This window comes from Juglans microcarpa x Juglans regia, chromosome 3D (assembly GCF_004785595.1).
Source record: "Juglans microcarpa x Juglans regia isolate MS1-56 chromosome 3D, Jm3101_v1.0, whole genome shotgun sequence".
Taxonomy (NCBI): domain Eukaryota; kingdom Viridiplantae; phylum Streptophyta; class Magnoliopsida; order Fagales; family Juglandaceae; genus Juglans; species Juglans microcarpa x Juglans regia.
The window spans coordinates 32,642,494-32,714,582 of NC_054598.1; the positions used below are offsets into that span (position 1 = coordinate 32,642,494).

The 72,089-nt window shown below is 35.9% G+C and overlaps 6 protein-coding genes and 1 long non-coding RNA gene across 7 annotated transcripts in view; 3 read left to right on the plus strand and 4 right to left on the minus strand.

Annotated features, from left to right (window-relative positions):
- Positions 1-19: 19 nt before the first annotated feature.
- LOC121255230 (uncharacterized mitochondrial protein AtMg00820-like) lies at positions 20-715 on the plus strand. Its single transcript, XM_041155506.1, has 2 exons — positions 20-214; positions 353-715. The coding sequence occupies exons 1-2, from the start codon at positions 20-22 to the stop codon at positions 713-715; spliced, it is 558 nt and encodes a 185-aa protein (XP_041011440.1).
- A 5,531-nt stretch (positions 716-6,246) lies between these two features.
- On the plus strand, positions 6,247-9,077 carry LOC121255901 (G-type lectin S-receptor-like serine/threonine-protein kinase LECRK4). Its single transcript, XM_041156453.1, is given in 2 exon segments — positions 6,247-6,763; positions 6,766-9,077. Coding segments are annotated over 2 exon segments (2,475 nt in total). The 5' UTR covers positions 6,247-6,351; the 3' UTR covers positions 8,829-9,077.
- Positions 9,078-13,835: 4,758 nt separating this feature from the next.
- LOC121255902 (transcription factor MYB53) lies at positions 13,836-15,670 on the minus strand. The gene is made up of 4 exons (XM_041156454.1): positions 15,623-15,670; positions 15,226-15,484; positions 14,305-15,087; positions 13,836-14,132 (listed from the first exon to the last, which is right to left on the minus strand). The coding sequence occupies exons 2-4, from the start codon at positions 15,477-15,479 to the stop codon at positions 14,099-14,101; spliced, it is 1,071 nt and encodes a 356-aa protein (XP_041012388.1). The 5' UTR covers positions 15,480-15,484; positions 15,623-15,670; the 3' UTR covers positions 13,836-14,098.
- Positions 15,671-31,356: 15,686 nt separating this feature from the next.
- Positions 31,357-32,765, minus strand: LOC121254111. The gene is made up of 2 exons (XR_005938576.1): positions 32,364-32,765; positions 31,357-31,598 (listed from the first exon to the last, which is right to left on the minus strand). It is a non-coding gene; the product is annotated as an uncharacterized LOC121254111 (long non-coding RNA).
- Positions 32,766-47,077: 14,312 nt separating this feature from the next.
- On the plus strand, positions 47,078-48,207 carry LOC121256198 (norbelladine synthase-like). The gene is made up of 2 exons (XM_041156870.1): positions 47,078-47,355; positions 47,712-48,207. The coding sequence occupies exons 1-2, from the start codon at positions 47,175-47,177 to the stop codon at positions 48,005-48,007; spliced, it is 477 nt and encodes a 158-aa protein (XP_041012804.1). The 5' UTR covers positions 47,078-47,174; the 3' UTR covers positions 48,008-48,207.
- Positions 48,208-60,543: 12,336 nt separating this feature from the next.
- On the minus strand, positions 60,544-70,829 carry LOC121254885 (histone acetyltransferase MCC1). The gene is made up of 6 exons (XM_041155080.1): positions 70,612-70,829; positions 63,267-63,488; positions 63,036-63,180; positions 62,506-62,605; positions 62,202-62,430; positions 60,544-60,849 (listed from the first exon to the last, which is right to left on the minus strand). The coding sequence occupies exons 2-6, from the start codon at positions 63,371-63,373 to the stop codon at positions 60,663-60,665; spliced, it is 768 nt and encodes a 255-aa protein (XP_041011014.1). The 5' UTR covers positions 63,374-63,488; positions 70,612-70,829; the 3' UTR covers positions 60,544-60,662.
- Positions 70,830-71,585: 756 nt separating this feature from the next.
- The window catches only part of LOC121254884, a 9,757-nt gene continuing 9,253 nt past the window's right edge, over positions 71,586-72,089 (minus strand). The window contains exon 12 of the mRNA XM_041155079.1: positions 71,586-72,034. Within this exon, the coding sequence (XP_041011013.1) occupies positions 71,951-72,034 (84 nt within the window). The 3' untranslated portion in view covers positions 71,586-71,950. The remainder of the gene's footprint in view (positions 72,035-72,089) is intronic.

The following is a 72,089-nucleotide window of genomic DNA, read 5'->3' on the forward strand; positions in this document are numbered from 1 at the left end:
TTCTACATGCCCTATGACTATGCCTCCCATCAAAGATGCCTTCAATCTTGTACCTGATTTTCCTTTTATTCTTGCTAATGTTTCTTCTGCTCAGGTTGCATCCCTAGAAGCTCAAGCTCCATCTGCCCCGTCAATTGAACTTCCCATTGCATCATCTCTGTCCCCATCATCTCCTCTTTTTACTTCTCTCACAGATAATTCTTCACACACTGTGGTATCACCCATAGCTCCACATCTCTCCATTGTCCTGGACTCCTCACCATCTCACTGAATGCTCACACATCTTCAAACAGGTATTTGAAAACCCAATCCTAAGTAAGTCAACTTACACACTACTTTGTCCTTGCCACAGGTTCCTAAAAACATCCGTGCTACCTTAAATCATGAAGGATGGCATCGTGCCATGCATGAGGAGCTCGCTGCCTTGAAGAAAAATAATACCTGGACGTTGGTTCCTCGCACCCCTGACATGCCCATTATCAACAATAAATGGGTTTTTAAATCTAAGCTTAATGCTCATGATGAACTTGATCGCCTTAAGGCTCGCTTGGTCGCCATTGGCTACCATCAAATAGATGGTGTTGATTTTCTTGAAACATTTTCTCCCGTTATTAAATTTGGTACTATTAGAACAATTTTATCCATTGCTCTTGTGCGCAAGTGGGAAATTCGACAGTTAAATGTCAAAAATGCTTTTCTCCATGGCTACCTTTAGGAATTTGTTTTCATGGAGCAACCATTAGGGTTTCTTGACCCCTCCTACCCCAATCATGCTTGCAAATCAAACCGTGCCTTATATGGTTTAAAACAAGCCCCAAGGGCTTGGTTTGATCATTTTAGTTCCTTTTTACTTGAGTTTGGTTTTTCTTGTTGTATATCTGACCCTTCTCTATTTTCTTTATGCACCCCTAATGCAACTATGTTCCTCTTTTTATATGTGGATGACATTCTTCTTACCTGTTCCGATTCCGATACTTCAGTACTAAATCACTTTGTTCACGCTCTTCATAGTGAATTTGATATGAAAGATTTAGGACCCTTGCATTACTTTCTCGATATACAGGTTACTCATAATTCTAATGGTCTCTTTCTATCACAGACTCAATACACCTTGGAAATATTACGTTGGGCTTAGATGACAGATTGTAAAACTGCTGTCACTCTAATGACATCCAAATCTAGGGAGCTGGGCACTTCTCCTGCTTTCTTAGATCCTAAGCTCTATCGCAGTCTAGTTGGGGCCCTCCAATACCTCACTCTCACGCGTCCAGACTTGGCTTTCAGTGTCAATCTTGTTGCTCAATACATGCACAATCTATCCGAGGCTCATTTTCAAATGGTCAAGCGGATTCTCCGATAAGTTCATGGTACTTCCAATCTTGACTTTTAATTCCTCGCCAACTCGAACTTGATCTTTATCCTTTTGCCGATGCTGATTGGGCTGGCTGTCGAGAAACACGCAGCTCCACCACAAGATTTGACACTTTTCTCGGTAAAAATTGTATTTCCTGGAGTGCAAAAAAGTCTTGCTCATACTACTGCCGAGATGACTTGGTTAGTTGCTCTACTTCGTGATCTAGGCTTCCCTTTAGACAAGACTCCCTTGCTCCTCTGTGATAACCTTAGCGCCCTCCATCTCACCTATAATCCTCTTCATCATTCTCAAAGCAAACATATTGATATCGATTACCATTTTGTGTGAGAACATGTTACCTTGGGTCTCATTCAGACACGCCATGTTCCTACATCTCTTCAGTTAGCCGATATGTTCACCAAGCCCTTATCTCACGCTCACCTAATCGACATTGCAACCAAACTGAACCTCCTCCAATAGCGACTTAGTTTGCGGCGCGGGCGCCGGAGGGGGGGGGGGGTGATAACAGACAACTCACATCTGAGATCATGCATGGGACAAAGCTTGAGATCCCGCATGGGACAATGTCTAACAAAGGCAACCAGGATTCTATCCTAAGAAAAACTCAATCAGCTCAGCCATTAAGAAGAAAATCCTCTCTATAAGGAAGTCGATCGTTGGCTAAATAATCCTTACAGCTTGTATAATTTATACTTTCCTTCTCTAAGCTTTGTACGCACACTTTGGGTACATATAAACCCCTATTGTACACATCCCCATCATAAAGGAAAATATTCATTTTATTTGATCTATTCTTTGCCTTCTTTAGGAACAATTGCTAATCTATAGCAAAACTCTTAATGATAATATCCTTGATTACAAGGGTTATTTGTCATTTGGATAGAGTTATTCATTTTGGATAGTTATGATAACTTGCCTTCTAGTATTAGGTTATCTATTTTGAGCATCGTTGCATTGTTGACTGCCATGTGTGCGACTTTGTTTCATACTAGTCATCATGCTCGTCATTTCCATTAATTGTGATATCAGCAAATAGAAGAAAATCATTAGCTTCATTATATTCAATTAGTTTTTAACTGCGTAAAATTTTTATTCAATATTTTCTCTCTCATTTTCTATGCAAAATCCAATAAAACATTTTAACTCAGACTATTTTATTACTATTTACAAATCATTCACAAGTCTAAGTTGAGTCAAGCCTACTATATAAATTTGACTCGTTTAATATTTGAACTAATATTAATAATTACGAACAACCAATTTATTAAATGATTAGCCAAATATATATTATATATATGGCTTTCTTGGATGAAAGTGTATAAAGTTTGTCGATTTTCCAAGAAAAAATCCACATTGATGACCGTAAACAATACGAGTGGATTTATACGTCATTTTTAAGCAGCTCTATATATGTTGACTCAAACCACACACACACTGAAATGTACCACTATTGTAATGGGTTAAAGGCAAAACTGTCTTCAAAATACAATGAAACATAGAAAATTTCTGTTGTTTCACAATCTAATGACCACTAACTCAGAACAAATGGAAGAGACCAAATCTAAATTTCCCTTCCCAAATCCATGAATTCAAACATACCACTATTGTAATTATTCACGTTTGTTTTAATCAAAGTAAATGGCAAGCAACAAACAACAAGTCCAAGCAAATGTTCATAAACTTTTTTCCACTTTATTGAAAGAGTACAAGATTGGAGCCTGAACACATTTCTCGAGCTAAGATATGAGTTCAAATAAGCATCCAAAACTTAAGGTGCCAGAGGCAAAATAGGAGCTCTCGGAAGCAAAGACTCAACCAAGTGCCCTCAAAAGCTCCTTGCTTCCATCTAAACAACAATGTATCAAGAAGAGTCACGGACTCACTATTCATCTGGCCATAGGTAGGGATTTTATGGCCACGTGGACGACATACACTCATGGCAGACTGGAAGACTAACCCTATTTGAGGAGCCTATTTCTTCTTAGCCAAGCTTCTAGAACGTAGCAAAGAAGAAACCTTGTTATTATCTACATGTTGGTCACACGTGTCTTATCATGTACATGTTAAAAAGAGACCTGATTATGTAGATTTCCTCATGCCACTACCCTAATTTGTACGCTATCGTGCTCATACAATGCTCATGCAAAGGTTGTTCAAAATGTTTTCATAACCTACCCTACTTATGTTTTTGGAATAGCTTTCACATACATTTTATTTGGATTCCACAAAACCTTATGATATTATATCTCGTTTAAAAGAGTGATGTTGATCGTTTTAACAAAAAGGCAGGTGGGTGTGTGTCTCACAACCCTAAGCCAAGAAGTGGCATTATCTCGGTAGACCTGTTATGGTCACTTAATAGTATATAATAACAGAGTGTCATCCTCTGGGTTGATGTTGGGCAATCAATGTGTTCGGCCGAGACGGTAATACTCTTGGATCATAAGTCAGCATCTCTTTGCTAGCCGATGCTAGAGGACGTTGTAGTGAAGGATGGATATGCGAATCCAAGTGTCACTTATTATAAAGTCTCATGCACGGTCATTACTTGCAATGTGGCGAATGGAGCCAGGGTGTGCACACGATCATTATAGGGAAAGTTGTGGCGCATTCGTAACAACGAAAAACGGTTTGAGATATTTGACTTGGTTAAATAGAGTGTTTGGGGTTCTCAAGATCACGAGTTTTGTGTTTTGTGTTAAGTATTGGATATGAAAAATGTTTATGGTGTTGGAAATTATAATGATTATATTCGCTTAATATTTTGAGATTATAGTTAATATGTGCTTGGTTTCTTCATTGATTTTGAATTTAAAAGCATGCACATAAGGATTTGTTCCTATTGATTAGGGGTGCTGCATACGCTAAAGTGAATATTGGTTGCTCAATTCCTTTCATCGGCAAGTTGGCATCATTGCCTAGATTTTCAAATTTCTATTTTCCTACATATTTCTTGTCATCATATGTGTTGTATGCCTTATCATAGCTCTTAACATATTGGGGTTTCTTGAAATCTCACCATGATAGTTTCACTATAATTTCGCTCATCCGAACAGTAGACTTTGATGTAGATCTAGAACGTGAGGGTGGTTATGTGTCACAACCCGCACCCAGAAGGTTATGGAGTGAGGTCTTGCCATTAAAAGTCAAATTTCCAATAATCCAAGTATAGACTCCAAACAATAAAACACAAAAATTTTCAATTTCAAAACACAAAAAATAATTCAAGTTTTTCAAATCCCAAAATAAAATTTATATTAAAGATTATATTTTAACCATTTTTTAACTTTATAATTTTATTTATTCAACTTCTTCTCTCTCATTTCTTAAAATTCTATAAAACATCTTAGCTCAAACTATTTCACTACTATTTATAAATTATCTTACTGTTATTCACAAATTTCTTTTCTCATCTCATCTTATGTGTAACCAAAGTCGGTCTAAAAGTTTTGGTCAAACAATTGCCTAAATACCTTGTTATTTAAATTTAGAATGTTATATGTTTCTTCTTCTTCTTCTTCTTCTTCTTCTTCTTCTTCTCCTCCTTTTTTTTATTTTTTTATTTTTTTTTATTTTTGAGAAATAACTTGAGGATGGATTAATTGGAAGGATCATCTGTTAGTTTTTTATTGTTAAAAATATGTAGAAAAATCATAGATTACCATGTGTTAACCTTGAAATTTCTTAAAAAACTAAATTACTTTTTTTAAAATTAAATATTTATAATAAAGAAATATATTTTATATTTAAAATAAAAATATAACAAGAAAGAAAACCTTAAGAACCACCCCATAGTTGCTCAAGTATTCAAGTTATACCAGTCTCTAAAGTTTCATATTTTCTAAAGGAAAAATTAATATACATGAAATAATTTTAAATAAGAGATATATATTTTTTAAAATAATTTATAAGAACATTTTGCCAAAATATATTTATTATAAAAAATAACTATAGAAATAATTATAAAATAATTATAGCTATTTCATTATTTTTTCTAAAACGGTTCTACAGTTTTAGGTTGTGTTTGGTTGCAAGACTCAGATGAACTCAATCTAATTTTAAGATAAGTCTAACATCTAAAAACTCAACTCTCAAATAAACTCATTTCAACTCAAAAACTTCTTACACGTGAGACTCACAATCTTTTTCAACTTAACACATCTTTATACGTGAGATACATAATTTTTTTCAACTTCTCATAAAAAATATTAAATTCATCTTAATATTTAAACATATTTTAAACTTAATTTAGATGAATCTTATATAACTTCATCTACTACTTTAACTCATTATTATATATAAAGAATCAAACTCAACTGCTCAATATTCAAACTCAGCCTTACAATGAAAGCTTCACAAAACAATCACTTGTTTTATCTTCTATTGCCTCGTACACAGCAGTACTGATGCCTTTCAGTCAAAAGCACGTTGGCTTATCTGGTCCTAAGATTAAAATATAGTCAACAGGCCACGTTATTTAAAAATATTAAATATTTATGGAATGATAATGTTAGAGCCACCGCCGTTCCTGCTAGTCTCTAGTATCTGTTTTTTCATGTATTATTTTTGAAGTTATTTTTTACATAAATTTTTTTATTATTTTTAAATATTTTTAAACAATAAAATAAATTTAAAATATTATTAAAAAATATTTTCTTAATCATTTAAAAAAAAAAAAAACTAGTGTTGCTGTTAGGTGCTCCCTCTCGGGACACCGGTGGGATTTTTTTATTTTTTATTCGTCAAAAGGACACCAATTACGTGTATTCCCAGGTCGTACACTCCCAATTTCCAAAGATGACTTGCACGGATTATTATATCCAAAACAGTCAAAGTCTGAGAGCACAAGTTTGATCTAACGACCCAAAAGCATTTTTATTTTTTACTATAAATTATGAATCTTTGGCCTACCTTCCTACAAGGAATCAAACCTCGACCACCACCTGAGACTCAGATTGGTTTTCTTTCTTTTCCCAATGGCTCCAACACTTGCTCATATTCATCGTCCTTTGCTTCTTCTTCTTCTTCTTCTTCTCGTCCTTGTTATGGTCTCCCATATTCCTTCTGCAAATTCTCAAGCTTTTCACAACGTAACTGTGGGTTTTTATCTCGTTGCCACTAATGACAGCTTCCCTTGGCCCACTTCACCATCTGGAGATTTTGCATTCGGATTCCGCAGCCTTCCAGGTCAAGAAGACCAGTTCCTTCTCGCAATCTGGTTCGCTAAGATACCAGACAAAACCATAGTTTGGTCTGCAAACAGAGATCACCCAGCAGACCAAGATTCAATCGTGAAGCTAACCACCACCGGACAGCTTGTGCTCACAAAATCAGATGGGTTGTACTTGTGGGGTTCCGACAACAGAGGAAATGCGCCGGTATCGCACGGGCCATGCTCGACACTGGAAACTTGGTGATAATGAGCACAAACTCAAGCATCATATGGGAGAGCTTCAAGAATCCGACCAACACCATTTTACCGGCCCAAGTATTCGGTGTTGGGAACAGCCTTTTGTCTAGTCGATCCGAAAGCAATTACCAGCAGGGTAAATTTCAGCTCCGTTTAACTGATAATTATGATCTGATGCTTAATCAAATCGATGTATATACCAAAAACCCTTACGGCGCTTACTATAGAGATCAGAACGTTTTAGAGCTGATATTGGACAAGTCAGGCTATTTACAAATCAGGAGCTCGCCGAGTGGAAATATATCAAACCTTACATCAGAGAGCGTGGTGAATGGGGAAGATTCATACTACAGGGTAACACTCGATTTTGATGGCGTTTTAAGACTCTATGCTCACCCAAAGAAATTCAATAATAGCAACCCAAGCTGGTCCACCGTCAGGTTTGTTCCTGAAAACATCTGCCTCGGCATTTTTGACATTTTAGGGAGTGGCCCTTGTGGGTATAACAGTATCTGCGCATTGGCTTCATATAGTAAGATAAATTGCCAATGTGCCCCTGGGTTTTCTCTCAAGGATGTAAACGACAAGTATGGTGGCTGCAAACCAGACAATATAAGCTATATGCAGGAGTGTGACCAGAAGGGATCTGTGAGTGCAGAGGAATACTATGAATTATTGGAGATGGATTTCGTGGATTGGCCTTTAGCTGACTACGACCTGCTGCAACCTACAACAGAATATGAATGCAGGACATCTTGCCTGCGTGATTGTTTTTGTGTAGTCGCCATTTTCCAGGACCCAAAGTATAATGATGGTATAGGAAGATGTTGGAAGAAGAAATTACCGCTTTCTAACGGCAGATTGAACAGAAGTACCATCGATAGAAAAGCTCTGTTCAAGACATTGAAATCAGAATATAATAGCTTCTCCCAGAATCCGAATCGGCCGAATCCCGGCGGAGGAAAGCAGAATAAAGAAATATTGACCCTCACTGTACTCCTAGGCGCATCTGTATTTTTTAACTTCTTTTCTTTAGCTTCAATTTTTCTAGTTGTCTGTTGCTTGTGGCAACGAAAACTACCAAACTTCTACAGTGTCTTAAACACAAAAGACCCAGAGATGAATTTACGTTCTTTTACATACAAAGATCTTGAAGAAGCCACTGATGGGTTCAAAGAAGAATTGGGTAGGGGTTCTTTTGGCAATGTTTACAAAGGGGTATTTGTATCGAGTTACAGCAAAAAAGTTGCAGTCAAGAAATTAGACAAAGTTTTGAAGGATGGAGAGAAGGAGTTCAAAACTGAGGTGACTGTGATCGGCCAAACTCACCATAAGAATCTGGTCCGGTTGCTTGGCTACTGTGACGAAGGTGAACACCGACTTTTGGTGTACGAGCTTATGTACAATGGCTCGTTGTCGAGTTTTCTCTTTGGGGTGTTAAGACCAAGTTGGCAACGAAGAATGCAGATTGCCTCAGGAATTGCTAGAGGTCTTGTGTACTTGCATGAAGAATGCAGTACTCAAATCATTCACTGCGACATAAAGCCTCAAAACATACTCTTGGACGATTCTTTTACGCCCAAAATTTCAGACTTCGGATTGGCAAAGCTATTGATGAACCACCAGACTCGCACTGTCACCGGAATCAGGGGGACTAAAGGGTATGTTGCACCAGAGTGGTTCAGGAACACACCGGTCACTGTAAAGGTGGATGTCTATAGTTTTGGAGTCATGCTGTTGGAGATCATTTCCTGCAGAAGATGTGTGGAAATTGAGATGGAGAAGGCAGCAATACTAATCGAATGGGCTTACGAATGCTATAACAAAGGGAAGTTGGAGAAATTGGTGGAAAATGATGAAGAGGCTTTGAGTGATCTGAAGCAGGTCCAGAAGTTGGTGAAAGTGGCAATTTGGTGTGTTCAGGATCTGCCATCATTGAGGCCATCCATGAGAGAAGTCACTCATATGCTAGAAGGCATTCTTGAGGTTTCTGCACCTCCATGTCCTTTCCTCTACAGCTCAATGTCCGGATCCGATCGTTAGTCATCCTAGGCAGGCAGGATTTTCAACTAATACAGATATAATATCTATCAAGTATTATTTTCTGTAATCCTTGAATTATTTCGCTTCTACTTCTCAGATTCCATAACTGTTCTGTCAAATAATCGGCAGTAAGAGTTGAATCACTTATAGAGTTGTGGTTATTTCATGTAGATTAAAAAGACTATGTTTTAGGTAGGAATTTGATAATTGTGTTCTGATATAGATTTGAATTTACGATTGCTGTATCGACATTTCTTAGTTGGTTATGCTGATCTTCTTTATTATCTGTCCAAAATCGTTTATTGTTTCCAAAGGAATCCGATCGCATTGTAGTTTCTGTTTGAAGGCTTGGGAAGAAACTGTCCAGTGAAAAAGTGGTCTTGGATTTGGCAGCCCAACTCAATGCGGACACTTCAGAGGCTACAGTGACCTTTTCACTCTTCTTGTTCTTTGAATCCATGTTTACAATATGAGGAATCTTCAAACGATGCAAGTGGGCCTTTGGCTCAATATCTGTGGCTTTGAATTTGATGCAATCATATTTTATAATGATGGTATTTTAGTAACATATATGCAAAGAGCCAATTATCTGTTTCCTAAAAAATAATAATTATGTATCTCGATTGCTTATGCACTATTAATAATAATTATATATGTAAATAATATTGTTAATTATTAGAATTATTAATGGTGATGATCAAGCTAATTCTAAAGGAAATACTTCTGTCCCTGCTGGGTGTGGTGGAATATTAATATGTGATTCTAAATTAAGGAAGTTTTCTAGCTTTATGGCTTTTCAGTTAGCTTGGGTATGTATGGTACTAATTATAGTACTTCTGCTGAATTTGTTGCTTTAAAATCTAGTGTTCTTAATTAATTTATGCTATCAATTGAGCATATATATTATATATAGTTGATTTGGTGATTGAATCGAATGACTATTAATTTGTTAGTGTAATAAAAGGGGCACCCATTCTCCTTCTCTCAGGGGTTATGAGTCTTGATGGCTGATACTTAATAGCCAACCAACGGTTACACTTAGAGAGACTATTATATAGCCCCTCCCCCTGGTGGATTAGACACTTGCATCACAAACAAGTTATCTCTCTCAAATAGTTCTTTCTAGTCCAGACATCTAGATTGTGGAATTTGTAAGTGTTGCTCTGGTCTTACCACATAGCACACTCCACCATCGATACGGGAGATTACGGATGAACAACAATAATGATAGGGAATCTGTGAAACAACTACACTAGATCCAAGATATTTCCAATGAGGTAATATCGTTTCTGCTGTGTACTTTGATATAGTATTTCTAATATTGGTATCCGAGCTTATTCTTAGTATGTTTTCTGATTTTATTTATTAATTCAGCATGTAGATAGAATATTTATTTTTTTGAAATAAATTTTTGCATGTGCTTATTGAATGCATACATGCCATGATATTATGAGATAATTTTTTGTCACATTTATTAGGCATTTTATTTTATGTTATAAATTGCCTAGATTTTATTTATTAATTCAGCATGTAGCCTACGGTTTAGCTAGATGCGAGATCCTCTTCGATACTTTAGATAACGAGCAAATGGAGTGACTCGGGTTAGGTGTTGAGATAGCAACTAGACTAAGATCTGTAAGTTGAATTGAGATTAGATATACGCTCTTTCTTTGGAAAGAGAACTCCACCGTAGCATGTATTTTATACTACATGTACTTTTGCGACAAACAGTAGAGGTGAGTGAATGGATCACTGCTTTTTGACCATGTGAATCCTGTAGGTTATAATTGATGATCTTAATTTATTTATGCCCTTAGGAGACTTTTGACTATGTCACGAGATTGATATTTTAGTGTTTGCCACTTTGGTATGTTATCTATGACCATGAATGATACGGTCTAAAGAAATATTGTTGAAAAAACGATTGAACTAAAACTAAATGATATGAGAGCGAATGGAAAACTATTTGGTAACACATCGATAATGGTGTGTACTCACTGCCGTCAAGTTATGTTGCTTCTTGGGAGTTGCAATATAGCTGTGAGTACATCATGTTTTATGGAAATTGAGCATTATTCTGAGTCATTCAGAGTCGAAAGGGATTAGGGATACTTATTGTGATGTGACCAAATGAGTCGGGGCATAATGAGACATTTTTTAGGGATGTGGCTATGATGGTCTTCTCTTAGAGAGATTTGGTATAATGCTCCCATTTTTCTTTTACAGCTGTGCTTGATGGTCGTACAATCTATTTGCCAGTATAAACAAGATTGATAATATATTGAGAGATATAGACCTAGGGTCTTGTATGTGCAAGTGAGAGATGTAATAAAAGGGGCACCCATAGTAGAGACCCCTTCCCCGTTACACTTAGAAAGGCTATTATATAGCCCCTACCCCCTTGTGGATTAGACACTTGCATCACAAACAAGTTCTCTCTAGTCCCGAAATTTAAGTTGTGAAATTTGTGAGTGTTGTTCTGGTCTTACCACGTAGCATACTCCATTATCGATACGAGAGATTATGGATGAACAACAACGATGACAGAGAATCCGTGGAACAACTACTAGATCCAAGATATTTCCGACTAGGTAATATCTCTTATGCTGTGTACTTTGATCTAGTATTTCTAACAGTTAGTTTTCAATTGTTTTAACAATCAAAAGCATTTTACCATGCATTCAACTAGCATACATATAATATACATGAGATCAGAATGAAACTTTCTTGCAGATCATGGCCTAAATCCCAATATTGGAGCAACTAGAATATAATTACTAATAATATGGATGCATGCATGATCAGGTGTCTTCTCGATCCTCTGTTGCTATGCTTCCAAAACAACTGATCATATAAGATCGATGTTTATGTTCTTGATAAATTAAGGTTTGCACGTACGTAGTCTTCCGTCTTTTAATTAGATCATGTAGATAGTTTTTATATGCATACTGTAATAGATGACTATCTATATGTATTGTTAGTGAACTTCTTGGACCGTATTGTAATAGTTTTTAGATCGTATACTGTAATAGTTTTAGATCGTATTGTTAGCTGGGAAATGATACTATACCCCATGATTTTGCCCCTCTCATTTTGACTGTTTATATATTTATTTTAATTCTTTTTTTGTTCATTGTTAAGGAAGTGACTATTAGTGTATTGGTATATTTTTTTATTTTTAAAAAATATTTAAAAAATAATAAATAAATAAATAAAAGTGGCATTTGGCCTAGGGGCACGTCCAACGATAACCTGCTGGGCAGCATAGTAGCAGTCCCCTTGTTAGCCAGGCATGCATGTTATATAGAACTATCATGAATGCTTTACCTAATTGTATATTTAGACGTAGATTATTTAAATATTTTGGATTTAGGACTTTCAAAGCTTGATTTTGGGAATTTTATAATTTGTAACCCCCAAACTTTGTTTAATTATATATATATATATATATTATATGGTATTCATCTGCCATAAATAATGAGAGCAATTAATAAAATTAGGGATACTGTCATTCTTCCTAAAAAAACAAAAGCACAATCAAAGTCATGATATATATGTATATATAGTAAATTATTTAAATATTATTATATTCCTTGACATAATGTAATCTTTGGTTGGGATCAAATTAAAGGAATTTGGCAGGGTAGGTGCTTAGTTGTTATTTAAAGGTCAATAAGGGTACCTACTAATACAATGAAGTCCCTTCTTGGACAAGGTTGGCTAGCTTGCAACTTTGGCATTTCTCATAAGCTTTTACAATTCCTATCAATTTTTTTCTTCAGAAGCGAACTTCTATCTCAAGACGCCATATACTTATACTTTCCTTTCCGAAAGAAAAAGAACAAAAAATAAAAAAAACGCTGCATTTTTCAAAAATAGGAAGCCGACAAAAGGAAAATAGTACTACATTTATCAGCTAGCTAGCTAGGTCAATCAACGCAGAATAAGTAAGAGTTTCATTTGAACAATATATAGCTAAAATTGCTATTTTTTGGTCAAAAAAATACTAAGTTTACGTACGTACATACCGCTGCTAACTGCCTTTATCATGTGTGTATACCCTCCATGGGTTGTCTTTGTTGGGTTTGTGATCACTATAAGAAAACTTTTATTTATAGTCAGTTATTTCTTGTAAAAATAATTATTTTCTTTTAAAATGATTCTGTTTTCGTCATAAATAATCATTCTCGTCGCAAATAATCATCACAAATGCTCATATTTCTTATAGTGATAATGAGTTGCTTAATTGCTTGTGTTTTGCATCAATGGCTTAAATCAAAGGGAAATATTCCCACCTAATGGTGACAACAGTCTTGACTTTTTTTTCATCAAAAGACAAATATACTTATCGATTAGTTAAAGCATAATCATTATTTTAATCTGATCTGATATTTCTAATATATTTTATTGTGGATATATAGAGCTTGCTAGCTACTATCTTCGATCCTCATTAGGGAGGGACAAAGGAAAGGCAATTTGTACAAGAAAATTGAGCTGAGTGTCACTGTCGTAATTAGGGTTTGTAACTGCCTACAGTACTATAAATTTTGACATATATCATGGGTTAAAGCTTTGTCCCTTACAAAATGTCAAACCCCTTCTTCTAATTCAAGAAGAGTAGTCTTTTTCACACACCTATTTCGGGTCCCAAACTCTCTTCAACTAACTTGTTTTAAATTCAGCCCTTCTCATCCTCTCTCTCTCTCTCTCTCTCTCTCTCTCTCTCTCTCTCTGAAAATGAGAATGATCTCCAAGTTGTTTACGTAAAGTTGCCGCATAGTTCATAAGGCTCGATCGGATATTTTTTTCTAAAAGATTTCATTAATTAAGCATTCAAGGGGTCCCATGGAAGAAGCTTATAACAAACAGATGCAAACGTGATCCATTCATCATGACTTTGTTAAACCATTTGTGATCATCATTTTAGATCTTTAATATTGTATAGATTTATCGTGAGTTGATCTGTATAAATTAAGCTTGAGCTCAAAAAGGAAAGGAGAAAAGCAATATATATAAAGATCACACGATCAACGGCTCCCTGATATATAACACTAATAAATACACTGTAAGAAAAAGGCTTACATGAAATGATCGATTTATAGATCGGTACTCTTAATTCATACAAGGCTAGAGTATATTATATATGTACACAAAACAACTAAAATTTTCTTGAATCCAGATCAATGTACATATATATATTATACATGTATCTGGTTTACAAATGAATCTTAACTCCAGTAATATATATATATATAAGGAAGCGCGTTGCTCTATGACATTGGCCATGACTGCGAAGAAGCTTGTCTGCAGTGAAAATGATGTTCATAAACAAGAAAAAAAAGGTTAAGCCAGAAGAAATAAAAAGGCAAGATAAATTAGAAGGGAGAGAAGGAAAACAACCAAGTTGAAGGAGTACCATGCTGCAGCCAGCTACATGGAAAGTTCAGCATTTAAAAAATCAAAGAGAAACACTTACTCGATAAAATCTTTCCAGTAAGAGTCGCTTGCTTCATTCTCCAAGATATCTCCCAAAGGTTCAAAGGTGGTTGAAATGGATGAAGGGTCGTTGGATATAATATCGTTTGAGTTAATCTGGTTTTCGATTTGGCTGACAATTGAGCTACACTGATCAGGCGAGGCTGAAACCAAGTTAGGAAGCACATTTGAAGGTGGGATAGAATATGATGAATTAGCAACTTGGTCAACACAATCACTGTTACTGCTGGTATAATTTTTCAAGCCATTTATAATATTCTGAGCATGCTGATGATCACCAGATAATTGTGGTAGCTGAAAATTAGCTTCATAGTTTGTAAGCTTGGACTGCATTTGATCATGAGTACTAGGAAAACCAATTGAGCCATTAACGAGTAGTCCTTCAAGTTTGGAATTCATTTGCAAGTACTCATAAAGCTGCTGTTGGTCCGGTAATATTGACGAGGACCGAAAATGATTAATTGCTTCCATAGTTGGAGCAGGAGCCGAGCTTAGGACTCGGATTATATTGTTCAGAACTTGGATCTTTGCAAGTTGTGTGGCATCTGATTGTAGCCTGAGAACATTGTCGACCCAAGGATTTGCCAAATTGGCAGCAGCAAGCAATTGTGGCAGATTGGAAAGAAGATCGAGGTCAGTTCTTGGCCTGTGGGTGACTGGATCTATACCCATCTGGAGAAGCTTTTTCTTTAAATGGGTGTTCCAAAAGTTCTTGATTTCGTTATCCGTCCTCCCTGGAAGATGGCTGGCTATGGCCGACCACCTACAATGAACATTAATAAATTAAGCATATACGTACTATTCTTGGAAAACTGTTTGCAAATTTTATACCATGCATGCATGCCTATGTTAAGGAAATTTTCTTGCATAGAAATTCAATGAGTTTTAGATCAAAGATTACTTGTTTCCAAGAACTGAATGTAGATTGATGATGATATGTTCCTCTTCCTCAGAAAACTTCCCCCTCTTGATATCAGGCCTCAGATAATTGGTCCACCTAAGCCTGCAACTCTTTCCACACCTGTTCAGTCCTGCAAGCTTTGGAAGTGCTCTCCAACTCCCATGGCCATGTTTCTGGATGTAATCGATCAGCTTTTGATCCTCCTCTGGTGTCCATGGCCCCTTCTTCAAATCATTTTCATCGATCTCCATCATTATTTCTGCAGGAAAAAAAAAAAAAACATATTTTAGCTAGGGATGATGGATTAAATTTCCATTATTTTTTTTGGTTTTGGTATTTCCCTAGCTAGGTACTCAAGATCATAACAAACAAATTAAAGAGAAAAAGATACTCAAACCTTAGATTTTTCTGAGCTGGAGGATGAAGAAATAGGCCGATCAGCGTTGGAAATATAACAGAGAAGTGTTGGTTATATAGGTAGCTAGCTAGCAGCTTGGAGTAAACAAGGATGATGGGTGATATCAGAGTGTACGTATTCTAGAAGATTTTTCTCCATAATGAGATGACATTTTGGCCTGTAATTTATAACGTAGTAGGAGTAAGTTACGACTTTGTCCTTTCATGAGTACCGACATTACCCGAAAACAAACTTATATAAGAGCAGGTTTTCATTTAATTATAGTTAGAAGCTTGCATTTTACCCGCCCATATTCACCATTAATTTAATTATGTCGACCCTTAATTTATGATACAGGCCAGGCAATGCATTTTATAATGTACAAATTACTAGTACCATTTAATTAGAAGGGCTAGCTTATATATATACATGCATATATATAATGCTTTCATGTCCAAATGGATTACTTATGCTATCTTGGGTTTAAAATTAATTAAGAGGCCAGTTCCAACATGATCATGAGCATCTATATATATATATATATATATATATATATATATATATGTATATATATATATATATATATATATATATGTATATATATATATATGTATATATATATATATGTATTAATCAAGCCTAGCTAGATGTTCCCATTTTTGTAGCGGATTTAATTAATATATGTTACTAATTAACTATATATATATATATGAATATCCTCGATCGATGCTCGCTAGCTCGATCGATGGCTACATATATATAATATACTTGGAGAAGTTAATCAAAGTTATGTGTACTTATTCCAGTTCTGATCACCATGATAAACACACTACTAGAAAAATGGATATTTGTGGTTATTTTTTTGCGACGAAAAGATTATTTGTGACCAAAACAGTCTTATTTTAGCTGTAAATAGTCATTTCGCTAGAATTAACTGGTTGCAAATAAACAGTTTTCTTGTAGTGACAATCTAGATCTCTAATAGTAACATGATTCCATGCAGTACATGATCATGATCTCCCTGATAAAAAAATGAATTAAAAGGACTAAAAGAAGAAGCAGCATCAAATTGTCTAAGCTGTCTAAATTCTAATACATATAAGTCGTTAATTAATAATATTTCAGCCAACTATATATACGACCTGTCTGATCATATATTAATTGTATGCAGTATTTGGTAGACATTTTACTTAGATGTTTGGTTCGGAGTATGATTAATTGTCTGATCAATACTATATTTTGGTTATAATAATAATAATAATAATAATAATAATAAATAAGCTGCTTAAGTACTGCTTTGACTATAGATCAGATCAGAAATTTCTTTGTTGATTGTTAATTTTTTCCTTGTGGTAGTTGGCCTCCAGCTATTATTCTCACCATATTATAGCCTTACATATATAATCCAAGGCCGGGTGATTCGGTACTAATGGTACATATATATATATATATATATATATATATATATATATATATGGTACTTACGTAGCCAAATTTCATTCATGTATATAGCATGATTTTAGCTCTCGATATTCGTGCGTAAGAAAAATTTAAAAAATTAAGATTTAAATTCCCTTTAATTTCATTATATTAATTTGACAGCTTGTTACAAACCGATATGTAAAATATATACACCATGCACTTATTATGAAGACATTTTTATAATTATAAGAAAATAAATCAAATTACAGTACTAATTAATTTATAAATACTTTTTATGCTAATTGACTCGATATGTTTTTACGTTAATAGTTTGTTTCATATATCAACAAAGAGTAACACTACACCCACTGAAAATTTGTCCCAAAAGTGTGTCCCAAAAGGTACATTTCATTTTTTTTTTCTTTTCTTTTTTTTCATGTATTTTTTTAATCATCATAAACATTTTTTCAAAAAATAAAAAATTCACTACATCATTAAAAAACACTTCCTTAATCACTAAGTAAAAAAAATAATAATAATTGCTTCAGGACACACTTTCGGGATACCTTTTCGGTGGGTTTAGCATTTCTAATTAATCAACAAATAGATCAGTTATATTTATGTGTGTGTGTGTGTGTCTATATTAAAGAGTCATAATATATATAGATAATTATGAATGTTAGATATAGTCTTAAGGTGGGTAAGTTACATGCACTCATTTATAATAATAAAAAAAAATAACATTTATATTTAAGTGATCAGTTTTTTCATATATAGATCTCAAATTTGCCTTTTTTTTTCAAAGAGAGTGCGATGATCGAGCTTACACATGATACACCCTAGCTAGCTAGAAATCATCACGTATAGATGATTAATTAATTCCCGTATATATATATATATATATATATATATTATAGTACGTGGCACTTGGTGTCTTCTATATATGTATAAGTTCAGTACGCAAAGGCAAGGGGTAGGGAACATGTCAGCAACGAATTTGCACCAATACTGAGGGTAGGTTGTCCATGTGGCTAGCTTTAAGGGGGTTAAATATCTGAATTTCTTTGGAGCACATAGAGAAGAAACCTAACCCTAGCTGTTTAAAGCAATTAAGCTTTGTGTTGAGCATATTAAACACGCAAAACTATTCAGTCTACACACCCTAACACTCTTCTAACGACTGCTTTTCTATGATTTCAATGGGTCATTATCATCTTGGCCGATATATAGATAATAGATGCTTCTATACCTTCGTATTAACGTTAGCTCGCTCGATCGATCGGTGCATTATTCCATAAAGCAAGCGGAAAATAATTTGACAAATACTATAGTTGATAGTGATGTCCTGAAACATCATGCATTGAATATAATTTAATTTAATTTGAGTGAAAGCATGGGTCCAAGAAATAGTTCTTCTTTTGGATTAACATGATTTCTGATCTCATAATATTGGAAGATATTATCGATATCATGGTAACTATGTCGTACATCATTTATTGAATATTGAATATTGAATATTGTCGGTTAAGTTCACACATACGGTAATAAATTAATATTAATGTAGGGCTCAATTCATTTATTTATTACTTGTATACTTGAGACTCTCTAATAGGAATACGGAGTATTTGTAATCATGTTAGACCAAAAACACTTTCAATTCTAACTATTGATAATACGTATCAGCAAGAGATACAACCGGACTTAATCTTAAGATTAGACATAATTCTTGTGGGTGGCTGGTCTCGAATAATTCTATTATAAGGCTTCTACACCACATGTCATCCATAAGATGATATAATTTTATTTAGAAGATAAATTTAAAATTTAAATCTTACAAATCAAATTATGTCATGTGGAAGGTGTGTGGTTTAGAATCATTATAATAGTATTTCTCGACTGGCCTCGGTAGATTAGTCCACGATTGGGTGATCATCACCATCGACCATTCTCATTTGGATTGTCTAGATGGATCATTAATATTCATAGGATCGATGACCCCTTGATTGATTCTTATGTACGTGTGTTTTTTGTAATTATAGTTTCTAAGTTCCTTTTTATGTGTTTTTTTTTTCATAATTTAGATAGATTTTGTTAAATTTTTTAGTTTTTATTCTATTCTATTTTATTTTATAATAAAATCAAGCCCCCATAGACCAATATAATAAACTTCCCCAGAGAGAGAGAGCTAGAGAGAGAGAGAGAGAGAGACTCCACTAATACTTGAGAAGACACCTCTAGCTGATCATCATGTACTATTTCTCTAAAACCACATAAAAAGACCATCAAGTCACTTCACAAATTTGATGACTAATTTGAAACATTTAATTAATTTGGTTTACCAAATAGGAAATAGATGCACCTGATCGACTTGTGCATAAGGTTGGAGTAATTGTTTATTATTAGTTCTTCTTTTTAATTCAATGTCATTGTGTTCATGTGCTATTGAAGCTGCTTTTGCATATATATATTCTTTAAGTTATGTTACTTATAAATTACAGGCCAGTTTGTAAACACGTACATAACGTACACTTATTGTACACAAGTATTCTTTTTACTAACTAATGCGGCAAGCAGCAGCGAATTCCATATCATGAATGGTACATGTTTATTGTGTACGCTAACAAGATCGAGCACATGTAAATTGATTTTTTTCTAATTCAATGTGATCTCATGCATCATCTTTGCCATCATTGATATATATATATATATATATATATATATATATATATATATATATACATACCAGAAACTTTGGAGCAATTATCGTATTTAGATCGATTTTAAGCTATCTCAACTAATCTTGATTGGCATCATTGCACAGTTCATCTCCCCTCAACAAAGAAATTAAATATCTATTCTTCTTCTTCTTCTCTTTTTTCTAGCTAACAATGATTTACATAGTTAATTAAATCTTAAATGTGCATCAAATTATATATACATATAAATATATAGTAATGCTATTGAGAACAACAAGATGAGAAGCTTAATATTATTATTACTATTATTATTATTATTAACAATGTTTTAATCGCGCAGATCAGAGAAATTAGAGACAGTTGATCTGTTATTTCCTATTTTTATCAATTGTCGTCACTCGAGCTTCATGTGATCATTTGTTGTCCCAATAACATGGACGTTGCTTGCATGAAATCAGACCGACTCAAAAACTAGAAAAATAAAGCAGTTAGAGTATCAGAGAAGCATATTTTCCTAAATTCAATATCTTTGTATTGCACTTCTGAGTGTATCTATACACAACCTTACAAGAGGCAAAGGAATCAAAAAGAGAATAAAAAACGGTTACAAGTACTTGAGAGAAATAACAACAAAATTGCCTACGATTGCTCTTGAGTGGTATTCTACTGTGTAGCAGTACCCCCTTTACTAATACACCCCCTCGAGTCCAGTGGTGTATCAATCACATTGAGACTCATCCTAAAGGTTAAAAAAAAATTCAGCCACTAATGATTTTGTAAAGATATCTGCAAGTTGATTCTTTGAACTAATGAAGGAAACACTAAGTGTCTTGGCAACAACTCTATCTCTTACAAAGTGAAAGTTAATATCCATATGCTTTGTTCTTGAGTGGTAAATGGGATTGGCAGCCAAATAGGTAGCTTCAATATTATCACACCATAATATTGGAGCTTGAGAAAGAGGCAAACCGAGTTCACATATGAGAGTTTGAAGCCAAATAAGTTCTATTGCAGATGAAGCTATTGATTTATACTTGGCTTCTATGCTTGACAATGCCATTGTCCGTTGCGTCTTTGAGCCCCATGAAATTAGATGTTTCCCTAGGAAGATGTAAAATCCGCCGGTGGATCTACGATCTTCGAGGCAACCAACCCAATCAGCGTTTGAGTAAGTTTGCAACTGAAAGGATGACTTGGATGAGAAGAAGAGACCATGATTGATGGTAGCTTTTAGATAGCACAAAATTCTCTTTACTGCACTCCAGTGTGGCAGTTTAGGTGAGTGCATGAATTGACACACCTTATTAACCGCAAATGAGATATCTAGCCTTGTTAGAGACAGATACTGTAATCCACCAACAATACTTCGAAAGAGTGTAACATCCTCAAAACCAGGCAAGTCAAAATTTGATAATTTTAAGGAAGCTGCCATAGGTGAAGTCATCGGCTTGGCTTGCAACATCTTGCTTCTAATAAGCAAGTCTTTGATATATTTTCTTTGAGAGAGTAGTAAGCCATCATACAAGTAGTTAATTTCCAAACCAAGAAAATAGGACAAGGGGCCCAAGTCCTTAACAGGAAAGATAGTGATCAAGTCACAAATGAGAGTGTCAATGGCAGAGGCAGCAGAAGAAGTGATTATGAAATCGTCGATATAAACTAAGAGATATATTCGAAGATCACCATGACTGAGAATGAATATGATGGATCGGCTTGAGAGGCTTTAAACCATAGCCAAGAATTTAATTAGGCAAACCATGTCCGTGGCACCTGCTTGTGGCCATAGATGGCTTTATGCAATTGACAAACATAATTGGTATGTAGTGGATTTATGAAGCATTGAGGTTGTTGCATGTATACCTTATCTATTAAAAGTTCCATGGAGGAAAGAATTTTGTATGTCAATCTAGCACAAAGGCCACCCACGAGCAACAACTATGAACAAGATCAACCAAATTGTGGGGGACTTCACCACTGGACTGAATGTCTCGTGCAAATCGATTTCAGGTTGTTGATGGTAGCCTTTGGCCACTAGTGAAGCCTTCTGACGTTCAATGGATCTGTCGCATGGAGTTTGGTTCAATAGACCCTCATGCATCCAAAAACATTAGAGGAAGGATTAGGTCCAAGTTTTGTTTTGAATCAAGGCATTGTACTCCTGGGTCATGGCTTCACGCCATTCAGACAATTTGGAGGTCGCCAAGTAACTAGTAGGAGTTTTTGCAATTTGTACAGTGGTAGTGAAACATTGTCGAGAAGGGTAGGGCACGGTACCATCCATACGAATGCGAGGACGAGAGGAATTTGTTTGAGTTCTTGGAATGATCCCAGAACATGGTGGAGTCAGAATAGGAGGAGCAATGGATGTGGTTTGAGGAGAGGAAATTTTCGTAGGGGAAGAACAAAGAACGGAGGATCGGGAAGGAGAAGAATAGGGATTTAGGGAGGAAAGGGGCAATGGGCTTGGGCCTGGGCCAATGATTGATGGTGGGAGAATAGGTAATTGGGCCACAGGTGAAGGTTGTGCATGAGAATAAGAGATGGGCCTTGATTTTGAATATGGAAAAGATTCCTCATGAAAGATAACGTCCCGTGAGATATAAAGCCTATGAGTTTTAAAATCCAAGCACTTATACCCTTTATGTGTGGAGCTATATCTTAGAAAGATAAAAGAAGTTGAACGGTAATTTAGTTTGTGTTTGTTGTAGGGACGCAAATTAGGCCAACACTCACATCCAAAGACTTTTAAAAAATGATAGTTTGGGACACGATGATTAACACTAAAAAATGGAGATCTATTTTTTAGAGCTGGGGAAGGCAGTAGATTAATGAGGTAAATTGTAGTCTCAAATGCTTCAGCCCAAAAAGTAAATGGGAGAGAGGCATGGGCCAAAAGGGTGAGCCTAGTTTCAACGATATATCTATGTTTTCTTTCAACAAACCCATTTTGTTGATGAGTATGTGGGCATGAAAAACGGTGATGAATTCCAAGAAACGGAGTGAGGGGTTGAAATTCACCACCTCCATCAGTTTGTAGGGTGATGAGTTTAGTATTGACAGTCTTTCAATATAAGGTAAAATAGTGGAAAAAATATTGAGAACATCATATTTAAACTTCAATGTAAAGAACCAAGTAAACCGTGTAAATTGATAAACAAAAGAAATATAGTACTTGTATCCCTTAAGAGAAACATAGGGGGCTAAGCCCCAGAGGTCAGCACAAATTAATTCTAAGGGCTTAGTAGAAGAGGCCCGACTATTGGGGAAAAGGAGTTGATGACTTTTGGCTAAGGGACACTCGATACATTTGAAGTTGATGGCTATGGGAGAAACCTTCAAACAATTGCTATGCAGGATGCGAGAAACAAGAGTGAGGCAGGGATGGCCCAGCCGACGATGCCATTGAGCAACAAAGGTTCTCTTGCTTAGATGAACAAATGGTGATGAGGAAGCGGCCGACACATAGGGGAAAATATAGAGACCATCACAGGTGGGCCCGGTGAGGAGGAGCTTCCTCGCCAAGGTGTACTTCACAAAAAAGTGAGACATGAAACTCAAAATAACAAGAGTTGTCACCGCTGAATTTAGAAACAGAGACCAAACTTTTGGTGATTAAAGGAACATGAATTAATTTTCGAATAAGAAAGGAAGAAAAAGTGGAAGAAAGAGAAGAGTCACCAATGTTTCGTATGGAAAGTCCCAAACCATCACCCGCTTTGATCTATTCACCACCATTGTACAGCTCTGAGGAGAGGTTTAAATTGGTTAAGTCATGGGTGATGTGGTGGGTTACAACAAAATCCGGGTACCATGTGGTGTCGGAGAAAGTGCTTGGACTTGTAAAATTTGTAGAGAAAGAGTGGGGAGCTTCATACTGATAAGAGTAGTCAAACCGATGGCGACATTGTAAGGCTACATGGCCGGATTTGTGACAAATTTAGCATGTTGGACGTTGATTGTTAAAGTGTTGAGGATTTGTAGGTGCAGCAATGGAGGAATGTCTGCCACCACGAGCAAAGTAGTTTGACCTTCCATTGCCACTACGGCCATTTCGATCACCATAAGTGAAGCTTCTGCCACATTGATCACAACCACCAACAGTAGTAAAGTGAACTGTAGGCTCAAGGGAGGAGGAAGTACTCCTTGCATTGTGTGAAATTCAACTTTCAAGAACAAACAACAATTAATAAAGCTCATGAGAAGAAATGGGCTCAACCCATGTAGTGACAGATGTAATAAAGGGTTCATATGTAGAGCCAAGGCCAATAAGAAGATAAGTGACAAACTCTTGATCGGGTAAGGGATTACTAGTTGCAGCTAGAATATCTACAAGGGAACGTACATTCCCAAAATAGTATGTAATTGTTTGATCTCCTCGTGTGAGGTTAGCAAGTTGAAAACTGACCTGAAACTGCTTTGCTTGTGAATGAGAGGCAAACAAGGAAGCTAGTGAAAGCTATAGTTCACGAGAGGTGTTGGCAGAGAGGACATGGTCGATTACAGATTCAAAGAGGGAGGAAAATAAAATGCTAAGGACTAGTTGATCTGTACGTTTCCAAGAAGAAAAACCTAGGTTGGGTTGGGTTGGGTTGGGTTGGGTTGGGTTGTGAGATAGAATCCGATTAAGTGGGTAGAAATTCAGTAGGACAGGAGAAGATGTCACAACATATTGATAGAGGTCTTGGCCTCGAAAGTAAGCACTAATTTGCACTTTCCATACTGGATAGTTTTCTACAGTAAGTTTAGTAGTAACGATATGAGGAAAGGAAGAGGCAATGGAGGGATTTGGGGAAGGGATGGAGGGAGATGTTAACGCCATGGATCAAAGGGACTGTGAGTCGCAATGCTCTGATACCATATATATTAAAGAAACATATTTACCTTACAAGAGGCTAAGGAATCAAAAAGAGTATAAAAAACAGTTACAATCACTTGAGAGAAATAGCAAACAAAACTGCCTACGGTTGCTCTTAAGTGGTACTCTGCTGTACTGGAGCAGTACCCTTTATACTAATGTAGAAGCCCATCGACGCATGATGTATTAAACATGTAAACATGTGTGTACTTGTCCACCAAAATATAATAGCTTAGTTCATGGCCCTTTAACTCAATCCCTTAATGTCTTTTTTTTTCTCGGAAATATCAACGCGGTATGCTGTATTAATTAGATAAAAACAAAAAAACATGTAAAAATTCGTATATTATATAGATATACAAGAACAACAATTACAAATATATATACATATATATATATATGTATGTATATGTATATGTATATGGCTGAAGGAAATTGTTGCATCATTCTAATTTTTCCTGATCACAACTTTCATATATTGTTGAATAAATTAAATTGTTTAATATAAAAACAAAATATTTAAAACATGTTGCATCCCTTTCATTTCATGTCCTTATAGATATATAGATATATATATATATATATATATTCATATAGAAAGCTAACTAAACTAAAGTAGCTTTTGCCCAACAAATCGCAATTTCATTTATAACAAGTTGATCATCATGATGCATTGCCGGTGGCTATGGAACAAATAACTAACAAGATGTTTGAACTTTGGACGCACAACAAATATTATTATTATATTAAACGCGGATACTAATCAATAATAGCAATCAAATCTATGTACGTACCATTATCATGATCCCAAATTAGTGAGATTGTACGATTGTGGGTAAGCAACCAAACACTGAATAAGAAAATCTGAGGCAGCAACATTAATATTGCAATATTGGGACACCGCTGTACTCAAGACATTATATATATATATATATATATATATATATATAATATGTGTGCATGCATGGGAAAGACAGTCAATGAGAATCCGGTACTCCTTTCATGAGGGTCGTCATCTAATCATTTGGTTTCTAGGTTTTTTGTGTAATTGCCACGCATTTCTAACCTTCCTAGCTATATATTATCAGAAGAAGTGCATACCGACAAGATTCTCGACCGGTCTCGCTCCTCTAATTTCCAACAGGCTGGAAGAACACAAGTAAAGGAAGAAGAGGTAGGTGATGTACATACGTTAATAAACTCAATTTCTATTGAGTTTGAATTGCTGAATTTCAATCATAATATATATCCTTTGAGTAAGTCAGTAATGGTGAAATACTTTGATCGATAATCACGTAACATTATATATATATTACAATACCAAATCCAAATTGAGCTCAAGTTGATCAATCCAATCCTCATGGCTTTAGTTAGCTGAGCTTTGAATGAAAGTTTATAACGAGCTTACTAATGAAGTTCAAGCTTCACTCAATTATTAGAAGGTTAATGGGTCAGTGATAATGAATTAACAGTAGTTATCTCAAAAGTTTAAGTTAATATGAATGATAGGTTTACTCAATCCACCTATTAGAAAAGGAAACTCAATCTTTTAATCGAGACGTAGAATAGATTTAGAGTTAGAACTCAACAATTATTGGCTATAATGCCGTATTATATCGCTAGTTATCCAAATTAAAAGCTTAAGCTGACAGAAAGAATGAATTAATTCAATCATTTGAAATTTCTTAATTAGTGATACGAGTTATACATAGATGAAGTGGCCGCACGATTGTATTGATTGATTATAAAATAAGTTATAAAGTAGTTGTAAAAGAGTTGTAGGTATATCATTACTCAAATATATATATATATGTATTATATATATATATACACGTGGGATAATGTGCATGCAATTAGAGGGCGGAGCAGCTAATTAAGTTTTTGAGTGGTGGTGAGATAACCAAGTTGTTTCCCCAGTAGCCACATGATGATCGATGATGATGATGGATGAAGCATGCGCACAGGTCTTAGTTAATTTGCTGACATCAATAATATATATAATTGGTTGCAGTAGTCAATGAAGGAGGTTAAAAGGACAGTAGAGTTTGCCGGGGATTTCCTCCTAACCTTACCTCATTTATCCACTTTCACAAGCTACCTACTAGCTGCTAGCTATCTACGTACCCACTTTATTAATTTGTTTCTTTATATAATATATATATATAAATACACATAATAATTAATCTCTTATAAGTCATGATGATGATGATGATGATTTTCCTTGTATAGGTTGCATATATATATATATATGGAATGGTAACAACTTTTCGTTTTCCCACTTTTTATAAAAAAACTGGGTCGTTTAGAAACGAATTAAGGAGCTTGATGCATGCTAGCTAGCTAGGCGCTACAATTAAGAGTTGGTAAAATTAAATTAAAAAAATATTACTTTTCACTTTCAAGACATCATCTGAATTAAAAAGAAAATGATAAGTTGAAAAGGCTGGCTGCTGATCAGACATACGTAACTGGAACTAAAACTCTCTCTCTCTCTCTCTCTCTCTCTCTCTCTCTCTCTCTCTATATATATATATATATATATAAATAATAGCTTCGATCGATCGAGGAAGAAGATTAATATATATTTCAAGGGCCGTTCGAAATCAGTTGAGTTAGGTAGATCAAGAGTTTACAAATAAATTAATAAATAACTACTCACGTGCCTTGAAAAAAAAAAAAAAAAAAACTACTCACGTACTCTGGCCAGCAAGGAATTACCATAGAAGAATATTATTAAAAAAAAAAATTAAAGAGATCGTCATGGGATTTCACAACTAAGGCCCCATCTGGCACTTAGGTATGTTGAACTGAGATCGACGCAGTTCAATCTAATTTTAAACTGAGTTTAACATCAAAATATTTAACTCTCAAATCATTAAATTCATTTCAATTCAAAACCTCTTTACACGTCAGACTCATAATTTTTTTTTACTTAACACGTTTTTACACATAAGACTCACAATATTTTTCAACTTTTTATAAATATATTTAAATTTATTTTAACATTTAAACACATCTAAACTCATCTTAAGTGGGCATCATAAAACTTACTTTGACCACCATCTCAATTCACTACTATTTATAAAGAATTTAATTAATCAACTTAACTCAACATCTAAAAGGATTCAAAAACAACTCGACGTGAAATTAGGTCGACATTACTTATTTGATCGTTAAAAACCGTGCACACGTACGTAAAGCATATATATATATATATATATACACATACATTTCTGCAGTAAAAGTTTTAGTGGTGGGATTATATATATAGAAGTAATGATCTTTTTCTGTAGTGGCTGTTAATTAATTAGTTTAGGCTACGTACCATGGCATATAATAACTGATCTGAAAAGCCTGCATGCATCCATGCAGGATTTAATTTTGTTCCTTACTATTATAATTTTTTTTATTCGCTTCATATTACTATTAATAATTTCTGAAATGACCAAATCTGAATCATTTAGCTTGAAAACAATTAACCAAATATGCATAGATGGAAAACAAAGAAGAAATGGTAAATCACAGAGAACTTACAAGAAAACGATGAGGTCGCGTTGTTTCTGCTGGTATTGGATAACTTAAGAGGGCATGATATAAGTGGAAGAACAGGGAGATTTTGACAATTGCATATTTCAACCATGTACCCGTCAGGGTCATGGAAGAAAAGCTGATCAACTGTAATTCCACCTTCTTTCACCAATCCTGTCAAAACAAAACTGTCTGGTAAACGAAATTAATTTCATTCCTTATCAAAAACTAAAGAAACGCCTCAGATCGCTTTCATTTCTTGGCCACTTCGCACCTTTGGTGGAGGAGACGTTTGGTCTTTCAACATGTTGCAGATCATCGGTGAAGTCGAAGGGTCAATATATCTATGGTATATTCAATAGGCGTTCCACTGCTTTTAATTTTACCATACAAACGAAATTAACGGGAGTTAACGGAATACATGAAAAATTAACATAAAAATAAGAAAAATTGTTAAAACAAGAATTAATTTCTGTTAGATAGTCCCTTTATATATAAAGATATATATATATATATATATATATTGATCTCCTTAATTAATATTGACCATGCATGCGCATGATGCATGCATGGCATCAGAAACTACAACATGAATATATATTACCTTGCAAATTCATGACCTGTACATGTAACGTTAACGTTAATGGGCCATATATGTACTAAGACGTTCTGGATAATATTGGATGGATGGATCGTATAAGGGATCATGTTAAATTCATGTTCCGTAACGTAAAGCCCTAGCTAGCTAGTCGATCGTTAAAGAAAAAATAAAAAAAAAAACAAAAGTAGTAGCTAGTTCAAAAGCTATACATATATCCAGCTAGGCATTGCATTGTTTAATCACTTTCAGATGATCAGAAATAATCATTGATTAATGAGAGATTCAAACCGGCAAGGTAAGCCTATAAAATTAATTCTTTATAGGCCTATGTAAATGATCAAACTGCTGCATGCATGTACTCAGGACCCAAACAAAGTAAGCGCATGCAGTTTCCATTTGTAAAATGCAAATAAAATGCGATGAATTAATTAAAGTAGCGTAGCATTGAAAAATGAAATATGGCGTGGTTGTTTTAATAATAATATTCTATCATAAAATATCATATTATTAAAATTATTTATACAACTAATAATTGTTAATGATATTATCATATTTTGTGATAAAATGAGAATATATATATATATATATATATATCATCGTGTGTGTATATATAATTACTCGTTGAAAACAATATGATTGGCACAAAAAAATAAGTAAAAAATATCTACTTTTAATTATTTTTAATTAAGAGGGAGTTAATCATCTCAAACCAGTGTGTAGAATACATCATCCACATCACTTAAATATTAGTAAGATTTTATTTGTAAGATTCAAATTTAAAAATTTATCTTCTCAAATGAAATCAGTATTACAAGAAGAGTTTTGCTACTCATCATCCTCACACACCACATACCATACTTTTTTTTTTCTTTTTTCTTTTATAAAATTATTTTAATTTTTTTTTTATTATTCTTCTTAAACTTATTGAATTATTTTACTCATCATCCATATAACACATTTTGGTAAGAGAAAAAAATTAAAAAAAAAAAGTGTGGTATGTGTGAATGATGAATAAAATTTTTTTTACAAGAAAACTACTTATTTGTGATAAATTATTTCCTATGAAAATGAAAATTTCTTGCCAAAATGAGGCTATTAATTCGAATCATACCACAGGTTCAAGTTAATTTCAATTACCAATTAACCATGCATGCATGCATCCAAACTTAGTTTCTTCAATTAATTGATCATCGATGAGCATTTTCCAAAGAGTTAGCCCCTGAACAAAGCAAGCAACAGCTCCGATCCTAGAAAATAGAAAGAATTAATCCAATGGCAGTATAGTATTTGGATACGTCTACGCGCGGGCAACTTAATTAGTTAGGAATATTATAGGCACACTATGGTCAAACTGGTAGAATTTTTTTGCCTATGAATTAATTATTTGATTAGGATTGATCATTAGATTCAATTGTTGGGCGATTTTTGAATTATTTCATGATCAGATCATTGATCAGCATTTCTGCTAATTTTCTAAAAGTTATCTACTTATAAGGAATTAATGCCAAATAGATTAATATATTATATAATATCCACCTACTGTGGAAAAAAGAAAATCGTCCACTAGAAATAACAACTCGTTGCCTACATGCATGAACATTTGGTTCTCACAAGGCAAAGAAATTAAATTTAGCTACCTCCATCTGCTGGTTGATCCATAACATTCAATGTATACATGAAATTATTAGATGAGGTTAACAATTTTCCCAAGAATTAAGTAACACATGTTGAGCTAAAGACGTAACCCACAGCCTCCAAAATGGAGGTATGGAGTTCGGAAACCCCCTCTCCCAAAAAGAAAGAAAAAAAAAGTAACACATGTTGAAATTTATCAATTGAAAGCTGACTCATTTTTTAAACTTTTTTATTTAGGATAATTATTAATTTTTATTCTTAGTTACACCTCCATAACTATTTTTTTATGTCAACTATATATTTAAATGAATAATCGCTTAAAATGTGTCATAATAGCTGCCGTTTGATTCAGAGTAAATAAATTTCGGTCGAAACACGTTATTATTGAATTATGTTTTTACTTGAGTAGAATCATTATTCATCCAAGCTTTCAATCGTGACTAAACTGTAGAGAAAAATGACAATTTTTGTGAGATTTACCTAGTAATATTAATTACATGTGTTTATTAAGTATTTTATTAAGTTGGATAGTTAGGGTTGGCTGAATCTTAACCTGGAAATAGTGTTGATAACATGGGTTTGAAAATGCAGATCCGTTTACGACCTTGCCCAAAAGGATAAAATCAGAAATCAAGCCATGGGCTGAGCCCACCTATATATGTTATAGCATATTGGGCTGCCCTGAGGCTGAACTTTATTCAGAATTTCCTTGAAGGGAGGTGCTGCTGCAGGATTGGATGTAAAATCCAGGTATTACACCTTCCGATCCATAATAGCCACCTCGACATCTTACTAATTTTACAATAGGCTGACTACACCAAATTATTTTCTTGCTGGAGGTAGCCAACCATATTAGCGGCAGCCAAACTGAGTCCTGCTTGTGATTTGGCGGAAGCCGTGATGTCGAGATGTTGGTTGTACATGTCATACACTTCTCGCATGATAACAAGTGTGTGCTTACATGTTTAATAAAAGAATACAATTAATTCGTAGTGAAAAAAAAAAAAAAAAAGGTAGTCATTAAATCTAAATAAAAGTACTAGAAAATTAAAATGCATCACAACTATAATAACCATAAGCCACATGTCTCCAAACCATAAGCGAAGGAATGTTTACAGTCACCTGGTAAATCAAACAAAATAAATTAACAAAGTAGGGAAAAGCCTCAATCCTCAATCCTCTGGCTATGTCGGATCCCATGCCCATAACTACTACCAAATTCTCTATCTATATCAAAGTCTACAGTTTTGAAGAGGGTGACTGTAGTAGTGGGACTACCAGGGCCGGTGAGATTTTAAAAAATCTCAAAGAGTGAAATTGAGACTAACACTCAAAATTACATGTCAATGGAAGTGAAAATTGTGCAAGTAATTGATACAAGGAAAGATGATAATTGACATTTCACATTTAACCAAATAAAATTAAAGATAACCGAATAACAGTTAACTTCACCCACAAATTTACCACATAACAAAACATCAAGTACTCAACACAATTCCCACACAAGTTGAAACATACCCAGAAGAAAATCCCATTTTTGAAAACGTTCATTTTATTAATGTGTGCGCCACGGCCTCCCCTAATGGACCATATGCACGCTTTGTCTCCCTTCGCTACACCACTGCTAATGACCATGCGTGTGATTTCAGCAGTCCAATGATAAAATTTCAGCAAGTATTTTACATGTTATGATCAACCCAATAATAAGAAATTTACAACAACACTTATGCAACAAAATAAACAAATGGATAGCAAGTAAGGGCTCTACAGAGCACCAGAGAAACATCCCAAAACCAACCACGGCAACCACACCACAAGGCATAAAGCCAAAATAGAAAACCAACACATCAATCCACAAGTCCCATAGAGGTACACGACCACAACAGAGAACCATGAGCAAAATGACAACTCTCCCATAAAGGCACTCGGCCACGCAGAGAACCACACAGCATATTCACAATTCCAACAATAACCATTTCTAAGCTTACCCGGAAAGACACTAACCACCGTGCGATGGGAAGAAATTTGTAGATGATCGCCAGCGTTCTGAGCTTCATGTCGACTACTCAATGATTTGTCATTCTCAATGCGTGGCCTGATTGAGGGTTGGAAGACTTGGGGGGATTCGGGGTTTGGGGGAGGGAAAGTGGGGTACTTGAGTGGCTGGGAATGTGTTTTCCAATGATGGAGGTGGTTGATGGCCTGGGTGGCGGAGGGGCAGTCACGAGAGAATGAGAGATACAGATAGTGACAAAAATAGAGAGGGAAAGGAGAGAAAGTGAGAGACGGGTAGAGAGGGAGAAGCTGACCGGCAAAGTGTGCAACAACGGTCGAAGGGAGGAGGCACGGTTTAGGGGCTTTGAACCCAAAAATGGGTTTGGGCTTTACGGGATTGAGAAAGTAAGATAGACACTATTGATGCAGTAAAAATCGCTCAATAGACTAGAATAGGAGAAAAAGTCATTCCCGGCACACTAGGGCGACTTGGGCCTCATTCGGTGTTGTTTGGAGCTCTCGACAGTGTTCCAGTGCGGTTGTACGGCAGTGATGCGTACATCCATGGCAGTGAATGGAAAATATAAATGCAGAGAAATAAAATAGATGAACACATAGATTTACGTGGTTCGGCATAATGCCTACGTCCATGGGCATTTGGAGAGGAGAAATCCATTATAATATTCTTGTTTACAGTCTCTCATAATCTCTCATATCTCATTGTATAATAGTGATGTCGTATATAAATTTACTGAAGGAGAGAGATTCGCTGGAGCTCTATATTCTCTGGTTAGAGGAGAGGTTGAAGAGGAAGAAGAACTGAAGACGACGGAGAAGCAGAAGATAGGAGAAGAAGATGAAGACGAAGAAGACCCCCAGACGAAGGAGAGAGAGCCTCTACTTATACTGAATGTTGTTTCTCGCGTGTGCCCCCTCTGCAAGTAAGGCCAACCTTCTGACCGCGCCCCCTTGATAGGCCCCAGCACCCACCATACTTCCTGGCGCCTTGTCCCCCCTGACACCCCATGACCCCCTGAAATCCTGTCCCCTACTCATCTGACCCCCTTGACTCCCCTGACCCTCATGTCCCATTGCCTCCAATCTTGGTGGGCTAGGCCTAGTGGCTGGGCCCGTATGGGCTTATTTGTTTTCCCCTTCATAGTACCCCGCGATTCTTAAGGGTGATTTGTTTCCAAAAGAAGACCTTGAGAATCTTCAAAGGAAAAATATTGTCGACTTGACCTGCCCGTATATGTAGGGAAGTAAATTCCAGCGGGCCGATTCCTGTTCATTTGTGCCTCTGGCGCAAAAAACAAATATTTTCTAACTCAGGGTTTGATTGTGTAGAGTGTTAGCACGTGGCCCGTCTAAGGCGGGAGATGGACTTTACCGCGTTGAGTGCGATCATGAAGCTCGGCTAAGTAGGAGATGGACTCGACCGCATATGGTTCAAACGAGAAGCTCAGATGTGGCGGGAGGCTGGCTCAACCACGTATGGTGCCAATGCGGAGCTCAGATGTGGTGGGAGGCTGCCTCAACCGCGTATGGCGCGAGCGCAGAGCTGAGATGTGGTAGGAGGATGGCTAGACCGCGTATGGTGAGGCGGGCGCGGAGCTCGGCTAATGCGGGAGATGGGCTCGACAGCATATGGTGCAAGCGCGGAGCTCGGCTAATGCAGGAGATGGGCTCGACCGCGTATGGGGCGAGCGCGGAGCTCGGCTAATACGGGAGATGGGCTCAACCGCATATGGTATGAGCGCGAAGCTCGAATGTTTGTCATTTATTCGTATATTGTATGTTCGTTTGAGGTATTTATCTTGTTGTTGGCAGTGGAGTTTGTGTGAGTTAACCCACACTAAGTGGTCAGACAGCCCGTCGACCCCTGGGTCCGCGTTAGGTGGTTGTCAAGCCCGTCGGCTCGTTCCCAAAGGTTACCTGCGCATGAGTCAAGGGACTCATCTTCTTGCGAGTGTAAGGACTCGACTTATCGAGTTAAGGGACCCGTCTTCTTACGAGTCTAAGGACTCAGCTTTGTTGGACAGGGGGTCAATGCCAAATCCAGGGATTTGGGACCTTACCCCTCAACGAGTCAAGGGACTTGTCTTCTTGCGAGTGTAAGGACTTGGCTTATCGAGTCAAGTGACCTGTCTTCTTGCGAGTGTAAGGACTCGGCTTGTCGAGTCAAGGGACTCGTCTTCTTGCGAGTGTACTCGACTTTTATCAAGTCAATGGACCTGTCATCTTGCGAGTGTAAGGACTTGAATTTGTTGGATGGCGGGTCGGTGCCAAGTCCGGGGACTTAGGACCTTACCCCGCAGCTAGTCAAGGGACTTGTCTTCTTGCGAGTGTAAGGACTCGGCTTATCGAGTCAAGGGACTCGTCTTCTAGCAAGTAGTGTACTCGACTTTTATCGAGTGAAGTGACCCGTCTTCTTGCAAGTGTAAGGACTCGACTTTGTTGGACGGGAGGTCGATGCCAAGTCCGGGGACTTAGGACCTTACCTCACAACGAGTCAAGGGACTCGTCTTCTTGATCTGCATTCCTCGCTACAGGAAGTAATTTCTTTAGTAATAATAAATTCACACAAATTTTTGTGAGATAATACTGGAAAATTTCTAGTTGTTGTAGTCAGTTCTTGCTTGGCCGAAAATTGTCTGCGGCTATCTGTCGCTTTGCCCTTCTTTTTCTCTTTCTTTTTTTATTTATTTATTTTGGAAGCATGCCAAGTCTTCTTGCTGGTCTAAACCGAATTGTGCCGAGCCCTGTGTAGGCAAGGCGTTGTCCAAGCCGTTCAAATGACGAATTGCCGAGTCCCACGTAACCGAGCAGTACATGGCACCTAGTGGAGGTGCACGGGTTTCAGGATTCCCGAGCTGTGAGGAGCCCATGCGTGTTGGTTTCCTGAGCTGTGTCTTCCAGGCCTTGTCTTCTAAGCCGTGCATGTTGCGGACAATTCCAAGCCGTGCATGCCTAGTCTTCCTGAGTTGTGCATGTAGCTGTTTCCCAAGTGGTTGTCCGAGTTGGTGGTCTCAGAGCTGTGATGTCCGAGGTGGTTGCCCAAGCACGTCAGTGTCCGTGTAGGTGAGAGCTGTCGAGCTTAGGGGCTCCGATGGTGGGCCGTGGAGGGGGGCTTAGAGTGTTAGTTCCCAAGTTGTGCATGGTGTCCGAGTCCCGAGTCGTGAATGCAGTTGCGATTTTCCGAGCTGTGTTTTCCCATGCTCGCCTTGTCCACCGAGCTGGTGACTTCCGAGCCTATGCAGGTGAGCTACCGAGGTGAAGGGCTCTGATGGTGGACCGTGGAGAACGGCTTAGTGTCTGAGTTCTCGAGCTGTGCATGGTGCCCGAGTCCCATGTAGTGGTGTTCACATCCCATGCAATTTTAGGGGAGGGGGGGCGGCCTGAGCCAATGAGAGCTTCCATGGTGGCAAGCTGTCGAGTCCCTTGTCGTTGGTGAGCAGTCTAGTGGCCCCAAGTTGCGAATTGAGTGGCTTCCAGGCTGAGGAGATGTCGTGCAATGCTCCTGAGCACCGAGCTATGTTCTGGAGCTAATGACCTCCATGTGGGCACAATGTCGTCACGGCACTCTCGTGTAAACGGTGAAGTACACACGGAGTGGGCAGCAAATTGCCCCCGTGGACGGGGGCCGTGATGGCTGGGCAGAGAAAGCCGGCAGTTCACGTACTGACAGCAGGGTGGGCAACCTTGCTTGCGGCTGGAGGTCTTGAGCTCTTCGTTGTGTGCGTGGTGGCGTGCGCCTAGGTGCACGGCCGTGGGTCACTACGTGCCAGTAGTGGGTGTCGAGGACACCACTGGGGTGGCTAGAGGACGCCGGCGGACCACCAGGGTCTTTGCTGGCACCCCTCAAACTGTGACACAGCTGGCCGTGCCCTAGCCCAGCACACGGGGGGATACAATCCGTGCGGGACCATGCCGTGGGGGAGTGGGCGGTCGGAGACTAGCCCAAAAGAATTAGACGGTGCTGGAGGCCATCATGGTTACCGCCGACGTCGCATTCGGGTTGTGCCATGGCTGGGCCAGGGCACCATCGAGGGCGCTGCAGGCGTGGTTCGTGTGGAACCACGCCGTGGGAGTGGGGTGGTCGGAGACCACCCCGGGCGGCTCAGACGGCGCCAGTGGTCTGTTTGGTGGCCACTGGCGCCACTTCTAGCTGTGCCACTGCGGCTCGCAGCACCACTGGGTGCACGACATGCACCCAGTCGATACGTACTCCGTGCATGGCACTGTTTGTGTCATGCATGGGACATGCCGGTCTACTGTGCATGCGTGCATAGTAGACCTGCTTGGCACTGTGCACTTAAGTGCACAGTGCCACCATGTATTGTTCCTGTCTCTGGGTGTCCCCACATTGGGTCTAGTGTCCCGAGTGTTGTGCATAAATCAAACTTCCAGAGTTGGAAGATGGGCGACCCAGCCGGTGTGCTATTCATCGTCCGCACATTTTTCATAAATGTAAACATTAAACAAAATTGAGAATACTCATCTGGAAGGGTGTCATCTATCCGTTCGGTGATTTATTCAGTGTGCTAAAAAATCGTCCTTCTACCACCTTCGAATAAGAGAGGAAATCGGACCCAACAGACGGCGCCACTGTTGATGCGATAAAAATCGCTCAACAGGCCGGAAGGGGAGAAAGAGTCATTCCCGGCCCACTGGGGCGACTTGGGCCGCGTTCGGTGTTGTTTGGAGCTCCCCGCAGTGTTCCAGTGCAGCTGTATGGTGGCGATGCGTACGTCCATGGCAATGAATGGAAAACATAAATGCAGAGAAATAAAAGAGATGAACACATGGATTTACATGGTTCGACATCATGTCTACGTCCACGGGCGTTTGGAAAGAAGAAATTCACTATAATATTCTTGTTTACAGTCTCTCATAGTCTCTCATATCTCTGTGTACAATAGTGATGCCGTATATAAATTTACTGAATGAAAGAGATTCGCTGGAGCTCTATTTTCTCTCGTTAGAGGAGAGGTTGAAGAGGAAGAAGAACTGAAGACCACGGAGAAGCAGAAGATAGGAGAAGAAGATGAAGATGAAGATGAAGATGAAGACGAAGAAGACCCCAGACAAAGGAGAGAGAGCCTCTATTGATACTGAATGCATTTTCCCACGTGCACCCCCTCTACAAGTAAGGCCAGCCTTCTGACCGCACCCCCTTGACATGCCCCAGCACCCACCACACTTCCTGGCGCCTTGTCCCCCTGACACCCCATGACCGCCTGGCACCCTGTCCTCCACTCATCTGACCCTCATGACTCCCCCTACTCCCATGTCCCATTGCCTCTAATCTTGGTGGGCTAGCCCTGGTGGCTAGGCCAGTATGGGCTTATTTCTTTTCCCCCCTCTCAGACAGAGAGATTGAGCGAGGGGAAAATGACCATTGCCGGTGTCGGATTAGATCGGTGGGGTGACAATGGGATGACCAAAGGAGGAATGGGAGCGGTTGAGGCCAAGATTTACGAGCCCAAAAGTTTTGAGCTTTGGGACCGAGAAAGGGGAGATATCGATGCCGCTTACCAATGGCCTTACATCAGACAACAGACGACAGAAAATGAAGGGTATAGAAGAAACAAAGAGAGAGGAAAGAAGGGGGATAGAGAGAGAGGCAGAGAGAGACAGAGTAACGAGAGGGAGTCTGAGAAAGTGAGAAGATGTTGTCAAGGAGGAGGCCTCGGGTCAAGCAATGTAGTGGAGCGGATGGCTTTCACACTATTTCTAGAATAGGAAGGCCTTCGCAGGCGAAATAGGGCTTTGGCCTTGGTTGGTGGCCGGAGATCAGCGGCGGCCAAGGGCACCACCCTAGAATTAGGAGGTGGGTGCTGGAAGTGGTAGACCACTTGATGGATATTTTAAAAAGAGAAAATCAATTAAATTATTTGAAAATAATAGGATTAAAATCCTCTGTAAAATTAGTAAGATGTCAAGGTATGATTGGAGCGTATAAAACTAGAAGAACGCTACTCTGCCGCTCCAAATGTACCGTTCGGTTTGACCGCTCGGTGAATTTTTTTTTTTACCGAATGATGGTAGAAGTGATTAAGTGTATTGGTGTACTTTTTTATTTTTTAAAAATATTTAAATACATTAAAAAAATGTGAATAGAAAAATTTAAAAAAAAAAAGAAGTTACTTTTGCAACTAGCGGTAATACTGAGCGGTTCTACTCGGGCGGCAGAGTAGCACCGCTCTAAAACTAAAACCAACCAACTTTTAGGACATCCTGATTGATAACGGGTGCAATATTCTAACCAAGTATTAATGTGAAGAGAAAATATATTTGTAACCGTGAATTGTGGAATCACCATGTACTCATTTCGAAAAAAGTGAATAAAACATAGGATCCACATGAAAAAAATTAATTTTTTAATTATAGACCTCATTCTTTTTCAAAGTGATTACGCGATATTTACGTTTTTCATAGTTGTATGTGGAATTACTCTTTGCCATAAATTCTAAGCCTGCGCACCTTTGTCATTACCTCTGTCTTGAGTTTATATGTATATCAGTATATCGCTATAAATCATGAACATAATATAAAATATCCCAAGATGTTAACTAGCTAGTGACTGTTTTCATGATTTGTAATATGTTTTTTTTTTTTTTTTTGGATAAGTCGATTTGTAATATTTTAATCAACGGAAGATTAGTCGTTCCTATATATACAGAAATTATCCTTAATTTATCCAGGATTTTGTTAGGCATACAAACAACATCGTTAATTAGTTTGGAGTAATACGTACAAATGATAAAGTCAAAAAAGTGAAAATCCAAATAAACTTTGATTAGGGTCGATTAATTTGGATAGATGGTGGCTATTGAGATTGATATGAACATTTACGTACGGATCAATGCCTTTTCAAGTTCTTGCCTGAACTTGAGAGTATCAAGTGAGAGAGAAAGATAGATTTATATAATGGACTTACAAAATTTATTGTTGTGCGTATAAACATTTTGGCTTGCATTAAATGAACAATCAAGTGCTATACATTTCTATTTCTAATATCTCACATGGAATAGTCTAAGGCTTGAGTTTGGGTAAGAACTTGAGATAGAAGTTTTTTTTTTTTTTTTTTTTTTTTCTTTTTCAACATTCACTTGAGATAGCCACAGTTAGGGAATGTCCGAAGTAAATATTTTCCCTGCAAACACATATACAAATAGGGTTGAGCACCGACAGATTCAGAATCGGAGTGCCCTACCTCCAACTCCAACTCCGACTCTTATAGCCTCCGATCTAACTCTGACTCCGACTTGCAGGAGCGGAGTCCGTATTTGGGCTTCTTTCTTTATTGGACTTTTTTCTTAACCCATTTGAAATTTCCAATTGACAATTCTGGGCTCTCACAAATTGGATTTGGGCTTCTATATTTCAGTTTTTTTAAAAGATTTTTTCAAATTTTTATTTTATTAAAATATAACCAAATTTGTAAAAATAAGTTATTCATACAAATAAATACATAACCAAAATTGTAAAAATAAATCATTCATACAAATAAATACATAACCAAAATTGCAAAAAAAAAAAAAAAAAAAAAAAAAAATCATTCATACAAATTAAAAATACATAACCAAAATTGCAAAAACAAATCATTCATACAAATTAAAAATACATAACTAAAATTACAAAGCTAAATCATTCATACAAATTAAAAATACATAACTAAAACTACAAAACTAAATCATTCACTAGAATCACTACAAGTTAAAAAAAAACATAACCAAATCTAGAACTAATCAGTACTAATTTACTACAACAAGAAGTTACAAACTTACTAGCCAAAACTAAAACCTTACAAGCCATCAAATATTGTTAGTTGTTCCCAATTACAACCAACAACACAATTTAAATTCCAACAACAAACAAAACCAAACAAATCCAACAACATCTATTATCTATCATCCATCATATACCATTCATTCAACCCATCCATCATCCATCATCTATCCTCCCAAGTTATCCAACTAACCCATCATCCATCAACAAGAAGTTCTCATTCCAACAACAAAAGAAAAACAAAACAAACAAATAAGTTATTCTCATTCCAACAAAAAAAATAATAAAGTGAGCGTCATTCCAAACTGTGCCTGAAGAGAAAAGAACAAAATTAGTGTGGAAATAAGATCCACATAAATTTATAAAAATAAACAAACCAAAATTGAACAAACGACAAATTATACAATTTCACAAATGCACCTCAAATCTCAATCATCTTCATGTAGTAAACTCGTTATACTGGTGGTCAATTCTACATTAAGATGTTAAAATATAAGAAATCAGTATAAAAAAAAAATGAGAAATCAAGATATATAACCAAACTAATTAAATTTGGAATATATTACTTGAGTCTAATTTATAGCTCTCCACATCATCAATTGTATCTAAATAATTTTGACTCAAGCATATATATGGGAGTAGACTTCAACCAATTTTGAGTACACACAAAAGCCTCCACAATTCTAGGAGCGAAAGAACTCCGAAACGAATATAGAACACAACCTCTTGTGCTAAATGCTGACTCAAATGCTACAGTAGTGATTGAAATGGCCAAGATATATCTTGTCATTATAGCAAGAACTGGATATTTAGTGGAGTTGACCCTCCACCAAATTAAAATATCAAAACTCTCTATAGGGATCTCAACATCCTCCAACAAATATCGTTTTAGCTCCGACTTACAGTCCATCAAGCTTGCTGATTTTCACTCTTTATGGAAGTTTCTCAAAAAAATCAAGGGATCAGTTGAAGAGATACTCCCCATTGAGATACTACTCTCATTACAAGTGTTAGAAATACCAAATTTAGAACCACATGTGTACCCACCACCAAACGTAACATACTGTTCATACAAAAGTTTCATGTCCCTCTTGAGAATTTCAACAAATTCCTCACCCCTCTCATTGCCTAATATTTGATCAAACCAATACGCTTGAGTAACCAACTTGTATCGTGGATAAGAATGGCAGCAACAAACAACAATATGTTTATCTTTCCAAGATCCTCCAATATTTATCATTTTTTGTTTTCATTCTGAAGGTCATTGCACTCAAGCATCGATTATTGTTGTCACAAAAACTATTCAATTTGGCATGAATATTAATGAGCTCTTGAAAATAAAGATTCGTAGAGACATATGATGTACCATAAATACGCAATGTGACATTATAAAATACTCCTAGAAATTTCAAAAAGTTTTTTTATAGCCTCCCAATCATCAAGCACAGGAGCCCTTAATCCTCTTCTTCCATGCCTATCTTCAGACAAATAAACTCTTGAGTATGGATCCTCATCAAGCAAAAATTGTAAGACTTTTTTTTATTGCGGAGTCGTTAGAGGAAGTATTGTCTGTCGTTATTGTAGAAATTTTGTCAATCCCCCAATTAAGCATACACTCCTCCAACACCTCCCAATCAAGCATACAGATTCACAAAGTGATGGATCATTAGAATCCAATGATTCAGAACCATAGAGCAGAACTTCAAAATTATTTGCAAATATTGCAAACAACAAAAAGTAATCTAAGATTACTCACAAACAAAGAGATTCACAAAGTTGTTGCATATAGATTCACAAACAAAGCAATTCACATATAGATTCACAAACGCAAATAATAAACACACTATAAAATTAACATTAGATCATAAACACACAAAGATATTCACACTGCCTAGGAAATTAACGCATTAACTCCCAAGTTGAAGCTTAGTTGAAGCTTTTAATATTTGCATAAACATATATCATAAAAACATTGTAACATTTTCAAGGACAGAGGTGACAGGGATCATATCACAACCATACTAAGATTAATTTTAATTAAAAAAAACTAGGCAGATTATAATTAATACAAAAAACATCCACACTACACAGATTCACAAAATATAATTAATTTTAATTAAAATAGCTAGGCATCTACCCATCTACATAGATTTACAAAATATCATGAAATAAATTAATTTCTCTTTTCATTTGCACGTTGAAATCAAATCAGTACACAGATGACTGATTCACAACATTAAAAAAACTCACCCTAATACAGTGATGGCATTCCACAGAATTTTTACATTCTTTAGTTCTTGCAACTTTGTAGCCTTCGTTAGCCTCGAGACCCTATAAAATTTTGTGAGAAAAAAAAAGAGATAGAGAGATAGAACACGATAGGGTCATAGGAGAAGAGATATAGACGACGAAGGGAGAAGAGAGAGATAGCGGCTTACTAGAAAAGAGAGAGAGAGGTCGTGCGGTGGGACTTTGAAAGAAAGTTCGTGCAAGAGGGGGGGAGTCGTGCCTAGGGTTAGTACTAAAGAAGAATTGCAGAAGAAATGAAAGGTTTTGGGAAGGGAGGGAGAATTCAAAAGCCTTAGAGCTTTAAGTCACCAAGTAAAACGATGTCGTTTCACGTGGACTACAGGCGGGGTTGGCATTTTGGCCCTTTTGGGTTGGGCTGTTGGGCTTCCTTTTTCTTCTCTTTTTTTTTTTTTTCTTTTCTAAACCCTAATGCAAACCCTAAGGGCTAATCTAAATCCTAAATCAATTTTAATCTATGTTTTAACCGTAAGTATTTTCTATAGTTTTTATAATTCTCTTATCACTTAATTTTAATTGTTAATATTTATATATTATTAACAATTATTATTTAATTGGTGTCTAATTACATATTATTATACTATAGTTTTACATGTTATTAACTCAATACAATATTTTATACTAATTTCTAACTTATAAGTTATTCCTATAGTATTTAATAGGCTATTAGTATTATAGACTAGTACTATAGTGTTTAATTACATGTTGTTCTACTAAAGTATTACATATTATTATATTAGTTTCTAACTTAATTATATACTAGACTTAGTATTCTATATTTAATGTAATTATACTAGTGATTTTACATTAGTATACATATTATTATACATTAATTATTATATATTAGTATTACATGTTATTATATATTGGACCATTGGTTATTATACAGTACTATTATATGTTATTATATTTTAGTTATTATATTATATATTAGTGTTTTTCCATTAGTATTACATGTTATTATATTTATATATTAATAATTTAGTATTACATGGCAGTAATATTGTAAGAGTATGATGTTTACATATACTAAACTATTATTAGTCAATTTAGTCTATATAGTATATTGTAAATATATTATTTTATAATAATTAGATCATACTAGTATATTATTGAATTTAACTAAGTATATAAGATATAATTATATAAAATTTTCATGTTATTATACTTTAGTTATTATACATTAGTATTACCTGTTATTATAAATTTATATATTAATGTTTATTTATTAGTATTACATGTTATTATATTTATACATTAGTAAATTAGCGTTACATGTTAGTAATATTGTAATAGTATGATGTTTACATATACTAAACTATTATTTTATAATAATTAGCTCATGCTAGTATAATATTGAGTTTAACTAATTATATAAGATATAGTTATATAAAATTTATATGATTAATATATATATACAAACACATATATTTATAAAAATATGTACAATATTGGTGTCAGAGTCAAAGCCAGATCGGAAAAGAGTTGGAGTCGGTTTAACTCCACCTCCGACTCTGACTCTAACTTTAACTCCGACTTCTCAGGGAAAAAAAACTCCGACTTGTCGGAATCAGAATGGAGTCGAAGTTAGAGTCAAATTTTCGAATTTTTCCTCAACCTTATATACAAATTCAAGTGACTAAAGTAAGAAAGATATAACATATGGAATGGAGCGGCAATATTACAATTTATGTTACTGCCTATTTATATTTTTAAAGCATGATTAAATGTTTAATAAATATTATAAGACTTATATTATGTATCTATTGCTCTCCCACTTGAGATACTCAAATTCTCAAGAGATCTCAATTAGTTTGATTTCTACATGGGGTATATTTTTCTTGTCAAAACGAAAATTCTATACCTGGGGTATTTGTCGCTCTCCCACATGCATCAAGTGAGATGAGAGCGATAGATTATTGGGGTTGTTCCACATTAGTTGTGGAAAGGGCTAGTAGTCATTTTATAAGTGTGAGGGAAAGTCTCACCTCTTGATCTAACTTTTGGAGTTGAGAGAGGCCCAAGACCACTCAACACTGGTACCATAGCCTAGGTTTACCAATATTCTGCAGGAGAAATGGGTTGTCGCTGCTTACCCAGGGCCTAATGCGTAAGAGGAGATTGTTGGAGTTGTCTCACATCAGTTGTGCAATGGGCTAGTGTTCAGTTTATAAATATGAGGGAAAGTCTCATCCCTTGAACTAGTTTTTCCTGACAATACTGGTATGTATCATTGTTGGGTTTGTGGAGCTTGGTTCTGTTGGTGTGTCAACCCGATTTGATGACCCGACCTAACAAAGATGCATTATATTTTTTGTCGGATTTTCAAGGAGGCTTCGGCCATGGAGCGCATATAGGCCCAAGCCGAAGTGAAAGTTAATTCACTCGACACTCACTCGACACTTTGCTCGAACAAATAATGTAGAAAAGTAAAAATCCGGGTTTCTCTTGTGTGACACTATAAATATGTACTTAATGAACAGTTTAGTATGTTCTAAGTATTTTGAACTATGAGATTTCGTTCCAAAGTGTATTTTGTAATTCCTCTGCATAAAAAGATTATCTGCAGCTCTATGGACGTAGGCACGTCGCCAAAGCTGCAACCAGTGCAAACCGATTAGTATTTTGGCCCGACCAGACCCGGCCGACATATTTCTTGGTCCCACCCAACCCGATATCGGGTCAACCCATTTTATATATCCTATGTATATGTCTGCATGTGAGAGATCATCTACAGCTCAGTCTGCAACTTAAGATGATCAGTTCATACAAATAAGATGACGTTTAACCCGATTATCATCATGACAAAACTCTGATGGGGGCGACGATCTTGGGCTTCATGGCCTTGATGGAGGACAACAGTAGCTTTTCTAGTAACCTAGGCCTCTGCATCCTAGGCATCACCTCCATGTTCCCACACTATCCCTCTGGTTCTGGCATTCCCAGAGACATTCGGACACTCATCATTTGCTTCGCAGTAGGTTTGGCCATCCTGCTTGTGTGTTTGGTATGCTTCATCTCCTCGAAGAAGGAGGAAAAAGATCAAGACCGTTTGTTGAAGAACGAATCCTGGAACCTGAAGTCCTTCCACAAGTTGAGCTTCACGGAGGGCGAGATTCTTGGTGCCATCAAGCTGGAGAATGTGTAACAAGTCTGGGCATATGTTTCGGTTGAAGGGTTCGAAGGAAGTCTGAGATGAAAGTTAGCTATGAAGTTATGGGCCGTAGATGAGTTGGACGAAGGGGATTAAGCCAGCACAAATAAATAGAAAACCCTCCAGAAGACTTTTAAATAGAATAGTAGTTAATTGCTATTGGTTGTTAGTGGCGAGCCTTGTTATGTGGGGTCACAGTAAACAATACTCTAGTTTGTTTTGACTGACTTAGCGGGTTGCTGAGATGTAACGGGTTGGACGGGTCAAACCCAAGCATCATCCAAATCCGGTTTTTTCGATGCGGGGCGGGTCGGATCAAGCGGGCGGGTCAAATCAAGCTACTTCTGCACAGGCCTAGCCAAACCACATTAATTTTTGTGTCGTGTGATTGATTTGTATGTGTTTGCTTTCGCTTGTTTGTCATCGTTGGTTTTTTTCTCAACATAGATAAATGTTTTCCAAATAGTTTGATTCCTACATGGGGTATCTGTCACTCGATCTCCCACATGCATCATGTTAATTTCATCATAAGCTTTTTATATTGAATTAATCTATATATGGTCGATGATATTGATCAAACTCATGATCATGCATGAAGCAAGTGATTACGCATGCAAGTTTGTTTTATTCATGTTCAGCCAAACTTCCAACTCCTACCAACAACGATAGAAATAATTAAAGATCGAAGTACTCCTACTGGTACTCCATCGATTACTTCTTCGATTATAATTTTTTAATTAAATAAATATTTTTAATAATAAAGCTGAAACAATATACACAGCTCATGCAGAACCACAACTGCTGCAAGCCTTACAACTAAGTAATGACAATCACTACTCCCAAACATGACTTGGAAACATGATACATAATTATCATAGGGCCGCCATACATGACCAAGTTCACCTCATCTTAATTTTGGGTCTAATTCTTTCATTATTTTTTTTTTTTAAGTTTTTGATATCACAATCATCAGCGTCATCATTGAGGACTTCTGAGTAATTAAATCCTTATCAGTATAATATATATATATATATATATATATATATATATATATATATTAGTCTATACTATGATCTTAAGGAGAATAAGCACTCCCGAGATCTTTTTGACCTATTCTATTTGGGTGGATTTACACAAAACAACAAAAAATGGCCGGCTAGCTTAATAGTACTGCTATATATTAATCAAGATGATCAGTTTAGAGCACTGCCGAGTAGTACTCTTGCATGATTGAATATTAGATAAACCTCCAATTGTTTAATTAATGGCAATACTAATTAGATGATCCAACCAGTTGCATTCAGGAATGATCTTTTACTTTTCCTATGAGATCTTACCATATAGGAATCTTTATTGGAAAACTTAGTTTCCAAGAGGCCAGCAGTCTAAGGCCCTTATCCTTAATTACACCATAATTAATTTTAATATATATTACATGGAAAGATAATGCCCTAAACACAACTATATCTTATATATTGGGTTCTGCACATTTAATGCTCTAAGTACGTACGTACAGTAGTAATACTTCATCACTCACACCAGAAAGATCAGAATTAAGCTGCAAGATGGTTGGGAAGCTCTCCCACGAGATAGAGGTAAACGTGCCGGCAAGCGAAGCTTGGGAGCTCTATGGTACCCTTCGGTTGGGAAAACTTATTGTTGAAGAGGCTTTTCCAGGTATCATTGAGAAAATTGAGGTCATTGAAGGTGATGGTGAGGCTGGGACCATCGTCAAGATCATACCAGGTAATATTACAAGATGATCTTCAAGATCATGCTGAATTAATCTTCCAATTAAACCTTTTTTTTAATATAAAGATTATTATACTTAAAACCCTTACATCAGATATGTATCATGGATTCATGAGTGCGTTTAGACTATTAATCCCTTAAACTCTTTTGTTATGAAAATAGATTATTTTTTGCTAATTATATATATATATATATATATATATATTCAAATGGAAGGATCAGTAGTACTAGTTCTTCAGATCAATTAGCTTTTAATTGGTGTATGTTTTAGATGTTTAAAAATTCTATTTAAATATTTACTAATTCCTTTTTCTAATTCATTCAACGTTTAATATTGAATGAATTATTAGGAACAGCTGGTTCTAAAGCTTATAGAGAGAAGTTCACAAAAGTCGACAATGAGAAACGCCTGAAAGAACTAGAGGTGATTGAAGGAGCTTATCTTGAGATGGGGTTTACATTTTATCGTGTGAGTTTTGAGATCGTGGAAAAGGGCGATGATTCATGCATTATAAAAACTAAAGTTGAGTATGATGTGAAGGAAGAGGCTGCTGCTAATGCCAGCTCCAATGTCGTCAGCATCGAGCCATTGGCAAAAGTCGCAGAAGCTGCCAAAAATCATCTCCTGAAAAACAAAACTGCTTAAGACCACCATGCATTGGTCGACATTATTATATTATATATAGTTGGGAGCTTAATTTTGTAGTACTCGTGTCAATGTGTCATGATGATCAATATATAAAATAGCATGATCTTATTAATTCAGTAATAAAATTTACAAAATGATGGTGATGTTGATGATATATATTCATAATATTAGGTTTTTCATGTATAACAATATATATAAAAACATGAAGACAACTTCTCAAGAAATTATAATAAATAAATAAATCTGTACGGCATATATGTTTGGGTTTGGTATACATCATTTTCTCCCTCCAACCATATCAATCCCATATTTAATGTTTTGTACGTAGTGGGGACTACTACAAACCAAAACTCTCGATCGATCATTATATATATATTTATTGGATTTGCATAGTAAAATGCAACGGAATACGGTGTGTACGTTATATATATAGTATTGCAATACAGACAATATATACAAGCTAGATTAGTTTTCGATCGATAAGGCTAGGCTGGTCGATCGGACTCCGTTTGAATTCAGAGATAAGTTGAGATGGTTTTAAATGAGTTGAATAAAATATTATTAGAATATTATTTTTAATATTATTATTATTTTGGGATTTGAAAAAGTTAAATTATTTATTATGTTTTGTATAGGAATTTAGAAAAATTGTAATGATGAGTTGAGATGAGTTTCGAATCTAAACGATTTGGATAATGAAAAGTGTTGAGAAGAGTTGTGAATAGTAATAATAAAATAATAAATAAGTAATAATATAATATTGAATAGTAGTGAAAACTAATTAATAGTAATAAAAAGTATGTAAAAAGTAATAATAAAGTAATGAATATTAGTAGAGTAGTAGTTTGGGTATTCTTGATACCCAAACCTAGTACGTCGGCATTTTCACAAATTAATTAGCAAATAGAAAATGGAGGTTAAAGACCCATTTAATATCAAAATTATAAGGAAGAATATCTCCTCTCCCCACATTTTTTTTATTCTCTTTCATACATTTTTTTATACCCTTAAACAGTTTTTAAAAAAGAAAATTTACAACATAATTTAAAAAAAAAAATTCTTAATCATTAAATAAAAAAATCAATCCGTAAAATGTGAACACCTCTTGGTGCCCAAGCATTTTACTTAAATAGATCGACCAGTACTACGTACATCTAGATAGATTATGATAAGATTGATAGTGATTTGCATGTGTATAGGCGGAGAGAAAAATGTTTGTCTTTGAGGCTCAGTTTATTAATGGAGCATGGATGTAGGTTGAAACGTATTCAACGAAACCTGGTGTCTACTTCCCATACGGAGAGGTTTGTTGATTAATTCAAAACGAATATATATATATATATATATACACACACACACACGAGAGAATTGCTTTAGTCATAAAAAGATCTCATAAAAATAAATTTACAAACTAACGTACGTATATTGATGTGGTACATTAGATTATAAAAATAATATTTTTATTGTAAAGTAAATTTAACTAATTAATTATCGTATGAAGCACCCATATTAATTTGTAAATTTACTTTTATGAATCTCTTTGTGGTTGTAAGACTTCTCAATTAGTACACAAATATGTTTGATGAGCTTTTTTTTTTCCTTTAAGAAGAGTTGATAGCCACACACATAGCAGTCACATCCTAAGTTTATTAATAAGCCCTCACTTATAGTGAAGGAATACCGTGATAACAATCAGGATACTAGAGCTTTACAAAGAACCAACCCAAGCATCAAATCAACAAAAATACCAGAAGAACCAAAATCTAAACATGCCTAGAAACAAACTAAACATGCCTAGAGAAGTAATCATAACGAAACTAAACATGCCTAAATGGGCCAAGGCATCTAGCAGAGAATTACCTACTCTGAATTGATGCTCGATAGTAAATTGTAATCCTCTTAAATTTTTTAACAACTCTTCTCAAAAATCCCATAAATACCAAGCTACCCTTGACATTTTAACCAATTAACCACCAAACTGGAATCACATTCTAACGCTACTTGCGTAAAGCCCATTTCCTTACAAACTCCCACGCCCACAATTAAGGCACGTAGTTCTGCTTCATTGTTTGTCCCATGACCGAAATGAGAAGAGAAGACCGACATAAAATTCTCATTCGTGTCTCGTATGAGACCCCCTCCACCACAACTTCCTGGGATTTCATGACAACTACTATCGATGTTCAGTTTTACCCATCTATTTGATGGTTTCTTCCAGCTAATTAACTGCAGAGGCCTTCTCAGTGAATTAATAAAAGGCACCTCGAGAGCTATTAGAATGGCTTGGTCAGTTACGGAAATCTCTCATCATTGAATCAAAAGTGAAGATAAATTCTGAAGCCATACCTTAATAGCAATCCACACCTCCCGTGCCGACTCCTGCACCCCCTCCATCCTTGCTTTACACCTCCTAAATCATAGTCTCCAAGTGATGATAGACGGTAACAGACCAAGGAGCGTGCCTCTATGGCTAGATTTTTTGGCATAACCAAACCACCCTTGAACCGTTTCCCACCAAGAGCGACCCTCCATACAAATGATGCCCAGAGCTACAGATGCCCTATCCAAACTTGATTGGCAATACTACTCGATCGCAACACATGATCAATTGTTTCCACCTCACTCAACTCACAATAGTCACAACGTGAAACCATGGGGATAGCTAGAACTTGAATTCGAACATCAACCGGTAATGCTCCAAACCTTGCTTTCCACATACACATCGAGATTTTCTTCAGCAGCAGTTGATGCCAAACCCAGTTCAATTCCGGACGTTCGACACCCATTACCTGAAGTAAATCCCATGCACTTCTCGTCAAGAAATAACCATCAACCACAGGTTTCCAGATCATGACATCCGACCCCTCTCACCCAGCCGTAATTTTCTGTGTAATCTCGCCAGCACATTCTAAACCAACATGTTCCACTAGCTTATCTTCATCCCACGATCCATTAATCCATACATCCTAGATTTTAATCCCCTCAGTGATAACCTCATACCTGCTACACAAAGGACCATCAGCCAGTCATTTATCAAACCAGAAGGAAGAACCCTCATTCCTCACTTTCACTTCCACATTCTCAACCACTTCAAGAATTACACTAACGATGGACCTCCAAAAACGGGAGGTTGTGGGACGTGCTTCAGCTAGTATCACATGTCCGGTTCTTAATTATTTTGCTTGGAAGAACTTTGTCCAAATTGTGTTCGCAGTTAATAAACGCCAGACGAATTTCATATGTAGAGATCTTTGTACCTCCGAAAAATTTCTTAGGCCCAATCCACATTCCTTGACAGGTTTGTATAACTGATCCCAAGCACACCATTTCTTTTTTGGTTTACTATTAAATTCTCCCCAAAGAAATGTAAATAAGTGTGAATTTAATTTGTTTAGAACCACCATCGACACCTGAAGAACTGCCAAGAGATGTGTTGCCATGCAAGTGAGAACATACCTGAGTAGTACAAGCCAAGCACCTTGAGAGAGTAATCTCATTTTCCAGCCTACCATTTTATTTTTTATCTTCCGAACAAGAGGCTCTAAATCTCTCGAGATTAACCGACCAGATACAAGGGGAACGCCTAAATATGTAACGGGGAAATTCCCCTCAACAAAACTAGTAAGCCTCATCAACCTCCTCCGCCTAGACGTTATAATATGCTTCAAAAATAAAAAATAAAAAGGTCGACTTTTCTTTATTAATAAGCTGACCCGACCACTTCGCACATATGTCCAAAGTTTGAACCAAACAATGCATTGATCTCCTCTCACCATTTGCAAAAATCAATAAATCATCTGCATAAAGAAGGTGAGGCACCAACGGTGCACCCACAGGATGAGAGAAACAACGTATCCTTTCTATCCACAAAATCCTTCTGTAATAGTCGAGATAGGACCTCTTCCATTATAATAAACAAATACGGCGAGAGGGGATCCCCATGCCTTAAGCCCCAGACCGGTTGGAAGAAGCCCTTGTAAGTCCTGTTCATCATTATGGAGAACCAGAGTGGCCTCACACAATTCATCACCAACCTGCAAACGGAAGAGGAAAAACCAAAGCTGTCTAAAACACTCTAAAAATGACAAATCGACTCAGTCATAAGCCTTGGCCATATCAATCTTTAGCATAACATTCCCACCTTTCACTTTCTTGTTCAAAGAGTGCACCAGTTCCTGTGCCAAAGTGATATTCTCAAAAATACTTCTACCTGGAATAAAGGTCCCTTATTCACATGAAATCAAGTGAGAAAGAAAACGAGTCAACCATTTGACCAAAATTTTGGAGAAAATTTTGTAAGCCACCAAGGCAAAGGCGTATTGGTCTGAATTTATCAAAACTTTTCGGCTCCTTAACCTTGGAAATCAGCACAATATAAGAAGCAGTATAAAATCAAGGTAAAGGATTACCAAAGAAAAATTCTTCCGCAGCCTCGACGATGTCCTCCTTGACAAATTCCCAACAATAAGCGTAAAAGGCAAAACCAAAACCGTCTGGCCCAGGTGTACTATCCTTCGAAATTGTTGCTAAAGCTACTGCCACCTCCTCACAAGAAGGTTCCCAAACAAGATCCATATTTTCCTCTTGGGAAATCATTGCTGCCATCAACAACGATAAATTCCCCTGCTCCACCACGTTCGGCATCGAGAGGAAATTCTGGAAATAATTGGTTGCACCCTCAAGACACGACCATCTTCTAGTACCATCTGGGAAAGAATTTTTTTTCCTCTTTTGATGAACACTGACATGGAAAAAACTAGTATTTTGATCACCCACCTTAACCCACTTTTTCTTGGCCAATTGGGACAGACGTGTTTCTTCTCTGTGTTCCCAAATATCCAACTCTGTTTTGGTAATAAGATAATCACTTTCTATCTCCGAATCATAATTGTTCTACAGCTGACTCTCCAGCAGTTCTAGTCTTTCCTCTAGCACTTTGATAATCTAACCCACATGCCTAAAAATATTACGATTCCATGTCCTCAGCGCAATCTTCACTTTCCGTAGTTTTTCAGCCAATTTGTGAAGCCTAGAAGATGCCACTGATTCACGCCAAATCACCTCGACATGCGGCTTAAAACCTGCATGACTACACCACATGTTCTGAAAATGAAAAGGATGAGGACCATAAACTACCTCTAATTGTTTGAAACGTACAATCATAGGTGAGTGGTCCGAGTGTTTCCTTGTCAAATATTCAAAGAAAGCCGACGAATAAGAGATCCCAAACGAAGAGTTTATGAGGGTTCGATCCAAACGAACCTAGCTACGCGTGCGCCCATCGTGACCATTACACCATGACATGTGCCTGCCTTCCACTGGGAGGTCAAGCAATCCACAGGCATCCAAGCACTCATTAAACTCAACCATGGAATTTAATGGCCTCGGATTCCCACCTACTCGCTCCCAATCATCTCGAATGATATTGAAATCCCCCATGACCATCCAGGGACCCTCTATACAAACCTCTTTAAGTTATTCCATAACTCCCTCCTCTCCACCTGGTTACATTTAGCATAGACAAAGGTAACGAGAATATTTTCGACACTATTCCAGACCCATCCAGTGATCATTTGGCTAGACATACACAAGACTTCAAACCCATATGACACATTCCAAAAAATCCATATTTTACCACCCATCTCAGCATTGCTGTAATAGTTCAAGAGCCCCAATAGATAGGCCATCTGATCCATTTTACTAACATTCGAAAAGGGTTTCGATATCACTACAATAGCCACTTTAAACTTCCTCACCATCCAACACAAATGTTTCTTTGACATGCCTAACTCGTGCACGTTCTACACTAACATGTTGTCCATCACAAATTAAGTTTAGTAGGATGGGATAACACCCTTTGGGGTTGACGTACCGTGTGTTTTTTGCCACTAAATCGTGTCGAGTTTTGGAGGTCAGTATCTGATTCATAACATTTATCTTTCATGATCGGTTGAGGCCTACACTCTATTTCGCCATCATACTTGCTCTCAGGCGTTCCTTAATCGCGAAAAGGTTCCTCCACATTTGTTACATTAGCTCTGCATTCTAATTCCAAAAACTCTGAAACCAGAGCCATATGCCCCTACGTTATGTTTTCCTCTCTAGACATCTCTCCCAAAGTACCCCATTCCACCACTTGTATTCCATCCTGAGGTGGCACTATGGACCAGCCTCCATCATGCAGGACACTCAGGCCCTTAGATAGCTCTGTTTCCACTAGCTTCACTGACTCATCTGCCACAACTCCCTTGCCTACCAGAATGCCATCACCATCAGGGCCAGAACTATCAGGCTGATCCTCTACCTTGGTGCCCTCTGAATGATTTGTTTCCATACGTTGTCCACCGTCTGCCTTAATCTTGCCTTCCTCTATTTCAATGATGGTCAATTCATTCGTCACTTGCTTTCCTTTATCAATGGCAGTACAACCCGCCGAACTCTGTGGATCTACCTTCTCCATCGTATATTCGTAGGCACCTCATCCTCTTTTAACAATTCCTTTAAAGCCTTTCTTGGAACTTTGATCCGCTCACTACCCAAAGGCTTCCTATACTCACCTATTCTGCAGACTGCTGTCGTGTGGCCTTGTCAACAACATTTAGTGCAATAGAATCCCATTTTTTCATATTTCACATCCTGTCAAATTGTCTTATTCATTGATACCACGATCGGGAAACCTTGCACCGGTTCTTCCTTCAGATCCACCTCCACACAGATGCACGAACCCATTGCTCTCGTCTAGTTCAAAGTTGCATGGTCAGTGCCTAAATAACGACCAAATCTAGTTGCTAAAATCTGCAAATAGTCTTGCCTATATAAATGCATGGGAAGCCCAGCCAAGAAAATCCATTGTGGTGCAAGAAAAGGTTCAATATGAAGATCAAAATTCTTTGTCCATTTCAATAGACAAAACACGCAGCCTTCCATCAATCTGCCTTCTGGTTCCCAGGCATGCATAAAATCCAGTTCCGAATGCATCCGAAGAAGCACATGATACCCATCCATAAAACTAATCACAGGACTCTCCAATAACCGCCAAGATATAATTATATGATGTTGAATCTTCTCTATCGGAGGACATTTACGAGCAAACTTCAAAACCAGAGCAAAACGAAAGTCATCGGCTGCCTTTGTCATCTCCAAATCAATAAATATGAAACCTGGTTCCCCATTGATATCGACCAGATATCGCATCGGCATCTTGAAGGAAGACAAGTCCTGCTTAACCATTACTTGTGCGTACGTTGGCTTAACCAGAACACCACCATCGGCGGCCCCCATGGATGTCGAAGACACCAAGGGGGGCGGGGGCGCCGCCATGGGCACACCCTAGGCCCAAAAACCAAAGATTCCTAATAAGGCAAGTCCGAGAATTGCAAAGCACCCCAAAAATAAATTTGAGCTACATAAAGTAAGGCATTTTTTATTAGCTTGATACCACAAAAAACGTGAGGATATTGATGGTGATGTAAATGTTTATTACCATCAGAATAAAGCCAATTAATAATAAAAATGAAATAAGTTGGAGTACTAGTGAGATTATTTCTTCAATACTATAATAAAAACGCTTATATGTGGTCAGTTATTTATAGCGAATTATAATTTTCTACCAAAATGAGTCAATTATGATCCCAAAGCAATATATTTTGGTCCCAAATGACTATTTTTAAATAATGAAACAATATTCTAAATGACCATCTCTATTTAAAATGACCATTCTAAATAATATTCTAAATTGTCAGTTCATTGTAAATAGTCATTTTCGTTACAGATTAAGTGATTTTCGTCGTAAACAGTCTTTTTTAAGTGAAAATTAGTAATATTGATGAAATACTACTGCATATATAGGAACATAAAGCAAGAATGAAACGAACATGGTAGAGGCGTAAAACAAAACAAAATCGTTGTTAAACACAAATAATAATAATAATAATAATAATAATAATAAAAGGATAATAACTTTTGTAACATGAATCCTAGACTATCAAAATGCATGGTAATTGCATGATATTCTAAACATGTTTTGACAATATACACCATTTATTAAGATATGACTCGTAAGATTTATTAATTGTGTCATATGTCCTATTTAATTTTCATGGTTCTAATTAATCATTAAAAATCAAGTACCAAGAGTATAATTAGTAATTTTATGAGTCAATTTTCCATTAAATCATTTAAGCTGTAAATTGAAATATGACCAAAATAAAAAAACAAAAAAATAAATCTTGACATGAAAACAGTTTACTATTATTGCTTTTATTTTTCTTTTTATCATCAAAAGTTGTGAATTTTTTAACTTTTGAAATTAATTTTCACCTAATTTAACATTCCACCACCATGTTGATCAAAATTTCCTCAAGATCCTATTTGGAATATTCTCCTAATTTACTTTTTTTGTGTGAATAGAAAGTGGTTTCCTTGTCACATTGGGAAATATAATTAAATATTTGTCATTATTTGATGATCTTGTCCTACCATCAATAAAAATTTAATTAGTATTTTTTTAATGGAACACAATTAGGAATATGAATTTGCAGTCTAGGTAAGGATTGCTTCTAGAAGTCCAGTGGCTGTAACATAAGACCCAAGCCAGTGATCAGGCTCATGTATCACAGAATCATGTTTAAGTCTTCAACCCAAATTACTTCAATTTCCAGTTTTTTTCTACTATTTTTTTTTGTGATAATTAGATCAAAATAATCAAATATCAAATCTTCACAACAAGATTTGCTCAAAACAGTACACATAAACTAAAAAGGTTAGGTATGCCATCATGACATCATACACGTTATTTTCAACATTATAATATAGATCATTAACCCATGTATCATGATCGTTAGTTCGTTTAATTATTTAATTACTGTTTTCAATAATATTTTTTTTTTTTTTTTTTTTGGTGGGTGAAAAAGTGGGGTTTTGAGGGGTTAGAGGGTAGACTTCTAGATCAGTATATAATATGTTTCTGCAATGATATTCATGTCTGAATCATGACTGCATGAACAAAGTACGTACAGGGATTTTGATCGATGTTTTATCAGTATTAATGTTTGTATATATATTGCTCTTTGTATTGGATTGCTCTTTGTATTGGAATCTTTATATTGCTCTTTGAATTAGATTGCTCTTTGTATTGGAATCTTTGTACTCTTCTCCTTGTCTTTACCTCTTATATCTTGAGTTTATATATTTCACATGGAAAGATACTGCAGTAAATGAACACAAATAGCTTTGGGTTTCTGCAGATTTCTGTACATGCAGCTAGTAGAAAGAGAAGAAAAGGCATATACAAAAGCTTAAAATAAGCAAGCAGCAATATGGTAGTTGGGCAACTCTACCACGAGATGGAGGTAAAGGTGGTGGCTAGGGAAGCTTGGGAGCTCTATGGCACACTTCTCTTATCAAAACTGGCTAAAGAATCGCTTTCGGGTCTCGTTGAGAAAAGTGAGGTCTTAGAAGGTGATGGAGGTGTTGGGACTAAAATGAAGATAACATTGGTTCCAGGTATCATACATGCAGCTAGCATTAATATTCAAATTAATTAGGACGTTGCTGATGAATGTTTTGTTATTATTATTTTTTTCAAGTTTCTACTAGTAATTATAACATTGCCTTTGCAATTCAATATTTTTGAATTTGAGGGCATCAAACTAGGAAATTAATATATATATATACGCATGAAGTGAGCCGAATAGTATTTATTGAGTATTTAAATTAAAGTTGTCTAAAAACAATCACGATAATAAATGTTAATATGGGCTCTATCTCACTTGAAGTCCTCAAATCTAAACAAGAATTTGATAAGATATTTTTCAAACCAAACACAATAGCCTTTCATCATTATTACAATAAAAAAGCAATTAACAATGTACAAAAACATACTTGTGAATAAGATCTTTGCAGAGATCTAGTATGTAGGGGTGTAACCGGTCTGGCTCGGTCCAATTTTAAAGAAATTTTGGAACCGAACCGGTAAATACCGATTTAAAAATTTAAGAATCGATACGGATCGATTCATCAACAAAACCGAGACTTTCAGTTTTTTCGGTTTCGGTCTAGTTCGGCCCGATTTTTCGATTTACTATTTACACGTGTGACACTATATACGTTTAATATTATAATTTTTTTAATACTAAAGTGAGAATTTAGTATTTATTATTAACAATTACTAATTCTTTAATGTTTAATTATAGTAATATAATATAAGTAGTGTCTATTTATTAGTGAGATTAATAAACTTGAATAATAAGATTAAAATAGTATAAATAGTGTCTAATTATATTAGTATATTAATTTTATGTTATAAGATTAATAGACTTGAATCATAAGATTAGAATTTCATATTATATTAATTAGAAATGTAGCATATAATATATATAATAATAATATAAAAATTATATATAATATAAAAAATTAAAAATATACATGTACCGGTCTGCTTGTTTTAAACCGGTTTTCAAAATATGAAAATCGGTACCGCACCAGACCGGTTACAAACCGGACCAAATCTACGGGTCCGGTTCATCCGATTTTTCAGTTTTTTCTTACACTCCTAATTAGTTTATGTTCAGATTTAACGGTTTTTGTCATCCAAAACAATATATAACGAGAGAATCGAAGGTAAGATTATAAGTTAGCTTCTTATCAAAAGGATCATGAGAAAGATATAAGTTGTGAAAAAATTAGTAATATTAGGATTGTATTTTGGCTGAGTATGGGCGAGTTGAGACTGATCGACCATGCTTGACTTGAAAGTCTCAAAACTCGACCGAGCTTTAATAAAAAAAGCTCGAAAATTCAGCTCGAGGTCAACTTGCGGAAAATCTACTTTGAGCTTGGCTCATAACTCAAGTTGTGAATTGATTCGAGTGCTTAATTTAGCTTGGCTTAGCTCCACTTTTGAATTTTTTTAAGTTCTTGTTTTTTTCATTTTAAAAACATAATAAATAAATGTATGAATAAATAAATAAGTGAGAGAATAATCTAAATAAAATGAATAAGATTTTAATTTTTACTGATTAATTTGTCGAATATAAAAATTATAGTAATAAAATATTACGGTTTTATATATACTTATCATTATATCTAACATATTTTCATATATAAAATAATTTTATTAATATATATGTTTGTATTATAATATACATGAGCAATCTTACTTGACTAATCAAGTCCATCTTAATACGATTTTGTATTAATTCATAATTTTTTTATATATAAATTGTATCGTTTAATAATTAATTATCATTTCATGCTCACGAACGGACTCATTTAATAAACGAATCAAGCAGAAGTCTAATTTAATCAAATCAAATCCGAGCTGCCGGTTTGAGTAGCTATATATTATACTTCTAGTGCCTGTAACTTGAGACATTGATCAGATGAGATGTATGTGTATGTCATATATAAAAGATGGAATCAATTGTTCACACATGAACCTCCTCCGGTATAGGGTGCTTATAAATGCACCGTAAATGCTCTATGTTTTAGAAGTTTGAAGTTTCAATCTGAATTGTTACTCCATTTTTCTTCACTTAACTCTTTCTTCTTCGTTGAAACAGGGTCAGCAGGCTTTAGAACCTTAATAGAGGAGTTCACAAATGTCGACAATGAGAAATACGTGAAGGAAGCAGAAGTGATTGAAGCAGGATATCTTGATCTGGGATTTACTTATTATCGAGTTCGTTTCGAAATAATCGAAACGGGTGATGATTCATCTGTAATCAAAACAACGGTTGATTATGATGTCAAGGAAGAGGCTGCTGCTAATGCCTCCTATGTCAATATCGAGCCAATGCTAAAAATTGCAGAAGCTACCAAAAAGTATCTCCTGGAAAACAAAGCTGTTAAATCTGCACATTAGCTATAAAAACTTGTAATTTTCCATTGAAACAGCAACTTCAGAAATAAAGTTTCAAACTTGTGGTGTTAAATCATCTTTGAAGACCGTACAATCACAAATTCCCCATCATACATGATGAAGTCAAACCAATAAGTAGTAGTCAACATTGATTGAACAATGAAACTGGATTTTTATTACAAACAAAACGATTATTATTTTTGGGTGATAATTTCAATATTTATTTAGGTGTCATGAGTAATACTACATACAGTCGTGGGGTGTATAAGCATCATGCAGTCATTTTAAAAAAAAGTAGAATACACTATTAAAAAATTAATTTTTTCATGTGAATCTCATTTATTTTTTTTTTTTTAAAGTGATTGTACGACACTTGCACACTCACAAACTGCAACTATCATTTCTCTTCGAGATTTGGAATATTTTTTGAAATTTTATTGTTTGAGAACACTGCTGTTGCTTTTCAAGATGTTGATATTTCCATGCAGCGTTAAATTATAATACTCGGGATTAACAGAGAGAGTTGAAGATTATAAACAAAAACGGCATGACTGGAATATTAATCTTCCACCACTTCCACTTCCAGCAGATGATGAAAGTGGGCATTTTCAGAATTTAGAAGAGCTCAAACTAAGAACTCACTGTAAATTATCTGAATATTGAAAAACCATGCGAACGTTAAGAGTTTATTATAACAAGACCACATCAAGGTTTTATGAGCAAGTACACATAAAGGAAAGCAGGCGGGGAGGGAGGCAGAGAGGTATACCTCTTTTCTATGGAAGTAAACAATCAAACACACTCGTACACGGAACATTCAGCGGTCGAAATTCTTCTGTTTTGGGTTGCTAATACAAGAGAATTGGTTTCTTTGCATTTCGGCCATTTTGGGACCTTCCTATCTTCATTCTTGATTAGCTTTGTAGTCAGAGTCTTGAGAAGACTCCTCATGTAACTTACCATGACAGTAACAAGCTCTCTGCAACATTTAAAAAACAGTTCTCTGAAGGATGCATTTATTTGTATACCAGAACAAACAAGTCAATATCTAAAAGTTAAAACCTCTACGCGCGTCACTAACAAACAGTATCAGATAGAATTAACAACAAAAATTACCCTGCAGCATCGACCATAACAGCAGTTGAGTCCTAGAAACAAATGAGGAATGCCAAATAGTTGTATGCATCTTTCATCATCTGCTGTGTATTTGATTAATAATAATTTTTCATAATGAAGCTTTTCAAGCATTTTTATGAACTTTATATTATGGTTCAAAAAATAATAATCATCATTATACATAATATATAGTCCAACAGTATAAACACAAAACGTTAGTTTCTCTATTCATTTCGTTCTTCCTTACTAAATTCATCTTAAATAATAATCTAAAAATATACTACAAGAAGATTTTTTTCATAATGCTTTTGTAATACCCCGGATTGAGTATATGTAGGTAATAAATGAGATCCCACATTGTTTGGAAGGGAGAAATTCATACCCTATATAATGATTCCATAGGATTCCAATTGTAACATTGACTAATCCTTTTTTAGTATAGGCCTAGATGTGGTTTGGGTTTTCCTTGCTAGGTTTGGATACTAAAACTATCTCAATCTATCTTATCTCATCTCATCATTATAATTTTCACAAATTCCTACATAAAATACAATAAATAATTCAACTTTTTTAAATCGCAAAACAATAACAATATTAAAAGAAAATATTCTAACAATATTTTATTCAACTTTCAACTTTCATCTATAACTATCTCATCTCATCTAACTATCCAAACCCTACTACCTGAGTCATTTACAGCTTTAGTTCTAACTTTTCATCTGTAAGAGATGGTTTATTATGTGATAAGATTCTAACCCAGGTTACGGGTTCCAAAAGCATATAAATCTATCTCAGCTATCAATTTTCTTCCAAGGACTGAACTCTCAAAACAGTTTTTTATCTAGTATCCATGCTATTATCATTATATGGCCCAAAATTCATTACTATTAGCATCCATAATTCATTATTTTCCTTGCACATATTTGCAAAAATACCATCTTAGTTCTTCAAGATTTATTTCTATATGTAAAAGTAAAATAGTTTCAGATTTTTTTATTTTTTGAGTCATGGTGTCAGTGATTCTCTACACAGTCATGGTGAAGAACAACAATCTGTAAAATGGCTTAATAAAAAAAAGAAAATCTGGGCCAACAGGTAATTTCCAAATTCTATGCAGGCTACCAAGATGTTCAAGAGTTGCCACGCATTAAGAACAACTTCAAAGAAGATGGAGAATACTGACCAAATCAAGGATAAAGGATGCATTGTACTTACAGTGGTGAGCAAGGAGAACAACCGCCATTTACATAGTACACAAACAAGTACGAGTCACAGTGCTGACCATTGATTAAGTAGAAACCTTGCAACCTCCTTACACACTTGAATGACATTTTCTTGTACAAATGGATTGCAGGATTATTGTAAGATATGACATGCAGGTAAACTGCTCGGCAAGTTGGGATACTTGATGCATATTTTATGACCTTCCGAATTAATGCAGAAGCTGCAAATCCATCAGGAATCAGTTGTTTTGTGTGCAAGGAGTCTCAAAAATTGTATCAAAGGGGGAATATCCTACCTATGCCACAATTTCTATAGGCTTCTACTACTCCCACCGTCAAAATGTAGACTAAAGTTTGATCTGATTTTGATGAGTCATATCTTAGCAAATCCGTTATCTACAAGGCCAACATTGGTAGAAATGAGTTAAGAGAACCAATAAAAAATTAAAATGAACAAAGAGGGAGAAATGATGCAAACTTACAAAATCCAAATGATTTTAAGCCCTTTGATTTACCTACTAAACCATGGTAAGCTAAAAAGAAAAATATGTACAGAGAATGTCAATAAGGGGTAGTGAATCTGATAGGAATTTTTCGCATCAATAATCTCCTTAAGTTGGAATATCTCGTGGTAGATTCTACAACACTAAATATGAGCCAAACATATGGTAATTGCATAAACAGTTGCCAGATAGCTGGCAAGTAATGTCTCAAGAGTTGACCAGGGACCTCAAATCAAACCTCACCTTGCAAAGGATGCAAGAGGAAATAAACCATCAGGAATAAGGGTTTAATGAAAGTTGTAGAGTAAATTTTAACCACTCACCTCACTTTCTTTTGCAAGAACAATTCGTGCAGTTATAAATCCAATAAGTTCATCACTTTGACCGTTTGGCCGACTGCGGTCAACGGCAGCCCATGATACAATTTCACGTCCATTGACAACATTTTGGAAGAACTCAGACTCGTACCTGCAGATTAGCACTGTGTTATAAAGAAGAAATTTCATCATCCTGAAGTTTCTAATTGCTGAAGAGAATCGGATGAAAACATATACCGGATGGGAAACAAATCCCCATGGATTCGCTCTAAAACCTCAAGGTCGGAGGGTTGTATAGGCCTATAGCATATAGTTGGATGGTGAGACAGCTTTGGGTTTACCATTGAGGATTGCACTGTTAATCCCCAGCAAAGATCTGATATACACGGAGAATGCGATCACAAACTTCTTCCATTTAAATCAGATCAGCCACAAAGGCCATGCAGCAGTTGGAGAAAACTGTAAAAGAAATTAACGATTTCATTAGTTACTTATGATTACAGATTGCACACATACAAATACAGAGAGAAGGTGATTTCCTATTTGAGTTGGAAAGGAGCAAAGAGCATATTCAATTTATAAAAATAATATATAAAAATAGAATGCATTGTTTTGACAAGCCTAACAGTATTCACACTTTTTCCAATTATCATTGACTGTGCTTTGGTATCTTTCTTTCAATCAAAAGAATAAAAAAACATTGAGAACAATAGTGATTACGAACACTACTATGAGGAGCGGAGAAGAAAGGGAACGCTGATGCTAAGTTCTTTTCAAAGGAAATATGTTATGCCCCGCAATAATAGCCATGAAATTCTGATACCATCCACATTAGACTTACAAAAGAAAGATCAAAAGTCAGAATATTGTTAACATCTTGACTCTGCACTGGTTATCTTCACTTCTAAGTTAACAGAAATCATAGACTATCGCAATCAAATTATGGTGTTATAATGTAGCAGGCTAAACCGAGATGTGAAAACATATATTAGTATCTATATACTAGTATCTACTTGTCCAAGCATACAAAACTGATTCTCTCCATATAGAGTAACTTATTTTCAAAATTAAAACCAGATTCCCGAAGTTAAAACCAGATACCCTTCAAAGTTCAAAGTGATATTTAAATCAACACCCTAAAAAGTATGAAACAAACTACACCATGAAACCAGTTGGCGACGCACAAGTTTATTGATTGGATATATAAAGAAAAGATAAAAAAGGGGATGAATGATTCCATCGCTCTACAGAAGAAAGGATGTTCAATAGCTAATCTTAGCTTTCAAGTTTAAGGATCATATTCCTGAATAATCTCTTTTTTTTTTTTTTTTTTTTTTGTATTAGCACTGGGTATTCGAGAACGTCTCGACTAATCCCAGAGGTGCACAGGCCCTCAGCAAGGAGTTTTCTACAAGTGCACCTCAGGTAATTCAAGAAAGAAAATCCTTCAATCCAATAGCCCCTAAATATTGTTTGCACCCAAGAGGATTCAAACCTTAATCCTTGGAGGGAGCATACCACCAAGACTAAAGCCTTTACCACTTGAGCCAACCCTAGGGATTTAATCTCATTTTGAAAAGAATAGAGTTTCTATTTTCAATAAAGAATAGAGATGCGTTAAAAAAGCAAGGAAAAATGTATAAAGACAATCAATAATAGAATTGCCATAAAGAAGATAAAAAATCATCAACTCTATTAAGCCGAGAAAGATTGGAAGTCATGTAGTTGACCACTAACAGAATACACTTGCAAAATAAATTTTTTGCAGTACGACACTTCTTTTGTTGGAATAAAATGGTACTTATTTTTCCATAAGAAAGGGCATTGGGGGTGGTGAGCAAGGTGAGAAATTAAAACAAATACTACAACGGCACCAAGGACAAAGCCTAGAAGGGTAAACTAAGCAAGAAGATTTATAGGAAAAACAACTCAGCAGGATTTAAAAACATCAAATTAGGGGTATGTGAACTTCTGACCAAGGTGACCAACAAAGCCAAGCAGTTATACATACATATATATACATATATATATATATATATTAAGGTAGTGATTGGCACACTTTTCTTATCGGTAAACAAGATTTTATTGATCAAAAGAATAGGCAAGAGCCCAAGTATACGGGATATATACAAGAGTAATGCCAAAGCGTGCTAGTTTAGAGATACAAGGAATTCATGAAAAGTCATGCCTTGAAAATCAATTACAATCGACCAAAGGAGTAAAGTATAGAATAATAATTTTCTAAGCTCATCCATAGACTGCACTTGATCTTCAAAACTCATTTCATTCCTCTCCCTCCAAATACACCACCATAAACATATTCGAACCATCTTCCAAATTGATACAATCTGAGAGTAACCCTAAATGTCTCTCCAAGAAGCTAGGAGGTTAATTACCCGTGTAACGCCCCAATGGAAGGACCAAACCACATAGTCTATACTCCAAATGACTAGTCAATGATACAATTGGAGCCTCATTGGAACATTATAAAAGACAAAAACTTCTCCTTCCCAAGTAATGTGGGATCACATACACTACCTGTCTTATTCTCTTATCATATGGGGTATCACAATCTCCTTCCCTTAAATTTTAGACGTCCTCGTTGGGCCCATCTGTCGTAGGTGGCACAGCTCAAATCCCACATTTCTGGTTGGGATAGGCTCTAATACCATTTGTAACGCCTCAATGGAAGGCCCAAACCACATGACCTACACTCTAGAAGGACTAGTTAATTATGCAATTGAAACCCCATTGGAACAACTTCTCCTTCCCAAGCAATGTGGGAATACATCACCTACCTTATCCTCTAATCATATGGAGTATCACAACCCGTCTTGGCATCACCCAAGCTAATCCCATCCGAGCAAAGACTTTATTCCACAATGCCTTGGCAATCTCACAATGAAGTAGTAGATGGTCAACCAACACTCCACTCTTTTTGCACATACAACACTAATCCATGACTATGATTCAACGTTTCCTTAGATTGTCTAGAGTGAGGATCTTTCCCGAGAAAGCCATCCATACAACAAAATGTCTTTAAAGGTGCCTTTGTCTTCCAAATACTCTTCTATGGGAATGAATTTGTATTGTACATTGTCAAGAAGGAGCGGCCTATGAACTTCCCTTTCTTAGAGGAGCACCAAAAGATCTTGTCTTCGATTCCCCCCAACAAATGGGTGGAGTACACTAGGTCATAGAACTCCAAAAAAGTGTCAATTTCCTAATCTTGTGTATCTCTAAGGAATGTAACATTCCATTGGGAAATACCATTAGAGTATGAAGAGGTCCGCAATCAAGGCTTCTTTCATGCTTGCTATACCATAAACTTGTGGATAAGTTTCCTTGAGTGCCCTCTCACGCACCATACATCATACCAAAATTTAATTTTGATTCATCACCCACTGCAAAGCGGGTATATCTTGTATATGTGTCCCAACCTCTTCTTATATGCTTCCATATAAATATTATAAAGTTAAAATATTTTTAAATATAAATATTTTTGTGTTGGAATTTGAAAAAGTTGAACTATTTTTTGTGTTTTGTTCAGAAGTTTGAAAATTTTGTAATGATTAGGTAATGATTAGATGAAAAAATTTAAAATTTAAAATTGAAAGATATTTGTATTTGTGGTGTTTGGAAATTGAGATAAGATGGGATGGGATGGGAGGCCTTTGCCATCCAAACCAGGCCTTAGTCATTGTATAATGTTTAATGCAATGCATAGGCTTGTGATGAATATTGTGGACCATTTTCAACGAAGAAAACTAAGAGGATACTTGGGGAATGAGATGAGATGAAAATTTTGTGAATAGTAGTAAAATGGTTTGTAAATAGTATTGAGATAGTTTGAGTTAAGTATTTTTTGGATTTTGAAAAAAGAAAGAAAAATTTGAATAAAAAATATTCTAAAGTTAGAAACATTATTTTAATATTATTTTTGTTTTGAGATTTGAAAAAGTTGAATTGTTTTTTATTTTTTGGTTATTTTTGGGAAAGTTATAATGATTAATTTGAAAAAGTTGTAATGATTAGTTTGAAAGTGTTTGTGTTTGAGTTATGTTTGGCAATAAAATGAGATGAGATGAGATAAGATGAGTTGAGATAAGATGGGATGAAAATAATTTCCAAACATCCTCTAAAATAAGAATGTCTGTAACACTATTATGTATGTCACCTTATTCTGAGAATTTTTAAGGAAAATAAAAAAAAGAATTCAATAAATGCTATCAACCCCAAACAAACTTGAAGAACTCGTGTCAAAACATATGGAACTTCAAGTGTCCTAAGAGCATCCCAACAATACTATGATTTTCATTACTTTTTTTTTTATAGATAATCAAGAAGTTTTATTCATAGAAATAGGCAAAGCCGGAGTACACAAGGAGTATACATGAGAAGCACCCAGTTAGAGTTTACAAAATCATAGACGTTTAGCCCATTACAAACAATGGCCCCCACCCATAAAAACAATGATGTTGTCCATACGAAAAAAGTTGCTTTTGAAAGAGCTTTCGTCTGCCATATACTCTTCCATGTGAACATGGTCATTCCAGGACTCGTTAGAACTTGGTAAAACGATCTGATAGTGAATCTACCTTTATTGGAGGGGCACCAGTTCATCTTATCACTAGTACCCTGTCATGCTTACGAAATACAATGCTGCATAGAACTCTATGATAATCTCCAACTCCCAATCTTGGGTTGCCCTAATGAAATCAACATTCCATCGAGGGGAGCCACTGGAAAAGACTAAGAGATCAGCTATCACTACATCCTTTTCTTGTGCAATATCAAAAATGGCAGGAATGTATCTTGGAGACATCGTTCACCACACCATTTGTCATACCAAAATATGACACAAGAGCCATCACCCACCACAATATGTTCATGTCTTTGGAAGATCTCTCAATGTATCCTAATGTATTTCCACAAGGGCAATGCTAGGGATCCCATTGGAGCATCCTGCTCCATTTTTTTTTTTTTTTTTTTTTAGTTTTTTTTTATGTAGTCATTAAGAAAATGTTGTTTAATAATATTGTGAATTTTCTTATTTTTTAAAAAAAAAATATTTACAAATATTAAAAAAATGATGTGAAAAAAAACACTTTTAAATATTTTTTCACATCATTTTTTTAATACTTTTAAATATTTTAAAAAAAAAATCACAATATTATTAAACAACATTTTCTTAATCACTACGTTAAAAAAAAAACTAAGAAACAAAAAAAAAAATTGGAGCAGGATGCTCCAACGGGATCCCCCAGCAGGATCCCTATCATTTTCCTTTCCACAAACTCATCCCATAGGCCGTGTACCTCATTCGAGCACCATCCTTCCCAAGCCTCCCCAAACTGTGAATCTATAACGGACTTCCATAGGACCCTCTTTTCGTGTTGGTACCTCCACAACCATTTACCTAATAGGGATTGATTGAATTTCATCAAGTTGCAAAGCCCCATATGGGCTTTTCATTACCATAGCCACGCATGAAAACTGTGCATTGAAAGCAATGCTTTCAAAGGTCCTACTAGATTCTACCATGTAAAGGCTTCATCATTAAGTTATCAACACGAGGTCAATTTTTTTCAATTCTAGAACTTCTTCACAAATTAATGCATGAAACCAAACCAACTGAAACATATATATATATATATATATATAGAGAGAGAGAGAGAGAGAGAATCATAACAATTGCATTTTTTTAATATAAACTTCTACTTTTTTATACCTGAAAAACTCATCGAAGTGAAATAAAAATCCAGGAGAAACCAAACAGACATTGTTCACATCGTCACCATCATCATAATAACAACAACGAAAATAATAATAATAATAATAATAATCATAATATTAATAATTTCTAGATAGGTCTCTCTTGTATGCTCAATGTGTACTTTGGTTGAGCCTTTGCGCTTATCAATAAAGATTTTTTTTACTTATCAATAATAATAACAATAATGACACAAAAAACTGTGAACAAGGAAGAAGAGAGTTCGTAACTGATGGTGAAATCTAAAAAGATCACAGAGCAGGGATTTCACTTTTCTCTACTTTGCATGGCATGAGAGGAAGCAAAGCATGAATTTCTTTATTTTTTTATAAATATATTAATTAATGAAGTCTTAAAAACTTGTAAAAAGAAGTAAAAAAAAAAAAAAAACAAAGCCAAGCCAAGCGAAACGAAACAAAATGGGCACCCATCCAGGGATTGAGGGTTTCAAAGAAGAAATCCTTAAGGCTCGCCCCCATTTTCTCCTTATACTCAAAGCTCTGGTTGTTTCTTTATCTCCACCAAAATAAACAACTCAATAACGTCTTTACAATGCATCAACGTGTACACACAAACTTCACTTTCCAATACACCAAAAGTTACACCACATGGCAAGACATAACGAAATAACCCAAACAAAATGAGAAAAGCATTCCAAAAGAGCACTCACTACCTCAAAATTCCATATTAGATGATCTATTGATTTCCCCAGCTCCTACACATGCAACACCAATCCATTATGTTATGGTTCTGCTTGTGATTTTACCTGTAAATGATGTACTCTAGCTATGATGTACGGAAAGGTGAAAGGGACAACACACAGAGTAAATGGAGAATTCATATGCTGGAGTGTGTTCGAGGCCACTCCTTCCTCCAGAGAGAAATTAAAAATGCAATAACAAACTTGTCAGATTTGACAGACTACCGCACCCGCGTGGGCTTTAACAACCCTCTAATGTAATTACAAAATTACACTTTCTTTGTCTTTTTCAAAAACAATAAAACTGTAGTAATGAAATGAGTAAAGCTGTGCATTTAACTAAAACCTAATGCTACACCGTTTTACACTTATTCCCTACGGCACCACTTAGACTTCAGGATAAGGCTCATCCCGAACCCTAGCTCTTCTTCATACGGATCCTGCAAAATCTCTTCTTCTCTCTCAACTGCTGCCTCTCTCTTCCAGAGCCCTAAAAACTCCCCCTTTTCTCTCCTTCGATCCACCACCTCCGAAGCCATGTAACACATTACAACAACGTTCCTTTTTTCGTAATTTATCCAAAGTAAGGACTTCAAGGCCGAAAGGACAAGTCCAACCAGATTAGCCCAATTTACTTCTTGCCGATTATATGGATGGGATAATTGAGTATGAAGACAGAGTCTACTGCCCACGAAATAGAACTTCCCATAAGGAATAGGCCCTCCCCAACAACAGCCAAGCATAAATGTTCCATAAAAAACACCAAGATTCAAACCCAAGAAGTACAGGACATTAAAGCAAACAGGCTTCTTTACCAAATAAAGACCCGATCTTCTTAACTTTTCTACATCGAATACTAAGCTCAACTCGAACTCTAAGACATTAAAAGAAATAAAATACCGAGAGAGAGAGGGAGAGAATTTCAAACCATACGAACTCAAGATTAAACGGTCGAATTTTTCAAATAAACCATTAGCCATTAAAATTATATATAACACGAGCAACCCAATAAAATTCAATCAAGATTACTTCATCAAACACCAAGATTCAATGAAAAAAAGGAATCCCATATAAGATCTCGAGAATAAAACTGAATCAGACCTACTTACCACATCGGTATTGGCCGAGAGAGTCCAGAGAGAGAAACGGAAAAATCAGAGGTTGCTGGAGGTTCAGAGATGAGAAAACAACGAGAAAAGGAACGGAAATTTTGGGTTTTCGTTTGTCGGTTCCAATTTTCTACAGGTAATACTTATTGGACTTCGATTTTTGAAGCGTCAAATTGAAAATTGTATTTTATTATTCTCTGCTTTCGTATGACTTCAGTTCTGTTCTCGGCAACATATAAAGAAAGACTTAGCACTTAAGAAAGATATGGTACGTGCAAAGAATTTTCTTGACATATCATGTAGGGAATTTGAATATTCATCATGACGAAAATGCCCATCATATTATTTGGTCTTTCTTCTTTTTTATTCCAATATTTTTTTAAAATTGGATTTAGTCATTTAGAATATTAGAATATCACACGATAGGAGTTCAAAAATAAATAAATAAATAAATAAATAAAGAATTTCACACGCTAGGGGCAAAAAAGGAACTATCTAGGAAAAAAACTAAAAAAGGTTTCCATGCATGATATGACATACGTGATATGAGTATAAACACGTCTTAGTATAAACACGTCTTTGTGGGAGTGGAGGTCTGTCCTTCTTCTCTTGGAAGAAATGCACTTTACACTTTCAAAATACAAAAATAAAAATTCACTAACTTTTAAATCTCTACTCTCTTTTTTCCATTTTTATAACAATATAACAGTCAAGACCTCAGTAATTTGAGGGTACAAAATGCACCTTATTTTATAATTTTCTTTTATTTTTAAATATTTATTTAGTTTTTCATTTTTGGGTCATGTTGGCAATCCAATTATTTAAGCATGTGCAATGAGGCTAATCCCACAATCAACCTTGTTTGCAAGCCCGTGGTGCTGAATTCGAGCTCGACCAGACTTGAAAATAGGCTAGACTGGATTTATTGAAAAGAACAAACAAATATTCTCCAGATGATTAATAATCAAGTCAAATTCAAGCAATTCATGATTTATTGCAATCTTTTTGGAGTTCAATCCTGTGCAATTAAAATGTAAAAGACATAATCAGTCATCACGAGTTGAGTTTCCTATGACCCAACATGGATAATCGAGACAACATCATTGTTACTATCATGAAGATGATAAATGAACAAAGAGCAGAATTTGATGTTCAGACAAAGGAGATGCTCAATTCTTGTATAGTTGTTACATGTTCCTGCGTCTTAAAATCTCAAAATTTACTGCCTTATGTTCTTAGCAACTTCTCTACATACTTTCTTATTCCAATTGTCCCTATGACAGTTTGTCGCAGCTATTGCCGAGTTCAGGTGAGACGCCATATGCTTAGTATCTAGAACTCAAAGAACCGCACCAGTCATGAACCGATGATTGAGTATAGCCTCTGCGATAGGCCGTTTTCGGAAGTCGGGATTCAGCATTGCCTACAACAACAATAAAAAATTTTCAGAACATAAAAGGAAGTAAAGAAGATAAATG

Coding starts and splice junctions, on each gene's coding strand:
- LOC121255902 (XM_041156454.1), bottom strand. CDS start 15,479: ATGATGGAGATCGATGAAAATGATTTGAAGAAGGGGCCATGGACACCA. Junction 15,088..15,225: donor CATTCAGTTCTTGGAAACAA/GTAATCTTTGAT, acceptor TGTTCATTGTAG/GTGGTCGGCCATAGCCAGCC. Junction 14,133..14,304: donor TACTGGAAAGATTTTATCGA/GTAAGTGTTTCT, acceptor TTTTCACTGCAG/ACAAGCTTCTTCGCAGTCAT.
- LOC121256198 (XM_041156870.1), top strand. CDS start 47,175: ATGGTTGGGAAGCTCTCCCACGAGATAGAGGTAAACGTGCCGGCAAGC. Junction 47,356..47,711: donor CATCGTCAAGATCATACCAG/GTAATATTACAA, acceptor ATGAATTATTAG/GAACAGCTGGTTCTAAAGCT.
- LOC121255230 (XM_041155506.1), top strand. CDS start 20: ATGCCTCCCATCAAAGATGCCTTCAATCTTGTACCTGATTTTCCTTTT. Junction 215..352: donor ATAATTCTTCACACACTGTG/GTATCACCCATA, acceptor TCCTTGCCACAG/GTTCCTAAAAACATCCGTGC.
- LOC121254885 (XM_041155080.1), bottom strand. CDS start 63,373: ATGGTAAACCCAAAGCTGTCTCACCATCCAACTATATGCTATAGGCCT. Junction 62,606..63,035: donor TTCTTGCAAAAGAAAGTGAG/GTGAGTGGTTAA, acceptor TTGGCCTTGTAG/ATAACGGATTTGCTAAGATA. Junction 62,431..62,505: donor CTATAGAAATTGTGGCATAG/GTAGGATATTCC, acceptor ATGGATTTGCAG/CTTCTGCATTAATTCGGAAG.